Raw genomic sequence first — 56,115 nt, 5'->3', positions numbered from 1 at the left:
CCCCCCCCGCCTCCAATTTATGAAGCTGCCCTTATATTGAGTCCAGCCTCGGTAGACTCAGGGTCTGACTCAGTATTAGGCAGCTTCATAAATTGGCAGGGCCAAGTACTACTGGGTCGTCTAGCTCAGTAGACCACTCTGGCCGGCAGCGGCTCTCCAAGGTTCCAGGCAGGATTCTTCCCCAGCCCGACCTGGAGATGTTGCCCCGGGCATTGTGTGTATATGTGCTCTGCACCCTTGACTAATTGCCAGTGTGGTGTAGTGGTTAGAGTGTTGGACTAGGACCGGGGAGACCTGAGTTTAAGTCCCTATTCCGCCATGAAACTCACTGGGTGACTCTGGGCCAGTCGTGTATCTCTCAGCCTCACCTACCTCACAGGGTTGTTGTGAGGGCAACTATAACCATGTACGCTCTGGGCTCCCTAGAGGAAGAGCGGGATATAAATGTAATAAATAAATAAATGTATTGAGCCTAATTGTTGATTGAGCCCGTGTGAAGCTTCAGCCAAATCTGAATACTCCACACAGTCCCCCGGGCACCATGAGGAGATGAGCATTCCTACCTTGCGGTGCTGCACTTTCCCCAGTGCTGGGGGGCTCATTTAAGGGAGACCCAGCCCTCTTGAGTCCCTGCATCATCTTGGAAGGTAAGCATGTGTGTGTAGCCCTTCCCAGTGCCTTCCCCATAGAGCTCTCCAGAGAGGGCTCTCTTAAAAGGCCCTCCAGCACTGAGGAAAACGCAGGACTGGGCAGAGGTCAGCACACTGGGAAATGGCTCTCACATCACACGGAAGAGTTTTTGCCCAAGTGGCCCCTGCCTGGGAAATAGTGAAGATCACGGGATGAGGATATGGGAAGCCAGGCTTGGCCTAGCTTTGAACTCAGAGCAGGAATCGTTTGTGGGCCAGACTAGATGTGCTGAGGAGAGGAGAGCTGGTCTGATTGATTGATTGATTGTCATCAAGTCGGTGTTGACTCTTAGCGACCACATAGATTCTCTCCAGGATGATCTGTCTTCAACATGGCCTTGAAGGTCTCTCAGTGGTGCATTCATGGCTGTCGTCATCGAGTCCACCCACCTCGCTGCTGGTCGTCCTCTTCTTCTCTTTCTTTCCACATTCCCCAGCCTTATGGACTTCTCAAGGGAGCTGGGTCTTCGCAGAATGTGTCCCAAGTATGATAGTTTGAGCCTGGTCATTTGTGCCTCGAGTGGAAATTCTGGATTGGTTTGTTCTATGATCCATTTCTTTGTTTTCCTGGCTGTCCATGGCCTCCTCAAAAGTCTTCTCCAGCACCCAAGTTCACAAGTGTCAATACTTTTTCTATCTTGCTTCTTCAAAGCATCTATAGAGTGTCACGGGGGGGGGGGGAAACCATTGTCTGGATGATTCTAATCTTTGTTTGTCCCCTTAGCTAAGCAGGGTCTGCCCTGGTTGCATATGAATGGAAGACTTGATGTGTGAGCACAGATATTCCCCTTAGGCGATGGAGCTGCTCTGGGAAGAGCATCTAGGTTCCAAGTTCCCTCCCTGGCAGCATCTCCAAGACAGGGCTGAGAGAGATTCCTGCCTGCAACCTTGGAGAAGCCGCTGCCAGTCTGTGAAGACAATACTGAGCTAGATGGACCAAGGGCCGGACTCAGTATATGGCAGCTTCCTGCATTGTCTCGACTGCTGTGGTGCAACATAGGCCTCTGTACTTGCAGAGCCCTGGGTGACTGCCCACACCCACACACCCACACACACACACCATGACCGCCCTTCAGCCAGGCCTGTGGGAAAGCCAGGTTCCAAGCTCCACCTATCTATGAAGATTACTAGAGGTAGCCCTGTTCAAGCCACTCTACCACACTGATGCCGGACGAAAAGCAAAACCTTGTGTGTTTTTCTTTGAGGTGAATGTTGGGATATAAGTGTAACAACCATTATAAATCTCTTTTCAACATTTCACAGTTGAAGATAAGAGTGAAAACACCTGAACGCTCATCCCACGAGACTTCAAATGCGCAGGCCGAAGGAAATAAATAATCCAATCCACTGGACTGTTTTGTTCGTCAGAAACCAGAGAGAACGCGTGAGAATGAGCATTGCTCTTGTCATAAAGGAACAACTACCCTGTACTGAACAGCAGGGAGCTGTAATGCAAATGCTTGCAGGCTGGGTGGGTTCTTCATTCTGATAAAATACCTCATAATTATGCCACAGCAGGCACCCCAATTTGTCTGGAGCTCTCTGCTCCCGTAGCTGGCTTCGCCTGATAATTAATCCGGCAATGGCTGTTGTCTGCATGGAGACAAGACTTTCCAAAAACCACAAGAGCCCCGATTAAGACATTTTGCAGGCACAGAAAAGGTTCTCTATCTTTATTAGTGCAGGCAGGCAGAGCGCAGAACTTGACACTAAAGCAGCCCCAGAGCCCAATAAACGTGACAATAAAACGCACATTATTAGATTTATCGAACTTCTCACGCTGCCATGTGCCAAGAGCAGAAGAAGAATCTTGGCCTCGCAAGGGAGCTGCTGTGGCATCTTTAAGGACCGAAAAGCTCTTGCGTCTTCAAACTAAGCTGTAAACAGACTAGTAATCGTGGGTCTTTTCCACACCAGTACTTCATAAATATGTTTCCCTCCCGACATCTATTTTGCTTTGGGGACAATTTCTTTCCTTTCTCTCTCTCTTTATAGCTAAACAAAAACAGAGCAAGATGTATTGTTTCAGGAAGGCAGAAGCGAGGATTGTCAGAGCTCCAGCAAGGGATAATGGCACATGATTCTTTTTTCTTCTCGGATCAAGCTGTGTTGGACTCCTGGGTTGTCGCATAGAAGAAGACAAAGGCCTGTTCTCTGCTGCCCCAGAGAGCAGGATTTGATCTAATGGGCTTAAGTTACAGGAGGGTAGTTTTGGGATGGACATTAGGAGAAACTTTTTAACAGTAAGATAGCCTTGCCACGTCCCCTGGAATTGAGGGTAGCCCCTGGATTTTGGCTCCTCCACCCGGCTGCTAAACTCCGCCCGGATTTACACAGATTTCAAATGTGCTGCCCGCATTGCCCAGATTTTACTCTGGATCCAATCACATGAGGGCAGAGGGGACCCAAAGACCAAATCACGTGTACGACCCATCGACCCGAAGACCAAGTCACGTGTACGACCCGCCACATGTGTGGGACCAGAAATCAGTTGAGACAAGCCCATGATCATCATGGAGGACATGAAGTCCCGAGCTGCACCAGACAAGCTGGGCTCAGCATGGATGTTAAAGTCCAAGACTAACACCCACGGAGTCCTCAACGCCACATCCGAGACCACCTCAAGCAGCTCAGGCAGGGAGACTGTTAGTCAGTGGAACCTACTGCATGCAAGCATAGAGGTGCTCTTGCCAGAGTGACCGCAACTCCTAAGGGATCTATCTTACAGCATTCACATGTAGTCTCCCATTCAAATGTAAACCAGGGCAGACCCTGCTTAGCAAAGGGGACAATTCATGCTTGCTACCAGTAGACCAGCTCTTCTCTCAGTTACCCAATCCATTTTTTACTAATTCAAAAAGCTCTAGACAGGAGCTGGGCACGAAATCAGGGGACTAGATGGTCTAGCACTTCCTGGCCAACTGTATTCCACATGCCAGATTGCCTACTCTGCCATCTGAGACCTCACAGTAGGGCTCCTTGGCATCACCCGATTTTCTCACATATATTCTTAAATCTGACTCACCTTTTTATTTAAAAACAAAACTTTATTGGAATACTTTTAAAGGCCTCTAGTACAAAAATATCGGACTCCCCTCATTGCTGGAGGAGTCCACAGTATTACAGACACACAAGATAACAATTCTCAATATTGCTGGCTATATAGAGGTTGCGAAGCTTCCCTTTGGCCAGGGCTGTCCTTAGGGCAGGGCAAGCTGGGCGACCGCCCTGAGCCCTGCTCTTGTTGCTGCCATTACAAACAACTGGAAATGGGCCTTGCCTTGGCTAATCTGTCCCAGGCCCCGCTAGGGCTAAGGACATTCCTGCCTTTGGCAACTATGATGGGAGGAAGAATCTCACGCAACTGCTGTCCAGGGCCAGAGAACGCAGCAACTTGTGCTGGCTTGACTTCCCCACTCCAGTGCCAAAACTGGCAACCAAGACAGACCATCTGTAACTGCTGGGGGCAGGGGTGGGGGGCGTGAGGTTGTCACTAAGGGCTGCACAACCTGCTGATTTTGGACTGCAGTTCCCATCATCCCCCAAACACAGTGGCCAATCATCAGGTCTGATGGGAGTTGCTGTCCAATGTCTGCAGGGGGGCCCAGGTTGTGCAGCTGAAGTCTAGAGTGGTCGCAACAGCCCCCATCCGAGAGCTGCTCTTGGCTGGGAACGGAGGCAACAGCCCTGAGCCGTCTCTGCAGCGTCCTTGGACAGTGCACGGTCTACAGGCTGAATGGTCTCCAGAAGCAGGTTTGCAGCTGTGGGTCCTGGAATGTGAGGGCATCAAGCACTTGAAGACACGGTGACTCGTTTGCAGACTGCAGGCTTGGTCTGTCCTTATCCAGTAGGCCTTAATGAAGAATTACACGTCGAAAGAAATGTGAGGCTGCTGCTGGAAATGGCAACTGCGTGTCCGGTTCTCCTCCCACCCCTGTAAACATATAGTAGGACTTACATTTTGTCCTCTGAGTGCTTCCCCAACAGCCACTGCAGAGCAGGAACAGGAAGAGACACAGCGTAACAGTGTGTGTGTGTGGGGGGGAGGGATATACAGTTAGTTGTATTACATGTTATTGGTGTGTGTGTGTGTGTGTGTGAATCTCTTTCAGTGGTCCCATGTACAGTGCAAATAGCATGTCAACCATTCTCAAAATGCCCAAATCCAGTGTGATTATTGGTGGTAATCTCCGCAACCAGCCTCAGACAGGCTTTGGGGAGGCGACACTGAAACGCAGCATCCAGATACTGTGGGACTGAATGAGAGGACATTCTAAAGGCATGCTACCATAGCCAAGAAGAGTTGCTATTTGGACGGACTAGCAAGTCCTAAACCCCCACCCCCACCCCCCCATTTTCTGCCTTTCCAGAAAATCCTGGAATGGCAAATTAGAAAAATATTCCCCCTGTAACATTTTCAACTTCAGATGCATGTTGCAGACACATTCTCTGCTGTGCCTATTCATCAAGGTGGCCATTCCCCCCCATGCAAGAGTACTAAGAGTCTCTTAACCAAGGGCACCTTCTGCTTCTAAGGTTCCTTCCGTGTTCCTTTTTAGGATGGGATTTCTAAGAAATCCCATCTCAAAAAGAAACACTGGGAAGGCTGGACTGCTGAGAAAATAATGGGAGCCAGCACGGTCTTGGTGGGTCCTCTGGATGTTCCTCGCCACATTCCCCCACAATCAGCCCTCTAATTCCAGCAGTCTCTGCCGCGTCTCCAGCACAATCTCCTCCATCACTTCTGGCTTGAGAAGGTCCTTGATCTGAAATTTAAAGTAAATGAAGTTAGAAGTGACCTGCAAGTGCAGCACCTTGAACGCATACACCGCTCTGAGCTCCTCAGAGGAAAAGTGGGCTATAAACGTAAAAATAAATTTAAAAAAAAATTGGGTGATGACAGATCTTTTCCACTGAATAAGAACAATCAAATGTACAAGCACGGGATAGGGCAGACCTGATTTGGCAGCAGTACCTGTGAAAGGGAACCCAGGTATCTAAATGGAGGACAAGTTGAACATGAGCCAGAGGTGTGATGCAGCTGCTAAAATAGCCAATGCAATCTGCATGGACAGAAGCAAAATATCCAGATCATGAGAATATGAATACGAAGTTGTTTTACTCTGTTTGGTGCTGGTCACCTGAAACGCAGTGTCCAATTCTGGGCCCTGCATTTTAAGAAGGTCTGGAATAGTTTCAGAAGAAAGCAATCAAGATGGTGAGGGATCTGGAAACCAAGTCTGGGTATGTTTAGTCTGAAGAAGAGAAGACTATACGATAGCCCTCTTCAAATGTCTGAAGGGTTGCTGCGTAGAAGAATGAGCAGACTTGTTCTTGTTGCTCCTGGGGTTGCAGTTGCCAGTGGGTTGAAATTACAAGGAAGTAGATTTGGGGCAAGACATTAGGAAGAATTTCCTAACTGTAGGAGCTTCTAGGCAATGGAACAGTCTCCCTTGTGGCCCACTGTTTTCGAATAGAGGCTGGACAGCTGTCTGTCTGAAATGCTGCAGCAGATTCCTGAGTGGAGTGGAGGGGTGGACCAGAAGATCCCTTTCAACTCTTAACGTTCTATGATTCAAAGAACCCTGGTGAGCTGTTGGGAAGCACCGTCAACATTTTCAGTCCAAATGTCCTTTTTCTCTCGCCCACAGCAAACTCTGAGGAAAGCCAAGGCTGTGATGTTCTGTGCACTGCCTTGGGGCCACAACCTCGAAACATAACCAACCGATTTCAGTGTCTTTTCACAGGCAAACCTTGGAAGCAAAGCATGCGCGCCCATGTGTAATCAAGTCAACCAGCAAGGCCTCCCACTGCCCAGGCAAAAGGAGACAGTGAATGCCATGATTACCTGGTGAGGAAGGGAGGCTTCATAGCAGTACAAGATGGTGGTGTCGTAGAGCATCAGTTTCTGTGTCACCAGAGCCACGACGCAGTTGCGGAGGCGAGAGATCACTTCACGGTCAGGCAGGGGCACTTGCTGAAGAGGGCAGAGGCAAGGAGACCCAAACATGAAAATGCCAGCAAATTCCCAGGTGAGAGTTGTCAAGTGTCAATTGTCAGAGTCCTCATTCAGAAGCTGGTCTTACTGGCTCTGTTCAGATATTGCTCCAAACCAGGGTTTGCACTAACCAGTTTAGAATTCAAACCATGGTTGGAACCCCTGCTCACTTGGCAAAGAGGCACCTTTTAACGTGGTGATTTTCTTTATTTAGCAGGGGGAGAGTAACTGGCCCCTATCCACCCCCAGCACAGTACCTAGGGAACAGCAACTGGTGCCCCCTGGATCAAATCTGGTCTTCCGAGGGGCCTGCCCCACACATACGGTAAGGTAAAAGGTAAAACGTGCCATCAAATCAATTACGACTCCTGGCGCCCACAGAGTCTTGTGGTTTTCTTTGGTAGAATAAAGGAGGAATGACTATAATATCAAGCAATGACTTGATGTGCAAATGGCCACCACAGATGCAACACCAAGGACACACATACGCCACCTAAAACACAATGCTTTTCAACAGTGTCCATTCACACATCCAATCCAGTAATCAAGTCTAGAGGAGAAATCAAATAACGTATGTCCATGGGTTAACCAGCCCCTAATTAGCAACTAGTTGCCCCCCCTGAGGAGGGGTTGGGGGGAGGGGCAAGAACCATCATCACCCACTCCCTTCACCAGCCGTAGCTCAGTGGCTGAGCATCTGCTTTGCATGCAGAAGGTCCCCGGTTCACTCCCTGGCAGCATCTCCAGGTAGGGCTGGGAGAGACTCCTGCCTGGAACCTTGGAGAGCTGCTGCCAGTCAGTGTAGACAATGCTGAGCTAGATGGACTCAGTATAAGGCAGCTTCCTATGTTCACTATCGATTCTTTGCCTTCAGATTAGCAACTGGGAAGGATCAGGTTTGGTCCAGGGTCATCGGTTGCTACTCTATACTCTCTCCACGACCAAGTTCAACAGCCTTTTGATTATGCCGATTTTCTGGCTGCATCCCTGCCTCCATCCCAAAATCATCCACTCACCTCCAGGTCAGTGATGAAGCCCCCGGCCTCTTCATCCTTCTGTTCAGGGGTTGGGTAGATCCAGATGAAGCCATTGTTGCCGAGGATAAGCGAGGCGCCACAAGGCAAGTCGTGGAAGTGAGTTTTCTGGCGTTTCACGAGAGAGGGGGAAACCTGGACAAGCACTCCCTGCCCCAGCTGGAGAGGAGGTGAAAAAGGTAGTCATGGCCAAGTCTAAATGCAAGGCAGTTCCAACTGTAGGGGTGTGCACAGAACGTATTTTGAATCCGAGTTCAGAACAGACCGCAAAATGCGTGAAACACTCGGTCAAACCATTCTGGCCGCCATTTTGGATTCCAAAATGGTGGTCTTTCTCACCTCTGCGCATGTGTGGCTGCCATTTGCGTGGTCAGTACCACCATGCTAATGGCCACCATGCATGCACAGGGGCCAGAGATGCCATTTTGGAATCCAAAGTGGCAATCAGAACATTCCAGCCAAAACACCGTTTTCCGTTCCGAGCTCAGAACACTCGCAATGCCCCATTTTGAGGCAGAGCGTGTTTTGCTATCGAAATGTTCTGCACAGCACTAGTTCCAAGAGTAACAGAATCAAGCATGTTACCATTTTTTCATTGACTGTAGCCATAAGTAGATTTTCAGTTTGATATTATTTATACCCACTGGTAAGAGGACATCTCCTTCTTCTATAAGACCATCTTCTCACAAGGGAACTGCCCCTTGCTCCAAGGCTTTACCGCGAAGAATGCTGTCTTGGGCAAGCTGTGCACTCTCCATCCTCAGCCCCTCACCAGTCTGCCATGTGGGGATAAAAATACTGGCCCACCTCCCGGCGTTGTTGTATAGACTGGAGTAGGGCTGCACAACTACAGCTCCCATCATCCCTGTCGGCCACCGAGGCTGGGGATGATGGGAGTTGTAGTCCCCAAACAGTGGAGGGCGGAAGTTGCAGTAGCCAGAATTACAGCAAGGTGACGCAAGCAAAACACTCCGAACACTTTGTTCAACAAGTGTTATCCTTTCCGCCCATCGCCAATCCTAGGAAGCCTCGAAATCAAGCACCAGCGCGGGAGCAGATTCTGCCAGGAAGCCCTCCATGGAAAGGCAGAAAATACACAGGCCTCGCAGGTCAACAGCTGTGAAGTGCTCTGAAGCTGTGGAGTGCTAAGGTGCTTAGCAGGAATGCCTATTCTGTCTCGATGGCTCCTCCACAAACAGCCCTCCCTACTGAGAAGCACAGAGGCAAAACTGAGCAGCGGAGAGTTCAACAGAGCGGTCCACGACACCCCCTTTCAATACAATGGCTGCGCTTTCACTCTTTATTCCATAATCACACTTGGCTTTCATCTTGAAAGTGCTAATACCCTGGGAAGAATAATCCCCAATTGCAGCCTGTGTTGGTAGGGATTTAGTCACTTTTATCAGACTCAGGGAACTGAAATATATAGAAGTCTCCAATTGCAGCAAGCCCCAAATTTGAGTACTGGGGAAAGGGAGGTGGTGGTGGTGGGGAAATCAGCGACTGGGATGTGACAGTGGGATCAGAGGAAGTTTTCTGGAAACATAATTATTGCTGACTGTAAGCAGGTGTGGGTGGTTCTCCGATAATCCAGAACATAGGAACATAGAAAGCTGCCATAAACTGAGTCAGACCATTGGTCTTTCTAGCTCAGTATTGTCTTCACAGACTGGCAGCGGCTTCTCCAAGGTTGCAGGCAGGAGTCTCTCTCAGCCTTGGAGATGCTGCCAGGGAGGGAAGTTGGAACCTTCTGATGCTCTTCCCAGAGTGGCTCCATCCTCTTGAGGGGAAGATCTTCCAGTGCTCAGAATTCTAGTCTCCCATTCTTATGCAACCAGGGCAGACCCTGCTTAGCTAAGGGGGCAAGTCATGCTTGCTGCCACAAGACCAGCTCTCCTCTCTAGACCTTGGGCTCTGAGGGTCTCTGGACTGCAGGCCAGGAAGTGAAAGCTAGAAGCCCAAACTGAGGTTTCCTACCATTCTCGAGGCTTGTGAGCTCATCACACCCCCAGCCGTCACATCAGGCTGAAAATGTAAATATCTTGCAAGAACATGAAATAGGCCTGTCCTCTGGAGCTGAAGGGTGGGCCCTGTTCTGGGATGCCAACACCATAAATCCAAGGGAAAGCATCCCAATCTCAAATACTGTATCTTTTGATGTTAACTGGGCAAAGAGGCACCTTTTTAATGTGGCGATTCTCTTTATTGAGCAGGGGGAGAGTAACTGGCCCTATCCGTCCCCAGCACAGCGTCCCTCCAGTGACTGTTGCTGGTGTCTATCTTATGTTTCTTTTTAGATTGTGAGCCCTTTGGGGGCAGGGAGCCATTTTATATTTATTTATTTCTCTCTGTAGACTGCTTTGGAAACTTTGGTTGAAAAGTGGTATGTAAATATATAAATATTTGTTGTTGTTTTATCCAGAGCCATCTCCCTGGTTTTTCTTGAAATTGTTCTTAATACATGATGTTGTGGGCTACAGACCAAGCAAGATGGATAGATACAGAAGGGCGCCTCCACCCTTATGAGTTGTGCAGAAAAGGGAATTTGAGCAAGGGGTACAGCTTTTGGCACCAGCAATCCCATTCCTGAACAATCCCAGCCACCCCTAGCAAAATTTTGCAATTCAACTGGAATGTATTGTTCAACTGAAGGCAGATCTGGCCACAGTTACCCACAGCTGGATTACTGTAATGCGCTCTATGTGGGGCTGCTCTTGAAGAATATTTGGAAACTGCAGCTTGTGCAAAATGCGGTAGCTAGGATTTTATCTGGAGCTGCCCACTGAGATCACAGCATGCCCATTTTGAAAGAGCTGCACTAGCTACCCGTTTGTTTCCGGGTCCAGTTCAAGGTGCTGGTTTTGACCTTTAAAGCCCTTCATGGTTTGGGCCTGGGATACCTGAGGGTCCGCCTGCTCCCAAGGGTTGCTGCCTGCTTGACAAGGTCATCCGAGGGGGCTCTGCTCTGGGTGCCGACAATGAGGGAGGCTCTGATATCGTGCACGCAGGACAGGGCCTTCTCTGTGGCTGCCCCCAGACTCTGGAATGCTCTCCCGGTGGCTATTTGCTCCTCGGTCTCCATCACAGTTTTTAGAAAGTGTCTGAAACCTTGCCTTTTTACCCAGACTTTTAAATGACTGTCTCTACTGCTGCTTCTTTGTGTTTTCTTTGGCTATTTTATGCTTGTATTTTAAATCTTTTTAGTCAGATCTGTGTTTTTATTATTTTAGCTTATATTTTAATTGTGTATTTTTTATAGTCTTGTTCTAATTTTCGTGTGAACCGCCTTGGGATTGTTTTAATGAAAGGCGGTTTATGTAAATTTAACAATCAATCAATCAATCAATCAAACTGCCCTCGAAGGGAAGGAGTTAAAAAATTCTGCCTTCTGCACAACTCTCTGAACCGGAGCTCGGTGGTGTGTAGGGTAAGCAGAAACAAAGGAGGATGGGAGCTTCTGCATCTTTTGAGAGCTGTGCGGAAGAGAGAATTTTGACTGGTGCAGAATTTCTGTCAAGCATGGGTGGCGAAAGCTGCACTTTGCCCGTGTCCTCCCTCTTTCTCACCACCGGCTGAAGGTAGCAAGCGACTAAATCCGACTCACCTTTCCGTATTTCAGACTCCGGGTGTGCAGCGACACTGCCCCATCAGAGAAGACGGCTTGGACCTCTGCCTGTCAGGAGTCCTTAAGGAAACGAGACACGTACAGAGAGCGTGTGCAGAATCCCCCCTTTGCTGGCCATCTACGAACAGAGGACTAAATGGGTGCTGATATGCCCTTGCAGAATGGCACGGAGGGTTGCGGGACGAAACGGGCTTTATAGCCAGCGAGCTGCTAAGGGGTGCAGCTGCTTAGGGCAGGCCACAATCCTCTCCAAGCGGCCAAGCCGGAAAGCCTAATTAAGAGCGGTTCTTTTTCATTTCTCATGCCGTGACAAAAGACCAACTATGGGTAGGCAAAACGGCTAGACAAATTTCTGCGGGCAAGTCATCTTTATGTCCGTGAACACACACAGCACTTTTAACTGCCACCTTGTGAGCTGTATGTGCTCATATAACTGCTTTAAAAATAAATAAATCACCATCTATTGCTGATGAAGGCAGAAGCTGAAACCTTCAGCTAAAACTTGGTTTCCTCTAATTATCTCTGTTGTCAATCATCTTTTTGTACTCTCTCTCCTCTCTCTCTCTCACACACACACACTTACTTTAACAGCCTGCATTACTGAGGCGCTGCTAGTACAGGGTTAGGCAACCTTGGCGCACCAGTTACTGCTGAACTATTTATTTATTTTTTAAAAATATTTATACCCCACCCCTCCAGTGCACTCCTGCTTGGGGCAGCTCACAACAATAAGACAGACACAAGATCCAATCAAAGTAAAAAATAAATAAAGTAACCAAATTAAACAAGAGTTGTCAGATTAAAAACCACAATCATTAGGGCTCCAATTAAAACTGGAAATTATAAAAAGTGACAACAAACTGCAGCGGAGGGTGATGGGAGTTGTAGCTCAGCAACCACTGGAGAACCAAGGATGCCTGCGATAGAGAGAACTCACTCAGCAATTCAAGGTCTGGGGAGGAATTCTGATTTGTTGGGCTGAGAGAGGAATGCCAAGATAGCAAGCGCCAGGGACAAGAAGGGTCCCTGGATGCTGGTCCAAGGTCCTGGTCCTGCCCATACATATCACCCTGTAGACTTGAATCCTGTCCATCTCCCAAGACAAGTGGGGTGTGCACATACTGCATTTCTCTAGTATGCCCTACCTACTATATTCCAAGACAAACCCCAGATTTTCAAGGCTAGCCTCAAGAGTCAAGGTGCTCATTTGTTACATGGCAGACCATTTTCTTGCTCTGGAGGAACCCGGAGGGCGGACAAGAGGATAGAGGTTGCAAGAGGAGAACAAGCCTCTGGCGGTGGCTGGTCGCCCCTTTTGCATCTCTTTGTTTATCTGCCTACTTCTGCCCAAGTTAAACGCACGGATACGCTTATCAAGTCCCCTTCTTGGAGGTAGTCCCTCATTGCTAGCTCATCTTCCGCTGATCTTCGTCTCTGGAAAACACAAGAGCGAGAAGAAGCAATAGGGCTGTCACCCAATTAAAGAACTCTTAGCCAATTAGTCAAATGAGTAGGAATGGATTAAATCTGCAGAGGAGTAAAACAATAGTTATGAAGGAAAGAAGCAAATGCACTCTCTAAAAAACAACCAATCGCAAGTAGTTCAAAGTAAAACAAATGGGGCCTACTAAAATATTATCCAAATATTTTAGAGTGCAGCAGGAATTGCTCAGAATTTCTCACTTCATAGTCTCCCCCCACCCCCCGAATGTGCATAGAATATTTTGGAGCATATTCGCCCCAAGTTTAGAACAAGGCTGCTCAACTTTGGCCCTCCTGCAGATGCTGGCCTACAGTTCCCATAATCCCTGGCTATTGGCCACTGTGGCTGGGGATGATGGGAGTTGTAGTTCAAAAATAGCTGGAGGGGGGGGCCTAAGTTGAGCAGGCCTGGTCTAGAAGCACGCAGGGCTTTTCAGCTGCTTTTTCAGCTTTGCTAACCACTCACCAGCTCCCCTCCTGGAAGATTCATTGAGGAAAGAAGCAAGACGGAATCCAGCCTAGAATTGGTCTCCACTTTCCACCGTTTCTGCTGCACCTAAAAAGGAAGCAAGTGGATTTTTCACATTAATTCTCAATGTTCACACCCCACCCGTTCTCTTTAGGGGAGACTTTAGTGAGGGCTGAATCACCTTGACCTATACCACCACCTCGGACTGCATTATCGAATGCATTATCACTGGTGTAGTGGCTGAGCTTTGAACTGGGAAGCCCCCAGGTTCAAACCTCATCTTCGTCATGAATTAACTAACAGCGCAACTCTCTGCATGTCTGCTCAGAAGTACACTCCACTGTGTTCAGTGGGGCTGATTCCCAGGCAAGCACGCAAGGACCGTAGTACGCCACAATCTCTCTCAGCTACCCTATCTGCTATGTGGGGCTGCTAATCTACCTTGCAGGGTTGTTGTACTATACATTAATGAAGGCCAGGGATTCTCAAAGTTGTTGGACTTCAGCTCCCCAGTGGCCTTTGGTTGGGGATGATGATGATGATGAATTTGATTTCTATACCGCCCTTCCAAAAATGGCTCAGGGCGGTTTACACAGAGAAATAATAAAGAAAGAAGATGGCTCTCTGTCCCCAAAGGGCTCACATTCTAAAAAGAAATGTGAGATAGGCACCAGCAACAGTCACTGGAGGTCCTGTGCTGGGGGTGGAGAGGGCCAGGTACTCTCCCCCTGCTAAATAAAGAGAATCACCGCGTTAAAAGGTGTCTTTTTGCCTAGTTAGCAGGGGATTATGGGAGCTGAAGTCCAATAACATCTGGAGACCCCACTTTGAGAATCCCTAGTGTAGGCTATGTACTTTGAACTCTCCAAAGGAACACAAAAATCCTTAGTAGTAGCTATAAAGTTTGGAGGGGAGATTTCTTTATCCACCCCATCTACAGCCAAAGTGCACAGGTAAGGGGAGCACTGCTAATCAATACTGCCTGGCGACATGGAGTTAATGTAGTTTATTTAGGAAATCCATGAGGGGGATCGATTAAGCCTACATGCCTGGTTGCTAGCTACATACAGGAAGAACGGAAGGGAGAAGACGGGAGTTTCTCTCTCAGGTGAGAGAATGAAACCCAGGACTATCAGTCTTACAAAGGGGGATCAGAGTAGCAAAAGCATGGTCAGAAGGAGAATGCCGTTGCTCACTATCTCTACCCCAATGCCCTTAGTGGGCAATAGGGTTGCTGGTGTTAAGAGTCAATACCATCAGGAGTTGCATCTCCAACATTATTAACTTAAAACTCATGAAGATTAAGCTCATGAAGATTAAACTCTCTTCTCTTTCTCTTCTTTTCTTTGCTGTTTTAAAGCTTCACTCTTTAGATTCACGCTACATGTATTTTTAGTCTCTGCATGAAGCGTCAGAGCACCATTTTAGAAACTGACCTACACAGCGCGTTTCCAGCAAATTGCTCAAGGTGGCAAAGCCATGGAGAGGCAGTGTATTAATGGTTCAAATGCAAGGATATTTGTAAACTTTTTTTTAAACAGACAAAAACAAAATCTAATTTGGAATTTAACAGCACTCATGGAAATAAATGTGGAATTCTGTAGCCATTCTGGACATTTTTGAACAGAAACAAATGGAGGGTAAGTATCTTAAAGACATTCATTTTTAAAAGACTCCATACCTCTGTGATTCGACCAACCACAATATCACCAACTTCGCCATTATACCTGCAAGCAAAGCAAAATGAAGATAACTCTCAGAACAAAGAAGAAACAATAAGATCTCCACCATACATAGTATGCACTAACCATGCATTGCACTAATCATGCAAGAGTATGCAACAACTTGATTCAGTATAGTGTTATATATTGTCAGTCTACGATAAGAGAAAACATAACAACTGGAAATCACATGAATGAAATTAAATATGCTGCACTGGAGGAATGGTGAAGTTAGAGTTGCCATGGCCCCCGGAATTTCGGGTTTCACCCGGATTTTAAGCATCTCACCCAGATTGCTTAGCCCACCCAGATTTCAGATTCCTTTTTTTTTTTTTTTTAATAAAGCTAAGCTCTAGTCCTTGTAGAAATGGAGTTATGGAGCAAAACATGCAGTCACTCTTCTGCTCAAAAATTATTTTCAAGCCAATTTACATAATATGAAAATTAGGCACCCAGATTTGGAAAGCCAGAATATGGCAACCTTTGGTGAAGTCCATTGTGTGGAGAATAATATAGTCCATAACAAACAAGCCCACACATCCACAACGGTGACCTCTGTTTCAGTGTTAGTCTTTATCAAGTGGAGAATAGTCTACTACTACATCGAAACAGAGGTCACCGTGACACATAACAAAAAAGCTACAAGTCACTCACCTTGTTTTCAAAGCTTTGACACAGACCAGCTTGTTCACCCTGTCCACAACGCCAGCCACAGATGCGACAAGCTTCTCATCTCCCAGGTACGTACCATGGCCCCTACCAGAAAAAAGACCTCACCCTGAAAAGAGCCCATCTTCTGCCAGCAACTCATAATCCGCAAATGAACTATTCAACTTCACATGCATAACATGAGCTCCATACACACTTGATAAAAGGAGAGCTTTATCATTCTGCATAAGCTCAGAAGCAATCTTGATGACTTGGCTTCACATATGTCACCTGAATAATCCTTAAAATTGTGGTTGTCTTTGAAAGAATACAGGAGGGGTTGCCTCCTCCCGTGCAGTATGAGATTATGTGGACAGATTTCACAATGCAGGGAGGTAGGAAGTGAGGTCCCCCAGCGATCGGTACTGGGACCAGTGCTCTTTAACTTGTTCATAAACAATCTAGAAGTTGGGGTGACCAGCAAAGTGGCTAAATTTGCAGATGACACTAAACTATTTAGGGTAGCGAAATCCAAAAGAAATTGCAAGGACCTCCAAAAGGATCTCTCCAAACTGAGTGAGTGTGTAACAAAATGGCAAATGCGGTTCAGTGTTGGCAAGCGTAAAGTGCTGCACATTGGAACGAAACCCCCCAACTTCAAGTATATGCTGATGGGATCGAGCTGTCGGTAACTGACCAGGAGAGAAATCTTGGGGTTGTGGTGGACAGCTCATTGAAAGTGTTGTCTCAGTGTGCGGCAGCTGTGAAAAAGGCCAGTTCCATGCTAGGGATGATTAGGAAGGGGGCTGAAAATAAAAATGCTAATATTATAATGCCCTTATACAAATCTATGGTGCAGCCACATCTGGAGTACTGCATAGAGTTTTGGTTACTGTATCTTAAGAAGGATGTTGTAGAACTGGAAAAGGTGCAGAAGAGGGCAACCAAGATGATCAGGGGCCTGGAGCACCTTCCTTATGAGGCATCTGGGGCTCTTTACCTTGGAAAAGAGGCATCAACCCTGTTGGCATTTGAATGGGAGATCACACCTGAGCTCTGTAAGATATTCCCCTTAGGGGATGGGGGAAGAGCATCTGAGGTTCAAAGTACCTAGCAACACCAATGTAAGGGAGAGAGGAAGAGGGGAGAGTGGCAGAATTATGCATGCAAAATCTGGTATCAGCAGGTATGTTGTTCAGAATATCTTCTAAATTTTTTTTTTAAGATCAATATTCCTCTGAGATGCTTCTCTGAGCATCTGGGAAGAGCATCTGAGGTTCCAAGTTCCCTCCCTGGCAGCATTTCCAAATAGGGCTGAGAGAGATTCCTGCCTGCAACCTTGGAGAAAGCGCTGCCAGTCTGTGTAGATAATACTGAGCTTGATGGACCAATGGTCTGACTCAGTATATGGAAGCTTTCATTTTTCTTATGTGCCTTCCTAAACTGTCAGTTACATAAGTCTCAGGGTGGTCCACAAACAAATAAGAAAACCCAACGTTTAAAAACAAACATGAAAACGTATGGTAAACATAATGCAGTTGGTCAATAAAAATGCAACTAAAAGCCTAACATTTGGCTTACCTTCGGAGAGGATTGCTGGTCTTGTGGTAGCAAGCATGACTTGTCCCCTTAGCTAAGCAAGGTCCACCCTGGTTGCCTATGAATGGGAGACTTGATGTGTGAGCACTGGAAGAGATTCCCCTCCGGGGATGGAGCCACTCTTGGAAGAGCATCTGAGGTTCCAAGTTCTCTCCCTGGCAGCATCTCCAAGGTAGGGCTGAAAGAGACTCCTGCCTGCTACCTTGGAGAAGCCGCTGCCAGCCTGTGCAGCCAATACTGAGCTAGATGGACCAGTGTTCTGACTCAGTATACGGCAGCTCCCTATGTTCCCGCTGCACCATTAAGTGGTGGAGCTGGCCTATAGCCACCAAAAAACAGGAATCCCTGAGACAAGGTGTGCAAAACAAGCAGCCCAGAGTGCCTCCAGGCAAATGCATATCCATTCTAACATTCAAAAGTACTTTTTGCAAAGGGAGGGTCCTCATTCTGCTCATGCTCGGAGACACCCGTGGTGTTTTTTTTTTTTGGTTTCACACACACAAGGAGTGACCCTTACAACAGCCTAACCGCTCTCCTTCTATCACCACCAGGGGTTGTTCTCGGGGGGAGGGGTGTCATTCTGCACATGCTCGGGCGCACCGTCGACATTCCACGTGCTGCTGCAGGAAGACTCAGACTCCATCCCTAGTACCCCAAGAGGGCGGGTGGTGGTGAGCAGCCCCCTCCTCACCTCATGTACCCGGGGTCCGTGGTGATCGTGTCCCCTGGGGCCACCAGGTCCCTGTCGCCCGCTCCCGTCGCCCGGGACAGGCTCTGCGCCAGCCGCTTGCGAGCCACGGGCAGCCGGACCTCCATGGCCGCCATCTTGACTTCGGGAACTCGCCTGCTTCCGACTCCGTTACGCCCAAGACGCTGCCTCTGGTTTTGCCATATTAACTCCTGGCAGCGGAGAAACGCCGGGCGCGCCGCCGCCCAGAGAGGAAGGAAAGAGAGCAGAACGGCGCGTGACATTCATGTCTGGTTCCCATTCGAAGGCTCTCCTTTGAGAGTTCTTCAGAGACACGTTCCTGTGGTTTAATGATGGACATCTTGGGTCTTTCTCGTTTTACCGCTGCGGGCGCATGTCTTGTTGCTTCATTATGGCTTTTACTGTTGGATTGTTGTGTGTTGTTGGGTTTTTTGGTGGAGGTGTTTTGTTTTGTTTTGTTTTTGCGCATTTTTGCATATTTAACTGATGATTGTGGGGTTAACCACCTTGGAAGCTTGTACTGAAAGGCGGAGTGAAGATAATTTATATAAATATATGCTCTCTCCCCAAATTTCTACGGTACCCTATCCTATTTCTTTCGTCTCGTGACTTGGAAAACCGTTTCTCTGTCTGGGTCTCTAGGATTTCTTCGCACTGGGGAACGCAACAATCATTGCACGTGCAATTGGGAACCGGAAGTATTTTCTTCTTTACACCGAATAACTCTTTGGCGATGGGGGTAGGGGGCGGCAGCCGTTTCGGAGGGAGTGTGTTGAGTCGCCATGATTGAGTTGGGCGAAGACTGGCGGAAGTGCCGTCAGAGTTTAGGCGTACAAAGGGATAGACCCTTTGAAGACCATGTTTACTTCTGGCAACTTTTTAAAAGCAGCACTCTGGCGCCCTCCAGTGCTAGTTTGCAGGGTTTCGTGAGAAATACTTTTAAAAACCATCATCAAAAGTTCTCCATATAGATCACTCTGATAGCTGAGAATGTGGATGATATGCAAGCTCTAATAACGAAGGTTAAGAAGCACAGTGAAATAAGGGGACTACGACTAAATGTAAAGAAGACTAAACTAAGGAGAACAGGTACAGCAACCAGCCTCAGAATTGGTAAGGAAGAAAAGCTTCTGCCTTTTAGGATCGATCATCAGCAAGAAAGGATCCAGCAGTCAAGAAATACGCTGCAGACTAGCACTTGGTAGGGTTGCAATGGAGGCCTTGGATGTGCCCACACCTACAAAGATTAGAATCCTTCAGACAGTGGTTTTTCCCATTACACTCTATGGATGCAAAAACTGGACTTTGAAGAAGCAAGATAGGAAAAGAATGGATGCTTTTGATCCTGGGTGCTGGAGAAGACTTCTGAGGAGACCATGGACAGCCAGGGAAACAAACCAATGGATCATAGAACAAATCAATCCAGAATTTTCACTTGAGGCACAAATGACCAGGCTCAAACTATCCTACTTTGGACACATTCTGCGAAGACCCAGCTCCCTTGAGAAGTCTGTAATGCTAAGGAAAGTGGAAGGGAAGAGGACGACCAGCAGCGAGGTGGATGGACTCAATGACGACAGCCATGAATGTACCACTGAGAGACCTTCAAGGCCAAGTGGAAGACCGATCATCCTGGAGAGAATCTATCTTTGTGGTTGCTAAGAGTCGACACTGCCTTGATGGCACTTAATCAATCAATCAATCATATTCCTGCTGTAAACACTCAGTTTGTATCGTACCTCTTAAAGTGACGATTCTCTTATATTTAGCAAGGGGAGAGCAACTGGCCCTATCCATCCCCAGTACAATATCCCTCCAATGGCTGTTGCTGGTGTCTATCTTAAGTTTTTGAGAACTTTGGTTGAAGAGCAGTGTATAAACATCCATAGGAGTGGGAGGAAACCCACCAAACAGCGACAAAGAAACTTGAACAAATCTATATATTTAATTATCTTGGGACAAGCGTGCCCAGGATTTGGCGGCTGCAAGAGTTCCGAAGTGAGGACTGAGGAGGAGAGGGGGAAGAAAATGCCAGCAATGGCCGACCGGTGGGCAGAGGCTGAATTTTATCATCAATACTGTTGGTTATTATAGTTATCGTCACAAAATATAGGCTGTTCCCAGTCAAGTTGCTTTTTGTAATTGGCTGATGGTGATTTCTGCGGCCCCGATGGTGCTGAGGTGCTCTTCAAGGTCTTTTGGAACTGCACCCAGGGCGCCAATGACCACTGGGATGATTTTGGTCTTTTTCTGCCACAGCCTTTCCATTTCAATTTGTCGATCTTTGTATTTGGTGATTTTTTCTATTTCTTTTTCTTCTATTCTGCTATCCCCTGGTATTGCTATGGTGATTATTTTCACTTGTTTTTCTTTCTTCTCGACTACAGTTATATCTGGTGTATTGTGTGGCAGATGTTTGTCTGTTTGTAGTTGGAAGTCCCATAATATTTTTATATCGTATTTTTTTTTCCAGTTAAGCGACGTTTCTTCCAGTAACCTTGCAGTCTCCAGCCCTGGTTGCTCAACTAAAGATCCTGAGTCCTGTTGCCCACTTGCCACCAGATGTCCAGGGCCTCCAGCACCCGGCACGGTCCTTGTTGACCCGGGTGACGACCGATCTGGTATAGATTTCTTAAAGTTACGTCTCACCATATTGTTGATGGGAGAGGCACTCTTTGTCTGGCTCCTCTGGTGAGACCTGTCCAGTATGGTTGGACCTCTGGCATAGCTCTCACCTTCCTCCGAGCAAGCAAGCCCCACAACCACGCCAAGGTAGTGCCTCACTGGGGGATGATGATGATGATATAATATTTATTATTATTATTATTTTATTATCAATTATTAATATAATATTTAATAATAATTAATCATGGACGCCCAGAGATGTACGTTTGGGCAGGGTATAAATCTGATTAAATAAATAAATAAAAATATTAATAATAATATTCTTCAAACTGGTGTGGTACAATAATTAGGGTTGCATGTGGGAAAGTCAGATTTAAGACCCCTGTGCAATGATGATTTACGTAAATCCAAGGCTGTGGCCCTAAGCACTGTCCAGGGGTGGCCAAGACATTTAGCTGCCTGAGATGAAGGACAATCTGACACCCCCCCAATGATGAATAGTGTGGCCCAACAGAGTAAGGCAGGCTGGCCACAGCAGTCATGATGGCCAGGGCCCAGGCCTTGCTGCCTTCGGCACCCCTCATCACACTGGTGGTGACTGCTTCGTCCTGCCTTATTGAGGGGCTGCCTTGGCTGTAGTGCCAGAGAGATGGGATACACACATGGCAGGGATATCATTAGGGGGTGACCCATGGGGCACAGGCCCTGATAGGAACATCGGGAGCTGCCATATACTGAGTCTGGCCCTTGGTCCATCTAGCTCAGCATTGTCTACTCAGACTGGCAGCGGCTTCTCCAAGGTTATAATATTCGAGACTTTGTCAGGCTTTGGGTCCAGCCATCCGCCTTCTGGTGCCAAAGGAGGTTGAGATGGCCTCAGAGTTCCCAGCCAAGGGAGCTTTAAGGCTTACAGGGAGGGCTTGTTCCTTTCACCAGCCTCACCCTAGTGATGCTACCCCCAAGGCTCAGTCAGAGTCCTAGGGATCCTTCCAGGCATAATGTGCTTCTCCTGGACTGGCCCTTTGCCAGTCCTCCCTTCTATAGCTCCTGATAACTGGGACAAGTCTCTTGAGATCTGGAGCTTTTTAGTTTAAAAAAAAAAAGACAAATGCAGAGAGACGTGCTAGAGGTCTAAAGAATCATGCATGGTGTGGAGAAATTGGAGAGAGAGAGATTCTTCTCCCTCTCACATCACACTAGAACCAGGGGTCATCCCATGGAATGGATTGCCAGGAAATCTAGGACCGACAAATGGATAATCAACTTGTGGAATTCTCTGCCACAAGATGTGGTGACAGCCGACCACCTGGATGGCATTAAGAGGGGTTTGGATAACTTCATGGAGGAGAGGTCTATCGGTGGCTACTAGTCGGAGGGCTATAGGCCACCTCTAGCCTCGGAGGCAGGACGCCTCTGAATACCAGTTGGAGAGGAGTAACAGCAGGAGAGAGGGCATGCCCTCACCTCTTGCCTGTGGGCTTCCAGCAGCATCTGGTGGGCCACTGTGTGAAACAGGATGCTGGACTAGATGGGCTTCCTTGGGCCTGATCCAGCAGGGCTGTTCTCCTGTTCTTATTTTGCCTTGAGATCTCACAAGAGCCACTCCCAATCCTTCGATCCAATGCCATCCCGATCCAACTCCCGATCCATCTCCATCTGTTGATAGGGAGACAACTTCTCCCCATGACCTTCCAGGTGAACATTTTGCTGTCTAAGTCTTTCCCCGGCCAATGGGGTCCTCCATGCCAGACCCGGGGATGCCCCAACATGGAGCTCACCGTGTTGACCCCCAGCGATTGGTTCCACTTCAGGGTTCCCCTACAGACTTATTCCTGGGGCCAGGTAAGATTGAATTTAATTATCAAAGCTGGGGGGGTTCTGGGCCCAGATCTTTTTAAGTACCTAGCAGTGTCCCAACACGTAGTAAATAAGACAAGTTTGAAAGCAAGTCCCATTGAACACAGTGTTTAGAAAAGTGTTGTTGTACACGTAGATGGAAAGGCATGAATTCATATTTTTGATACAGTGTCTTTCAGCTTCCCTGGGGAATAGGAATTCTTTTATTGTATCTTCAGGCAGCTTTAAAGTGTTTTCATATTTTTGCCTGGATTTTTTGTTTTTTAAATTTAGAATACAAGAGCGAAAGAGAGGTACAAAGATATATACAGCTGTGTACATAATGCAGTCAAATAGTATATAATATCAAAGTTTTGTAAATAGCGTTTTACATGATTTATGTACAGGGTTAAAGTGACAATCATTTCCTGGAAAGAAGACACCGTTTGTGACAACTCTATTCATCTTATCCTTACAATAGGAACAGATATTATTAGCATCATCATCATAGGCATTTTTTAAAAAATTGTATTTTACAAAAGAACCTTTTCCTTCGGGGTGGGCCTCTCAGGAGCAACGTGGCCTGCATTTGGGGGATGAGGACAGTCACGTTTCTTTGTCCCTGGTAATCACAACTGTATGGAGGTAACACTTTAATAAAGTCTTATCGGGGACCGTTGCAGGTGGTGAATTGTCTTTTGGAAGATAAGCTTCATACCTCCGTGGAATACATTTGTACAACACAGAAGGCTTGTTGGCATGATCGTTGTGGGGTGGGCTGGAGAGAACCGACCCCTTTAGCAGCACACAAGCAGAGCCTCCGTTTTTGGGTCAGCAAACCTCAGTATCGTCAACACTGGCTGGCAGCGGCGCTCCAAGGTTTCAGGCAGGAGTCTTTCCCAGCCCTACCGGGAGATGCTGCCAGGGATCGAACCTGGGACCTTCTGGATGCAAACATGTTCTGTAACGAGCTATGGCCCCACCCTGCCTGGGGAATATCTTACAGCAGCACATGTAGATGCAAACCCCTGCTAACTGGGCAAAGCGGCACCTTTGACTGTGGTGATTCTCTTTCTTTAGCAGGGGGAGAGTAACTGGCCCTCTCCGCCCCCAGCACAGCATCCCTCCAGTGACGGTTGCTGGTGTCTATCCTGTGTTTCTTTTTAGATTGTGAGCCCTTTGAGGACAGGGAGCCATCTTATTTATTTATTTATTTATTTATTTATTTATTTATTTATTTATTTTTTCTCTGTGTAAACTGCCCTGAGCTATTTTTGGAAGGGCGGTATAGAAATTGAAGTAATAGTAATAATAAACCAATCGAGATGTAAACCAAGGTGAATCCTGCTTAGCAAAGAGGACAATTCATGCTCTCGACCACAAGCCCACCTGGACCCCAGTTTCCGAACCCCGGAACGAGATGCTCTAAGAGACACAAAAACTGCTGCCGGCCGACACCCTTTTCTCTCCTCTCCCCAGTCACTAACGTCTGGACGAACACAGCCAAAGCTGCCTCATCCTGAATCAGGCCATTGGTTCATCTCTAGCTCAACGCTGCCAGTGACTCACCATCGTTTTGGGAAGGAGATTTCCTCATCACCTCCCCTGGATTCTTTAGCTGGAGATGCTGGGGGTTGCGCCTAGGACCTTCTGCGGGCAAACCAGGTGTGCACGACCCCTGAGCTATGGGCCAGCCCGATAACCTAGGTGCATACTGCCTTGGCACGAGTCAGCCGATTGGCCCATCTGCTCTGACTGGCAGAGGCTCAGGAGCTTAGGAATCGTGGTGCAGTGCTGCTGGGACGGGCAGGGTTGCAGCCCCTGAACCTATTTCCAGTTAGTATAAAAGGGCAGCCACTTAATGGGTTCCATTCACCCATCTGGATGTTTGGAGCAGACCTACTCAGAAGGAAGTCCCATTGAATTCTCAGGGGCTTGCTCTCAGGTAAAGTGGGTATAGGTTTGCATGTCCTTGACTTCTCGTAACAGAATACCTCACTGGAGATCTCAGGGGTTGAACCTGGGGCCTTCAACATGCCAGTCGTGTGCCCTCCCACTGAGTGGTGGCCGCTCTACTCCCAACACAATGCATCATAATGCAATGCCAGCAGCCAGTGAGGGGAGGGGAGGGCGAAGCGGCACTCACCCCAGGCAGTGACATCACATCCCACGATACGAGAGGCGACCAGGAAGAGGCGAGGAAGATACAGAAAGGCGGCACTGCAGAGTCGGGGTCTGCCCTCGCTCGCCCCACTGCTCTGCTCGCTCATTATACAGGCCCAAAGGGGTGTGTTTTAGAAACATAGGGAGCTGCCATATACGGAGTCGGTCTATCTAGCTCAGTATTGTCTTCACAGGCTGGCAGCGGCTTCTCCAAGGTTGCAGGCAGGAGTCTCTCTCGGCCCTATCGTGAAGATGCCAGGGAGGGACCTTGGCACCTTCTGCTCTTCCCAGAGCGGCTCCCTCCCCTGGAGGGGAATCTCTTCCAGTGCTCACACTTCTAGTCTCCCTTCCATATGCAACCAGGGCAGACCCTGCTTAGCGAAAGGGGCAAGTCACGCTTGCTACCCCCAGACCAGCACTCCTCTCCTTCCTTTGGGCTGGCTTCTTTGCGCTCATCCTTTGAGCTCTTTCCCTAGGACTCTTCAGCCCTAAAGGCTCCCTGCCATAAGACACTCCAAAGAGGGATGGGGGCGCCCCTAGGCTGCATGGGAAGGACCCTGGTCAGAACCTGGGAAAGACTCCCCCCTTGCCACCCAACCACGCAGTCGGGCCAATCTGTGGAGACCTCCGAGGAGCATGGTGGAGATGTCTCCCCCCTCCCCAGCCCGGCCTGCTCCTCGACTCCCCTTTGCTGTCCACAAGAACCGCCCTGCTGGATCGGGCCCGAGGTTCGTCTAACTCAGCACCCTATTTCTGGCTAGAGACCCCCTGGGAACCTCACGAGCAGGGTGTGGAGGTGTCGGCCGGCCTGGCCTTACCCAGAGGTGCCATTTTTGCTCCCATCGCAAAGAGCGGTCGCCTGCGTCCCCGTTCCCTGTCCCCGGACACCCGTGGGCTGGTGGCCACCCAGTCTGCAGTCTCATCGCCAGCCCGCCGTCCTCACAGCACCATGGTGGGGATGTGGTGGGCCAGAGACGTGGGGTGCGGCACCGGCAAGGCGGGCGAGTGGGACTGCAGGGCGCCGTTGGGGGGCCGGTGCCGGGCGCTCTTCTGATGGGCCCGCAGGCCGGCCAGCTGGGAGTAGGCACTTTGGCAGACCTGGCACTTGTAGGGGCGCTCGCCGGTGTGCAGGCGCACATGGTTGCGCAGCGTGGAGGACTGGCTGAAGCGGCGGTTGCAGAAGCGGCAGACGAACGGCTTGTCCAGGGTGTGGATGCGCATGTGGGAGCGGAGGTTGCTGCGGGAGTTGAAGCCGCGGTGGCAGATGACGCAGCGCATGCGCCCGGTGGTGCTGGCGCCGGCTTCGGCCACGTGGAAGTCCTCTGGGGGGCACAGAAGGAGGAAAAAGGGGAGCGTCACTTCCACGGATCGCCACCACCTCTGGTTTCACCCTCCGCGATTGCAGTTGTCGCAATCGCCTTAACATACCGTATTTACCTGAATCTGACCTTCAGGTGACCCCCTTAAAATGCAGAGGTTAAATACAAGTGATGCCTGCATTCGCTCAAAAGGAACGGGGCTCTGGGTTTGATATTGGTTCTAATACCAAAAAAACTGGGAAGAAACCTCGTCATGGGTTCAGGTAAAGACAGTATATAATTTCCAGTTGTGCATGCCATGGGTTGGCGGTTCATACTCCAAACCCAGGCTCACCCTCACTTTCCAGGCCATTTAGGGGCTTAGATAGCTCGGACCTGACATATACTTCACCCCACAACCAAAAATCAGCACCTCGGAATTTGAATTCCTTTTAATCACCCTTGTATGAAGTGCCAGTGGTCAGTCCACACGATCAACGTTTGGGTAGGAGAAGCCTTCTACCCTAATCCGGGAGCCAAGGGATTCCTGGTGTTTTGATCATGTGTTAGAGGAAAACAAGCTCAGAGGTGTGGAAGCTGATCATCAGTCAAGCCCCAGCTGGGGAGGGTTCCCTGCCTACCTTGTTCCGAAGCTGGGGAGGGACCCTGGGTGGGGCATGCCCATCCTCCTTCCCAGCTGGGGCTTAGCTCATGATCAATCTTGGTCAATCTCATGATCAATCTTGGTCAGTCTCATGATCAATCTTGATCAATCTCATGATCAATCTTGGTCAATCTCATGATCAATCTTGGTCAATCTCATGATCAATCTCCCGGCTCCAATTTTGCCCTGAACTCTCACACGATCGAAAATCAGAGTGTGCCCGATCCGAATGCTCCCGAATCGAGGTAGGAGGCGCCCCCCCTAATGTCCACTGTGTGAATTGCCCTCTAGTTTTTGATAGAGCAAGAGCTCTGGGGAGGTTTGAATGGTGAATGTCCTGTGTTTAAGCAGCAGGGGAAACAGCTGGAGGAAGAGAAAGTGGGGGGTGGATGAAGGCGAAACAGAAATGTGGGGAAAGAGAGGAGGAGGGGAGAGGGAGAGGGGTGGGTGGGCAAAGGAGGTACGGGAAGGACTGGGGGGAAAGAGGGAGTGGAAGGAAAGCAAGAAGAATGGAAGAAGGAATGGTGAGGAACCTCTGGAAGATACAGAGGCCTGGAGAGAAGGAAGAGGAGAAGCAGGGAGGCAGCCTGTAGAAGGAAAAGGAGGGATGGAAGAGGAGGAGGAGGTGGTGGTGGTGGTGGAGAAGAGAACTTCTCCTGGCACAGAGAAAGAAAGAGATAGGAGGGATGCTAACCTAAGCACAGAGGGCGGGAAAGGTGACACATAAAACTAAAAAACACTCCCCATCATTGGGCCTTTGGCTAGTGAGACATAAAATTATGTTGGGCATGATCCATCCCTGCAAGAGAGCCTCTTCCCTCCGTTCCTTGTGTGCATCATGATGTTAACATTTCTATCCTGCCCTCCCTCAAAGGACAGGTCTATCAATGGCCAGAGGGGGCGTTCTTACCCCTGGACTCCCGGGGTCCAAGTCCAGGGCCTCCAGACCCCCTGGGGCCCCCCAAATCCTGGTCTTGAGTCTGTCCTGGGTGGTGTGGCCGCCCTGCCACGCTGCCGGCCTGCACTGCGCCAGGCAGCTGAGTGGGATTGGGACCCGTGCCAGCTTTAGAGACGGAAGAAGGAGTGGGGAAAGAAAATGTGCATGATGGGAAAAGGTTAAGTGGCATGTCGAAAGGTTTCTGCGAATGCATATTTGCATAAAAATTTCTATTCTTACATTCTTGTAGGTTCAGCTGCTGTTTGTGCCCTCAAGAACCCACATGTTAAAAATACTGTGTGTGTGTGTGTGTAGGGAAGTGCTTAATTTACAGTGGGGGCAGCTAGCAGGAGGGGGGAGCTCCAAAGGCCTTTTATTTTGTTTGTTTAGCACATTTTAATACCACCCCAAACGCAAGTTCTCTGGGTGGTTTACAAGCCTTTACGTCCAGGCTCCAAAATTACCTAGGTGCACCTCTATCAATGGCTACTAGTTTGGTGGCTGTGGGCCACCTCCAGCCTCTGAGGCAAGAGGCCTCTCAGTCCCAGTTGCAGGGAGCAACAACAGCAGGAGAGAGGGCATGCCTAAATCTCCTGGTTGTGCGGCTTCCCAGAGGCATCTGGTGGGTCACTGTGGGAAACAGGAAGCTGGACTAGATGGGCCTCCTTGGGCCCGATCCATCTGGGCTCTTCTTATCTTCTTCTTCTTCTATTTTTATTTTATTTATTTACATGTATATCCTGGTCCTTCCTCCAAGGAGCCCAGACTGGTGGACGTGATTGTTTTTCCTCACAACAATCTTGTGAGGTGACTTTGGTGCTCCTGTTTCTGAAGATGCGTGGAAGAACATCTGGCCCTCATACTCCCTTACTTCCTCTTCTTTTTGAACATTAAAAAAAAACACATGTCTTTAAGATAATGACCAGATGGCATATCCCTCCCAGCCCAACTATCAGCAATTTCCCCCCAAGCTGTCTCCAATCTTCTGGAATGGCCCTTTCTTCCACCCCTGGTCGTCTTGTCTTTTTTAAACAAAAATTCGGGCAGCAGCGATACAGGAAGATGCTGAAAGGCATCCTCTCATACTGCGCGGGAGGAGGCAATGGTCAATCCCTCCTGTATTCTACCAAAGACAACCTCAGGGCTCTGTGGTTGCCTGCAGTTGACACTGACTCGATGGCACAGCCTTTCCTTTTCGGGTTGAGAAAAGGAATAACCCCATAATAACACTTTCTTCTCTTTTCAGACCCCCTTGGCCACAGCCAACGTCTTCCTTGACTCGCTTCCAATTATGTTGTCTACAGGAGGACAGAGAGGCTGTTTCCTTTGCTCACTATATCTGCAAAAATTGTCATCTGTAAGTACTGGGGAAAGAAAGGTCATATTCCAATCTGTTCATGGTTTCCCAAAATCTGGGACTTAATGAGACAAAATAAAATATCCTCAGATTTAAAACATAAACCTTACCAGGTTGGCACACATTTTTATTCTAGATGGCAGCCTTTTTGGCTATATGTCTCTCATGACGTGGACTTGCTTCATACTGCTGCTGAACTCAGTATTATTGCCACGGTGACTGAACTTTTCCTTCTCATTATTACAATATATAGTACTTCATGTCTTGTGGGGTAGGTGGGTGGGTTTGAGGTTTCTTTTGTCATTTTATTGGTTTATGTAATTGAGCTATAATTGAAGATTATAGCTTCCACAATTTTCTTTGTATCAGAAAGTGACAATAAATATTTAAAAACAAAACAAAACATAACCTTGTGAGGCAGGTTAGGCTGAAAGAGAAGTGACTGGCCCACAGTCACCCAGTGAATGTCATGGTTAAATGGGGATTTGAACTCGGAACTCCCCAGTTGTAGAGTGCTGGACTAGGACCCGGAAGACCTGAGTTCAAATCCCCGTTCAGCCATGAAACTCGCTGAGTGACTCAGGGCCAGTCACTTTGCTCTCAGCCTAACCTACTTCACAGGGTTGTTGTGAGGAGAAACTTAAGTATGTAGTACACCGCTCTGAGCTCCTTGGAGGAAGAGTGGGATAAAAATTGTAAATAATAATAATAGTAATAATTAATAATAAACTTTTCAGCTAAGTGGAAATTTGGACTGGTTCTCCCCATGCCTGGTCTGACACTCCAGCCACTACACCACACTGTTTCTCACAGCGCATGCGCACTACATGGGCCCACTATTTGCAACAGGAGGCCAATGTCCACCTCATGAACACCCATCAAGCCAATCCTCCCCTCCCCAGAGCCCTACCTTGCAAGCTCCTTGCGCCCGGAGCAGATGCGCCTACAGGGGGGGACGGATCATGCCCAAATTCTATAGGTATGTTGTTCATGAAATACACAATGTTATTCATATTTATTAGTTTGGATCGTATAACAGCACCAGGTTTCTTTTATTACACATTAACAAAATAAAGCAACAGGAGATGAAATAATTCTGTATTTAAAACTCCTTGCATGACCCCATTCCAAAAACGGAAAGTGGGGGTGGTTGCCAATTGTACTTCTCTCAGTTTAACTTTTGAATAATTGACTTTGGGTGTGAGGATGCTCTTTATTTGTTAATGGCATCGCATTTATAGCTGTTTACTAACTGCACCTGGAAGCACAGCAAAAACATAGGCACACCGTTGTGCAGTAGTTGTTGTTATTTTGTTCACAGAACAATGAGATTTAAACATTTAAAACCACTGAAAATTTTCAAAAAAAGGTGTTTGCCCGGATGATGCCTGGAGAGCCTCCTTGGCCCGATGCATCAGGCTGATATTGGGATGCGATAGGATGCAAGCCTGATCAGAGATTTTTTTCCCCACCGGATCCAATACCAATGAAGAATTTATCTGATAAAAAAGGTTTCATCAGAGACAACACAGTATCGTATTGCATTGAATCAAGCTGCATCGGGGTGGGCGACCCGTATCGGAGAACCGGCTCCTTTCCCTCTGACCATGGCAGATGGGCTACCTTCTGGGCACTTTCCAATGCCACCTTTTTGGACTGGGTCTCACTCCACAATGCCCCAGGGAAGCAGAAGCGGATCTACAGTGGAGCAACTGTATGCTGTGAACATGGGCCGTGCAATGGGGCGAGTCTTGGGGGTGCTGGCGTTGCCTGCCCCTGTAGCTGCCCGCCCGCCCACCTCTCTCCCTCCATCCTTGTTGGTGCTGGCAAAGAGCCGAGGTGGTGCCGAGGCAGGGGTGGGGAGGGAGGCAGGCTGGTGGGGGCTGTAAAGGGTGGTGGGCAGGGGCTGGAGGACAGAAGACAGCAGTGGTGGCAGTGGCAGTGGCAGGAGTGGAGAGTGGCAGCAGGAGTGGCAGTGGCAGGAGTGGAGAGGCAGTGGCAGGAGTGGAGAGTGGCAGCAGGAGTGGCAGCAGGAACCACCAAAAGATGATAGTCCACGGGCTGCCCCTCATGTCGCTACGTTTCTGCGGGAAAGGAAGCAGAGTCGTGACATTGCATCCTTTCCTGGGGCATGACTGAGGTGGGGGTGGGGGGAAAGGGTCACTCCCCGTAATTATAGGGAGCAACCATTTACGTTAAGTAACCACGTAAATAACAACCAAATGCGTTTAAATAAGTAAGTAAGTAAATAAATAAATATTCAGTGTCGTGTTTTTAAATTTCTTGTTTCTATCTTTAACTAATGTCTTACTTTTGTTTTTATCTGGTGGTAAACCGCCCAGAGACGCAAGTTTTGGGCGGTATAGACATACATGATTTATTTATTTATTTATTTATTTATTTATTTTATTTTATTTTATTTTATTTTATTTTTACATTTTCTATCCCGCTCTTCCTCCAAGGAGCCCAGAGCGATGTCCTGCAGACTTAAGTCTCTCCTCACGACAACCCTGTGAAGTAGGCTAGGTTGAGAGAGAAGTGACTGGCCCAGAGTCACCCAGCGAGTTTCATAGCTGAAGCGGGATTGGAACCCGGGCCTCCCTGATCCTAGTCCAGCACTCTAGCCACTACACCACGCTGGCTCTCTTAAATAAATAAATAAGTGAAATAAATTTATCTCCCAGTAATGTCACGATATTGCTTCCTTCCCTGGAGCATTGCGAGGTGGTACCCAGTGCAAAAAGGTGGCATTTCCAAGTGCTTCCCTCCCTGCCTGGACTCCCGGTTTAACTCTGGGAGGGGGAAAGAAGCTGGTTCTACATTACAGGTAACCCCACCCACCCCCGCCCTGATGCATCGAACCGATCCAACACGTTGGCGCGATTCGATGCATCCTACCCCCTGCACGGAGACACATTGCAAATAATTACCATTTGGGGGTGTCATGCACAGCCCTACCCTTTGGGGTGGTTGCTGCGGCTGGGTCTGGGTTTAGACAGAGCTGGCGAGAACCAAGAGGCCCCAGTGCCTTGAGTTCCACCACTAAAGGAAGGTGGGATGTTCATGCCACAGAGAAATGAACACACTCAACTCTGTGCCCCTCGAAAGCTGGCCTACTGCCCTGTGGAGACAGACGGGCCTTCGCCAAAGCATGACTTTATTGCCCCCGTGGGTGTTGCTTTCTCGGCAGACCCATTTGCTGCTTTTGCTTCGCTCACCATGCTTGTTCTTCTTCTGCTCCTCTTCGAGGCCCACCACGCCAGGAATCCCCAGGAAAGTGTTGTGGGAATTTCCATACCAGACTAACAGCTCTTGGTCTGGAGGGATCATCTGCAGAGAGAGAAGAGGGGCAGAGTTTGGGGGGTTAATTGCCCTTTTCCTCCCAGTCAGCAGAACTCTCCTTTAACCCACCTTAAAAAAACCACACACATTTTTAATATCCCGCGCTTCCTCCAAGGAGCCCAGAGCGGTGTCCTACAGACTTGAGTTCCTCCTCACAACAACCCTGTGAAGTAGGCTAGGCTGGGAGAGAAGTGACTGGCCCAGAGTCACCCAGCTAGTTTCATGGCTGAATGGGGATTTGAAATGGGGTCTCCCCGGTCCTAGTCCAGCCCTCTAACCACTACACCACTCTTGACACTGAGTGCTCGATGCAAGTGGGGGAGGAAATTGGACAGAAATGTTGCCATGTGCTGAAACCAGCAAGGTGGCCCCTCTGAGAGCTTCCGATGCACTGGAATAATAGAATGGGATTTTAGAGTTGGAAGGGTTCTTGAAGGTCTTCTACTCCAGCCTCCTACCCAGTGCAGGCAATGGCTATAGCAGGGATTCTCAACGATGTGGGTCCCCAGATGTTCTTGGACTTCAACTCCCATAATCCCTACCCCCAGTGGCCTTTGGTTGGGAATTATGGGAGTTGAAGTCCATTACATCTGGGGACCCACACGTTGAGAATCCCTGGGCTATAGCATCCTTGACTGAGAGCTGCCCAGCCTCCAGGGAAGGAGAGTCCACCCCTGAGTGAGGCCAGCTGTTCCACCGTGCAACAGGTCTTACAGTCAAGACACGCTTCGCCCGGATGTCCAGCCTAAATCTGCTCCCCTCTTCTGTGACAGCCCTGCAGTTATTCCTGGACGGCTCTCTTCTTCCCCCAGAGTCTTTTCTTCTTTGGGCCAAGCATAGGACTTTGCTCCAGATCTCACACCATCTTTGTTTAACATTCTTATTGTGATTTCTACCTGGAAGGTAGCCTGGAATGATTGTCGAGGGGAGGCGGGGAGGCGGAGAGAAGGCAGCTTGCTGACGAAGACTCAGGGGCGTAACTATCATAGGGCCAGGGGAGACAGTTGTCTGGGGGCCCACTGCCTTGCCCCCCCGAGGCAAGTCACATGACTGACTCCCCCAGCCGCGCACCCGCCCAGGCTTCCTTCCATTGTATTCATCCTCCCAAATTGATGTGGGTGTTAAGACCTGGAGCGACCAGAACAGCATGTCTTTCTCTAGGACCATTAAATGACTTGCATCGTCCACAATTTACAAAACCTTTAAAAAAATAATTTAGGATGATGTTCTATTGTGCCACATGCTGAGCTTCAGTGGGGGGGAAGGGACTTTAAAATCTTGTCTCTGGGCCCACTCCAAACTTGCTACGCCCCTGCGAAGACTAACTCAGGAATTCAGTGCTCTCGGGAGATGCCGGGGCTAAAACCACTGCAAACAGCTGTCTCATGTTGTGAGTAACTCTGTGTGTGTGTGTGTGTGTGTGTGTGTGTGTGTGTGTGTGTGTGTCGGGATCATTTTTATTTTCATGCTTCCCCCCACCCCCATTTGAATGCATGGTTTGAATGCATTAGCTATGGGGACAAGTCATGCTTGCTACCACAAGACCAGCTCTCCTCTCTGGAGAGGAGGATCAAGGATCAAGCATTCAGCTTAATGTTTTATTTGTCTTGGTTTCTACCCTGTTGTATATATTTTGTTTGTTAAAACCTTTCAACATCCAGAAGTAAACAGCTAAAAAAATAATAATAAGTTTTCCCAAGATTGGTTGACATCCAGATGATGCTTGCATGAATCAAAGGGGATTTACCATTGGGTGACCATGTGCAGCAAACACAGGCTGCCCAGTGGAGCTCAGTATTATCTACACTGACTGGCAGCATCTCTCCAAGGTTTCAGGTAGAGGTCTTTCCCAGTCCTATATTGCTTTGGGGGCATTTTGCATGTCATAGATTGCTTCAAGTCACTTTGAGGCTGTTTGTGGAGAGAAATGGGATAGCAATTCCTATCAGTTAGAAGAAGAAGAAGAAGATACATTTAGATTCTTAGCTCTCTGCCCCAAGGTGCTTCCCATCTCAATTCAGAGAGTGATGAAGACAACAGAAGCTCTGTGTGTGTGTGTGTGTGTGTGTGTGTGTGTGTGTGTGTGTGTGTAGCTTCCTTTCGGTAGCAAGTAAGCACTAAGGGGTTAACCCAAAGGCTTAATGGGTGTGTGTTTGTGAGTGAGTGTGCATCCATTGTGAGTGTGTTTTCTTGAAGCAAAATTGTCCTCTTTCCCTCGCTGTGTTGTTCTCACTCCACTTTGTCGTACAATGTCATTTTCTTTTTAAAGGTAAATAGAAAAATATCATCAAAGAGCATCCAGAGCCTTCTGCAGGGAAATAAACATCCCCTCACCCCACCTCGCAAGTAGCTCTTGCTAAAATCTTAACTGTTATTTTCCCATTAGGAGGCGAAGCCTGAGATAGGAGAGATACCACATAATAACAGTACTTAGAACTCCTCGGCGATGGAACCGCGTAGGCTGTGTTGAAAGGAGGCGGCATGCCGAGTGGGCGCTGCTGGCGTGCTCTAGATTTTTAAGATTTTTCAGGTTGCAAGCTCTAATTGCTTTAAATTGGTAGACTGGTCAGCCAATGCTTTAGGCAGCAATCCCGGGCATCGATAGGCATGGATCTGGGGCCGCCGGAGAGTGGATGAGCAGCCAGAATCTTTACTGATGATTCAGTCAATCAGCAGAAGAGGCAAGCTGGTTTGAAATGGGAAAGTGGCTTGCCTTGTCTGCAGGTTAATCTGCTGCGGTAAAATAAGCAAAGCTATCCAAAGCTATTGGGTGTGCTTCTTGTACATGGGTCTTTCTTCCTTGATTAAAATCGTTCCCTCCTCAATCAGTCAGTCAATCAGCTTCACATATCTGCTGGCAAACCAGTAAATAGGGGACATTTGGATAAAATCGGGGGAACCACGAGAACCCCCTGCTCTAACCACTACACCACACTCACTGGCTCTCCGTTACCTCCCACTCATACAGTACAGCACCACTGAGGTTTAGCTTCCAATCTTCTGCACCTCTCCAGACTTCAGGCTACTAGTTCCTGCCCTGTTCTTTCCATATCTACAGAGCAGCAAAAGAGGATGGGGACCCCAATGCCTCCCCCTTGCCTCTCCCCAAAGATGCTCCAACTCGTTCTGCACCTCTCCCAATGCAAGGATGAGATTCTGTTTGGGAATTTCCTCTTCCCTGGGAATAGGAAGTTGTCCAGCTTTCCTACTTTTCTTTTCTTGACTGTATCCCAGGGGTATTTAGGGGGTGGCAGCCACCACCACCCCCAAGCCCTTCTTGGGGGCAGTAATTCTATCATAAAACACATGGATGAAAGTATCTGCTTGGGAAGAGTGGATATAATTCCAAGATGTCCAATCTGATGGACTTTTGGGGGTGTAATGCCTTTCAGGAGTTACGAGAGCCATTAGTTATGTCATATTATTATTATTATTATTATTATTATTATTATTTATTTATTTATTTATTTACACAGTCAGACAGGTGTTATCGACTGGTTTGTTTATCCAGACATCAAGTCCTTCCCAAGGACCTGATGTCTGGATAAACAAACCAGTCAATAACACCTGTCTGACTGTGTAAATAAACAAACAAACAAATAATAATATTATTTATTTTATTTTATTTTATTTTGACATATTTTTATACCGCCCAAAACTTACGTCTCTGCATAAATCCAGTATATGGCTGAAACTGGTAACTGGTAGAGATCACCTTCCTGCATCTTAACATGTGGCGTCTGACTGCTTTACGCCACAAAATCAGATTATTCTCAAATCAGATCATTTAAAGAATTCGGCGCCTGATTTTTTTTAATGAATTTCTTTATTTTGTTTTATTGTGTTTTAGTATTGTTGTATTGGATATGTTTGCTATTTCTATTTCTGCTGGCCAATGGCTGTAATAAAAATTGATGATGATGAACTCACCACCACCACCTTCAAAGGCGCTTTGGAAATGGCTTTGAGAACGTGTTTTGTTGAGTATAAATATTCAACAAATATAAATATTTTATTAATAATAATTTATTTTAATTGCAAGGGAAAAGGCCTGGAGAACTCAAACTCACGTGAATGGCAAGTTCCTTGCTCTGCTTTCATATCTGAGTTATTTGGGAAAGCATCTTCTCCTGAAGGATCCCCATCACACATTAAGGCCCATCTCTAGATGCCACCAGCTCGTCTGGCGGCAACTCGGGAGTTGGCCTTCTCTGTAATCGCTCCTGGGCTGTGGAATGTGCTCCCTAGAGACATCTGTAAAGGTAACCGAGTCAGTGTCGACTCCTGGCGCCCACAGAGCCCTGTAGTAGCCATGGGTAGAATCCAGGAGGGGTTGACCATTGCCTCCTCCCACGCAGTAGGAGATGATGCCTTTCAGCACCTTCCTATATCACTGCTGCCCGATAGAGGTGTTTCCCATAGTCTACGAAACATACCAGCGGGGATTCGAACCGGCCACCTCCGGCTTGCTAATCAAGTCATTTCCCCGCTGCGCCATTCCCGGACTTTAAAAGAGCCCTTAAGATGAATTTTTTTTAGCCTGGCTTTGAGTAATAGTTGGATTTTTAAAATGGTTTGACATTATTGTTTTAATAGCTGTTTTGTTTTATTGTATTCATTTGTGTGAACCTCCTAGAGCCTTTGGAGTCCGGCGGTATATAACTTAATTACATACATAATAAAATATCCACCGGCCCCCCACTTTCTCCCCTCCCCTTCCCCAACTTCCGTACCTCAATGGCCTTATAGAAGATGCTGTTGCCAATCTGGGCCACCTCCAGATTCTGTTCTTGCTCGTTCCTTGCACACTTGATGTATGTCATCCAGCTTCGGTGGTCCTCTTGACTGGCGTCAATGAAATAGCGGACGGTGCCATCTTCATTGAAGACCTGGGAGGAAACAGGAGATCTTGGTCCATGGACTATCCCCGTCACCAACAGAACCTCAAAACAGTGGTGCATCAGCTGGTAACCTCCCAGCTTGACTATTGCAATGTGCTCTACGTGGGGCTGCCTTTGTACGTAGTCCGGAAACTTCAGTTAGTTCAAAATGCGGCAGCCAGACTGGGGCAACCCGGAGAGACCATATGATGCCTGTCTGAAACAGTTACTCTGGTTGTCGATATGTTTCTGGGCAAAATACAAGGTGCTGGTTATTCCCTTTAAAGCCCTGAACGGCTTAGGTCCGAGTTATCTTAGAGAGCGCCTTCTTCTGCACAATCCCCACCAGCACGTTAAGGTCATCTGAGGAGGTCTGTCTCCAGTTACCACCGGTTCGTTTGGTGGCGACTCAGAGGCGGGCCTTCTCTGTGGCTGCTCCCGGGCTGTGGAATGCACTCCCGGAGGAAATTCGTAATCTGGACTCTTTACTGTCCTTCAAGAGAGCCCTTAAAACCTATCTGTTTGGCCTGGCCTTTCAGGGTTTTTAATCAGTTTTAATTGTTTTAATACCTGGTTTTCAGGGTTTTAATTGTTTGGATAGTTTAATTGTTTTTTAAGTTGTTTTAAATTGGTATTTATATTTGTATCTCTGTTTTAATTGTTTTTAATGTTTTCTGTTTTAATTGTAAACCGCCCTGAGCCATTTCGGAAGGGCAGTATATAAATCAAATCAATCAATCAATCAATCAATCAATCAATCTCATCCTTGCATTGAGAAAGGTGCAGAGCAGGTTGGAGCGTCTTTGGGGAGAGGCAAGGGGGAGGCATTTGGTCTTTTTATTACAGGCAGCTAAACTTTGCATTACTAAGGAATGGAAAACCCTCCAAAAATTATATGTTGATCTGATAAAAGTTGGGAGTTACAGGTATAGGACAAGCCCTCTTCCAAGCTGAAAGCCTCTCCTCATCCCATTTAAAAATGGTTTAGAAGTTCTGGTAAGCAGTGAAGTGGCCAAATCTGCAGATGAACTATTTAAAGATAAAGTGTGCCGTTGAGTCGGTGTCAACTCCTGGTGACCACTGAGCCCTGTGGTTGCCTTTGGTAGAATACAGGAGGGGTTGACCATTGCCTCCTCCCTCACAGTATGAGATGAGGAGGCCTTTCAGCATCTTCCTATATCGCTGCTGCCCGATATAGGTGTTTCCCTTAGTCTGGGAAACATACCAGCGGGGATTCGAACTGGAAACTTCTGCCTGGCTAGTCAAGTCATTTCCCCGCTGCACCAGTAGGTGGTCTTACTAAACCATTTAGGGTAGTGAAATCCAAAACAGATTGTGAGAAGCTCCAAAAGGATCTCTCCCAGGTGTGGGAATGGGTGACAAAATGGCAGATGCGGTTCAAGTGTAAAGTGATGCATATTGGGACAAAAATTACCCATCTTCACATATACGCTGATGGGGTCTGAGCTGTTGGTGACTGACCGGGAGAGGGATCTTGGGGTCGTGGTGGACAGCTCGTTGAAAGTGTCGACTCAGTGCATGGCAGCTGTGAAAAAGGCCAATTCCATGCTTGGAATTATTGGGATGGGATTGGAAATAAACCTGCTAATATCACAGTGCCCATATAGAAGTCCATGGTGATGCCTCCTTGAACCCCCAACCAAGGAATCTCACTAGGCAGTGTAGTCTGAAGATACAAAGAGTTCTCTTTGGGATATCCGCTGCCAGCCTTACAGAATTACAGTTCCCAGGTTTTCTAGCAGGAAAACAATGCCTGCTAAACCAGGTTTAAGTCTGCAGTGTGGATATGCCCAGAGAGAAAGGGATGGAGCTTCACACTGGCTGGAGGTGAAGCATTTGGGGGTGCCAGGTTCTCTCCGGAGGGTAATGGATCTGTCCCCTTGCTGGAGTGACTTTTTGCTTCCACGTGTACATAGGAACCTAAGAAGCTGCCTTCTGCTGAGTCAGACCCTTGGTCCATCTAGCTCAGGATTGTCTACACTGACTGGCAGCAGCTCTCCAAGGTTTCGGGCAGGGGTCTTTCCCACCCCTACCTGGAGATGCTGCCAGGGGTTGAACCTGGGACCTTTTGCATGCAATCAGATGCTCTTCCACCAAGTGGTGGCCCCATCCCCTAAGAGGAATATCTTACAGCAGACACCCTTCCAAATGCAAACCAGGGGAGAGCCTACTTAGCAAAGGGGGCCGTTCATGCGCAATACCGTACCACCGGCTGCCCACCCCACTTCCGCCTCCTGGTTTACCTCCCACATCAGGTTGTTGTTTTTGCAAAGATCCACGTGCTCTGGCGAGATGATCCTGCCTGTGAAAGGTCCCATCTCGGTGCCCGCTTTGATCCAGGTTTTGGAGAAGATGCCCAGCCCTTCTCCTGGAATGGAGCTCTGAGCGATGATGACTTCCGAAGGCAGCACCAAACTGGATAACTTCTGGACCTCTATGAGAGAGAAGGCGGGGGGGGGGGAGACAGAGGGGGGGCATGATAAAGCATCTAGGGTTTGGGGCGCCATAGGCGAAGTTCAACTTTCCCACCCACCCTGCCGAGACCTGCAGCTTTCACTTGAGCGGCAAGGCGGCTCCTTTGCTGGGTTGGATGATGACCAGCCAGCATAGATGAGCAGCAAAAGGAATCGCCCCGTGCCGCTTTGAAGATGCAGTGGGAGAGAGCCCCCCGGTCTATTGTGGGGGCAAAACTCTAACACTGCGGAGGCGAAAAGAAGCAGCTGTGAATTTGGAAACCCACCCTGAGACCATTTCTTCTTGTGAAAATGAATGCTGAGGCAGACAATTCATCTTCCAGAGAGGGAGGGCTGTTCATGAGGCTAGCTGTTTATTGGTGCCATGAGCAAAGGTCCCGTCTCGAAGCAAAGAAGGCTGTGGATTTGGGAGTGCCGAATGTGCGGGCCCTTTTTGGAGCAGGGTGCAGGATGGCATCTTATGTTTCCCCACCACCTTGTAGCAGGGGCGTAGCAAGGTGGGAGTGGGCCCAGAGACAAGATTTTAAAATGCCCCCCCCCCCGAAGCTCAGCTCATGAAGTAAAGAAATCTTAAATGAGGCTGAATCGTGGTCACAAAAAGCAGAGTAAAATTATACACACACACACACACATGTGTGTGCCACAATAAAACATCACCCTAAATTATCTTTTAAAAGGTTTTGTAAATTGTGGACGATGCAAGTCCTTTAATGGTCCTAGAGAAAGACCTGCTGTTCTGGTCGCTCCAGGTCTTAACATCCACGTCCGTTTCGGAGGATGAATACAACTGAAGGAAGCCTGGGCGGGTCCACGGCTGGGGGAGTCGGTCATGTGACTTGCCTCTGAGGGCCCCCCCAAGGCTGTGGGCCCCCAGACAACTGTCTCCCCTTGCCCTATGATAGTTACGCCCCTGCCTTGTAGTACTTCAGGGGTTCAATGCAAAAGGGGGGGGAGAATAATAAACAGTGCTATATTTTGGCACTGTTTGGGCACCCCCCTCCAAGAACTGGTGCCTTAGGCGACCACCTAGATCTGCCTAGTGGACGGGCCGGCCCTGGTTATCTCCGAACCATAATGGGTGGGGAGGAGAAGCTGTAGGAAGAGCACCCCGAACCGATGCTTTGCTCCAAGACGACCTGCATTATGTTTCTGTGGCTCTGACTGGGAGTGTGAGTCGAGAGCAGAACATTTATTACTATTTTCAATTCAAAAAATATTCTGAGCAGAAGGACTTCTTTGTTTGTTTGTTTGTTTGTTTAAAATGTTTATTCCCTGCCCCTCCAGTGCACTACTCACAATAATAAAATAGATACAAGACACAATAAAAGGAATAGAATTAACCAAACTGAGCAAACAAGTTAAAACGTCCGGTTAAAAACCACACTCATTGTTAGGTGCAAATTCAAAGTTATTTTAAAAATCTAAAAACTGGGAATTATAAAAAGCTAAAGAACCTACCAGATATAACCAGAAATGGAGCATTAGAAAGCCTCCTTAGAGGTGTGTTTTAAGCTGTTTAAAAAAAAAAAAAAAAAAACCACTGAGGGAGAGAGCATAGCGAAGCTCTTCAGGGAGGGCGTTCCAATGCCGAGGGGCCACAACCGAAAAGGCCCTGTCTCTAGTCTCCACCAGTTGGATCTCTGTTAGTGGCGGGGCCATGAGCGGGGCCTGAGACGATGAGTGGAGGGCCCGGGCAGATTCATATGGGCGAATGCGGTCTGACGGATACTCTGGCCCCAAGCTGTGTAGAGCTTTAAAGATCAAGACCAGCACCTTGAATCTAGCCCAGAAGCGGACCGGTAACCAATGAAGGCTGAAACTGCCGCAGGATGGGTGTGATACTCATGAAACTAAGAAGATGGCTCACCATCGCAAAAGAAAGCCAAAAGAAGTGCCAGCAGCGGCCACTGGGAGGGATGTTCTGCTGGGCTGGATAGGGTCAGTTGCTCTTCCCCTGCTAAAGGTAAGAAAGCCACCACTTCAAAACGTGCATCTTTGCCCATTTAGCAGGGACGCTTCCCCAACTGTGTGTGTCACCAGAGAGCCTGAAAACACTTCTCTGTCCCCAAAGGGCTCACAGTCTAAAAAAAAACACCAGGGGAACCTCAGGAACAGTCGTGGCACACCCGCTGGTGTGTTTCCCAGACTATGGGAAACACCTAGATCGGGCAGCAGCCAGGAAGATGCTGAAAGGCATCATGGATCTCATACTCGTTGCATTGAAGAGGCCATGGTCCACCCCTCCTGTATTCTACCAAAGACAACCACAGGGCTCTGTGGGTGCCAGGAGTCGACACCAACTCGACGGCACCCTTTACCTTTCATCCTCTTTTAAAACCCTCTCCAAAGGTGGCCCTCACCACATCCAGTGGCCGTGAATGCTAGCGTGGATTCTATAGTGGATTCCACACCTTATGTGTAAAGAAGTCCTTCCTTTTGTCTGTCCTGAACCTCCCAGCATTTCGCTTCAGCGGCTGACCCAGGGCTCTACCATTATGAGAGAGAGAGAAATACCTCTCTGTGCATTCGTTCATACACCTCTATCATGTCCCTTCTTACCCAGTTCTTTCTAAACTAAAAAGAAAGGCTGACAGGCTGACAAACAGACACAAGACTCTTCCAAAAGATATACATACCACAAACATGATTACACTTACATAATCCTCTCTCTCTCTCTCTCTCTCTCTCTCTCTCTCTCTCTCTCTCTCTCTCTCTCTCACACACACACACACACACACACACACACACACTCTTTAGAACAGTGTTTCTCAACCACTGGTCCGTGGACCAGCGCCAGTCTGCAAGGCTTTGTGTACTGGTCCGTGAGGCATCACTAACACAAATTACCCCGCCCCCCCAAAAAAAACCCCAATTTTGGGCTGGTGGGGGCCATTAGAAGTTCTCTGGAGCTCATTTCCCCTGCAAACTTGGTAAAGAGGCACCTTTTAACGTGGTGATTCTTCTCTCTCTCTCTCTCTCTTTTTTTTAGCAGGGGGAGAGTAACTGGCCCTATCCACCCCCAGCACAGCATCCCTCCAGTGGCCGTTGCTCGTGTCTGTCTTATGTTTCTTTTTAGATTGTGAGCCCTTTGGAGACAGGGATCCATCTTACTTATTTATTATTTCTCTTTGTAAACCACCTTGAGCCATTTTTGGATTATTATTTATTATTATTTTATTATTTCCAGAAAGCCCTTGCTGCTGGATAACATTCATTTCACTTCTTCGAAATGAACATTATCCAGCAGCGAGGGTTGCCTGGAAATGATCTCCAGAGAGCTGCCTGAAATTGGTTTTTGGGGGGGTGCCTGGGGGTGGGGGTGAGGTGGGGCTATCTCCTTACTAACTGCTGGTCCAGGAAATGGCACTTGAATAATGTGTGTCCATGACTCCAAAAACATCGAGAAACACTGCTTTAGAACCTAGATGGACATATGGAACTGCCGTTTACTGAGTCATGATGAGGTCTGTCTAGCTCAGCATTACCCACACTGACCGGCAGTGGCTGTCCAGGGTAAGGGTTTTCTTTCCCTGCCTGATCTGGAGGGCTGGATGTGGGACTCCCCACAAGCAGAGTCTGCCCTCTACCACTGAGTGACAATCCCTCCTACTCAAAGCAGTCTTGTACTGCAGATAGGAGCAGAGGAAGTTGCCTTTTATCAACCGTGGGTCCACCTTGCTCAGTATTGTCTGCACGGACCCGGCAGTGGCTTTACCAAGGGCGTAGCTAGGGCGGGGGGGGGCATGTTCACCCCTCTGCCTGGTGGCCCCTCCTGGGGCTCGGGTTCTTTGAACCCATCTGCTCAGTTATAGCTACATCCCTGGGCTCTCCAAAGCTTTCGGCAGAAATCTCTCCCAGCCCTCCCTGGAGAGGCTGCCTCAGATTGAATCGGGCCCTTCTGCCGGTCAGGCAAGTGGATGACGGCCTGCTCCCCGAAGGGGAATATCTCACAGAACTCACATGTGGTCACCCATCCAAAGGCAAACTAAGGCAACCCCTGCTTAGCAAGGGGGACTCTTCATGCTCACTAAAACAAGGCCAGCTTCCCTCCCTACACTGATCTGGTTCGCTCTGTACCCTCTAAACTGATGGGCAGAGGCTTCACAGGGTTTCGGGCTAAGGAAACCAGGGTCTGGGCAGCCCTATCTGGAACTGCCCTCGGGCTGAGCCTAGGACCTTCTGCTTGCCCGGCAAGAGTAAAGAAGCAGCACCAGTAGCAGCAGCTTCTTCCATCTGCTCCCCTCATCCATGCGGATGGATACAATACAAGAACATACGGCACACTTTCGCTCCCCACAAATAACTATCAACTAGCTGGGCCGGGCGCAGAACTTCTACACCTCCAGCTGGACCACCCACCCCTGCTCCCACCCACCCCCGGCACGCCCGGCTTTCTGGCGGGCTTCTCCCCCCACCATGTTTTCTGTCCGGCTGGCCAGCTTCCTCTCCCAGTGCCCGCTTCTCACCCGCCCACTGCCAGTAGCGGCTGCCCAACCCCTGCTGGCCAGGCCGAATCGGCCCACTGCCACCTTCTCCTCCTGGTGGCCGGGTTGCCCACTGCTGTCTCCTGTTCCCGCTGGCCGGCCCAGCCAACATCCCTACCCCCCCCCCATCCCCGTTGCTAATCCTAACCGGCAGATGCTCGCAAACTCTCACGAGAGCTGCCACCCATGGGATTAACGACGGGTACGCCTAGGAGAAATAAATATATAGATAGCTACAAACCATTTAGAGACAGTACACCTCTCTGCTGCATCTCACTGAACAAATATAGATTATTCTTTAGCCAAAGGACCATAACCATCAGTCTGATAAAGATTTGCCTCTGAATACCAGTTGCTCAGAATGGGGGATGGTGGTAAGGGGGCTACTGCCTGGATGCCCTCCTTGTGGTCTCCCCAGATGCCCCTGGTGACCACTTGAAAAATGAGGGCTGGCTAGGAGGGAACCAGCAGTAGGGCCCGTCTTATGCACCCCTCTGGAGATCCATACACCATACTCCAAAGCAGGGCTTTTTGATAAATCCCAGGTATGTACAAATGTAACCATGGTGCCTAGACGAGGATATTTAGAGGTAGAGTTATTGAATAGAACCTTGAATTGTCCTGCTCTGAGAGAGGAGAGATGGTCTTGTGGTAGGAAGTATGAATTGTCCCCTTTGCTAAGCAGGATCCACCCTGCTTTGCATTTGAATGTGAGATTACATCTGTGAGCACTGTAAGATGTGGATGAGGCTGTTCCAGGAAGACCACCTGCCTGCTTGCATGCAGGAGGTTCCAAGTCCTCTCCCTGGCAGCATCTCCAAGAACTGAAAGAGAATGCTGCCTGCAACCCTGGAGAAGCCGCTACCAGTCTGTGTAGACAATCCTGAGCAAGATGGACCAATGGTCTGACTCAGTATAAGGCAGCTTCCTATGTTCCTGTTCTAAGGGATAAGTGAACTCCCCCCTCCCTAAAATGCCCGTCACTAGATCCAGTATTTTTGTCAAATGCCTGTTGTCTGGCTTCCAAATTTTTGGGCTGGCTCCTAGATCCAAAAAAAATATGTCAAGTTCGGCTCAAAAGAATGCCAGGTACTTCACTCACCATGCCTATACAACCACACACACACACACACACACACACACACACACACACACCACATTAGTGAATATCACAGCAGGCCACCCTTGCCTGATACCCCACACATGTTCCTGCACAAACACACAGGTACACACCATACTTAGCAGCCACTCTGTGCTGTGCATTTACCCTCTCAAGGAGCTTTCCTAGGAAGGAGGCTTTACCGCAGGATTAAGAAGGGGTGGAATACTGTGAGTTGTGCAGTAACATGCCTAAAAACCAATGCAAAAAGTGGGTTTATTTTTTTTACCTTCTCCAGGGTTGCAGGCAGGAATCTCTCTCAGCCCTATCTTGGAGAAGCCAGGGAGGGAACTTGAAACCTTCTGCTCTTCCCAGAGCGGCTCCATCCCCTGAGGGGAATATCTTGCAGTGCTCACACTTCTAGTCTCCCTTTCATATGCAACCAGGGCAGACCCTGCTTAGCTATGGGGACAAGTCATGCTTGCGACCACCAGACCAGCTCTCCTCTCACTTGCCCTTCCATGGTTAATCGGAGTCGAATTGCCCTCTGGGGACACGCAAGGACTGTGGACAGCAGCCACACGAGTTGGCTCTATCCCCATCCAGGCCACTCCCCAACACCCAAAACGACAGATTGTGAGCCTTCCCAGAGATGCTGGCCGGCCTCTCGGTTGCCAGAGGGCTAGAGGGTGCAGTGGGCCCCGGCTGTTATGGGGCTTGCTGGCCTGGGAGGCAACTTTGGGATGGCGGCGGCTGCCCCCCCCCCCACGCACCCCACGGCTCTCCAGGCCTTGTGCACAGCTAGGAAAGCAGAGCTCCGTGGGGCGTATGTGTCTCCCCTCATTTCCCCAGGGTGGTCCCCATCTGGGAGATCAGCTCTGGTTCATAGTTCTCACGTCGGATGCACTCTTTCCCCGACAGACTTATGCACAGCCCTGGGATGGACCATGGGGCAGGGGCCCCAATGAATCCCCAGAGCCCAGCATTTCATAAGCCTCCTCCATGGCCTCTCCCTGGAAGGAAATCCAGCACTTGAGGCACCTGTACAGAGCATGGCCTCATCCAGCCCTCTGCTGCTTCTACCTTCATAGATGCTGCATAATTGTATTAAGAGTTGGGGTTTTTTAAAAACATGTAATTATTCTTAGGGGTGTACAGTTGTGTTTAATTATCCAAAGGGGTCCCGGATCTTTTCAGTAACACGCCCCTGCCCTGGGGCATCCTCAAGTGACTCTTTTGCCAGCCGTTTCCCACCTCTTCAGGTGGGAGCACCTTCTTCTCCTGTAGGAGACCCTGTAGGGCTGTGTGTGTCGGGGGGGGGGGGAACAGGAATCTTTAACAAGCTCCCTTCTCTCGAGGAAGGACCTGGGAAAAGCCGAGAGCGCCGAGCACAGAGAGGTCTGGGGCTGAGAAAAGGGGGTTAAATGGTGTCCATTGCAGTCCATAAAGCAATTTGTCACGCTGTTTAAAGTGATCCTCATTCATTCAAGTCACTTGGAAAGAAAATGGCTAATTCTAAATTCATTAGCCTCCGAAGAATGCTGTTGCCGTTCACAGGGGCCTCCATGGCCAAAGAAACTTGTTCTAAAAGGCCGAGGAATTTCTCCAGACAAAATGGGGGAGATTAGCTGGTTGACATCCTCTGAAAGGCAACAGAATGGAGTTTTCATGGCAAATTAAGAAAGGAACAGAAATATTGGTGGTGGGGGGGGGAGAAGAGAGAGAGAGAGAGAGTGCGGAGGGCGAGCCGGGGAGCCAGAGAGATGCCAAGGACAGAGAAAATAGATTGTCCCTGGATTGATGAATGAGGAATAAGAATTTGAGACATTTTAAAGAAAAGAAAACCTCCCCCCCACCCCCGCAGCGCTCAGCCCTTTGCGCCACTTTCTCTCTCTCTCCTCCCCCCCCCCCACTTGCTCTTTTTAAGTTCTCGGTTTAAGTGGGAACTTCTTTTCTCAGGTCAGGCCCAAGTTAACTAAATGAATTTAAACCCCCTCCTTTATCAGTCAACTGCTATTACACGCCTAATAGGACTTTAAAATGCCCGCCCGGCTTGAAGAGCTCCAACAGGAAAAGGATCAGCGTGGACTAAAAAATGGGGGAAAGAAGTGAGTGGGAAAGTCAGGATGGAAAGGGGGGGTTTCTCCTTATTTTTAAAGGATAAAAACTTGGTGGGGAGGCAGTCGGGACATGGGCAAAGGGGTCCTTCCAGCTCCAACAAGCACCCCCTGAAGCAGAGAAAAAGAGGCGAGAAGTCTGGTTAAATTCAGAGTGGCTTCCACGATGGTGAGGCCATGAGACCTGATCCCAGGGTGATGGGCACAGGATGAAAATACGCATGTACACCCCGCTGAGCTCGTGGGAGGAAGAGCGGGATAGAAATGTAATACAATAAAATAATAAATAAATAAATAAATAAATAAATAAATCTTGGGACCTGAGTCTTCTTCTTTGGAGTTTTCGCAAGGGCAAGCGGGCTTCTTTATGTGTCTCTCTCTCTGGGCTTTTGGAGAGGAGGGCTTTAAGGGGCTGGGGGATTGGTGCTCTCAGGGTGAGACATCTGGGGCCTTGGGCTGTAAGGCTCCCAGCTCAAATGCACACCGGCTCAGGGTGCGTGTCTGGGCGTGTGTGGAGGAGCGGGCTTTGCTTCTAAGCAGCATCCTAAGTTGGGGGTGGGTGGGTGCTTTTTTGGAAGGCAGGGAGGCGTGCAGTGGCTTCAGGGTCGTTGGAGTTGGAGCCTGCAAAGCACCTTCCAGTCCTGAAATCCCTGGTGCGTGGGGAAAAGCGGGGAAGGCTTCTCTCCTCCTTTGCTGAGAGAGAGAGAGAGAGAGAGAGAGAGAGAGAGAGAGAGGAACATAGGATGCTGCCATATACTGAGACAGACCATTGGGCCACCCAGCTCAATATTGCTTTCACAGACTGGCAGTGGCTTCTCCAAGGTTGCAGGCAGGAATCTCTCTCAGCCCTTTTTTGGAGATGCTGCCAGGGAGGGAACTTGGGACCTTCTGCTCTTCCCAGAGCGGCTCCATCCCCGGAGGGGAATACCTTCCAGTGCTCGCACATCAAGTCTCCCATTCAGATGCAACCAGGGCAGACCCTGCTTAGCTCGTCATGCTTGCTCCCCCAAGACCAACTCTCCTGGTCTTGTGGTCGAGAGAGAGGGTGCTTTAAATCGCTCGCAACTTTCCTACGGAATGCTCAGCCCCCAAGATTGGCTGGTGGCTGCCTGGCATCCTTAGGTTACCGTCCCTGATGATGCGTCCCTTCCACAAGCACACGCGCCCAGCGCCCAGGTCTATGCCGCCAGGCAGGTGTGTTCACACCGGCGGCACACACGCAACAAACCCGTCCCCCCTGTAGACACACATACACGTGGCCAAAGTGCGATAGATCGAGAGGAGAGAAGGGAGAGAGGATCTGCTCTAGAAACGCACCTGCCAGGGGCGCGATCCGGCCCAAAGCAAGCACGGCTTTTCAGCCCAAATTAGAAGCCCCCGCCGCCGCCGCAGCCATGCCAAGGGGAGCGCTTTGAACACCTGCTTGGCGACCCCACAAGGATTTCCAAGAGTGTCCCTGGGGCTGGATCGTGGCCCACGCACTGCGAGGCGGGACCCTTTCCGAGGACACAGCCCGGGCGCACACACACACACACACACACACACACACACACAGCCCTCCCCGCCCCCGCGGGACTCACCTCCCGAGAAGGACTGCGCCAGCACCTCGGCCGTGAAGGCAGTTTTGGGGTTGCCGTGGCTGCCGCCGCCCGCGCCGGCCTTCTCCTCGAAGAGCTGCTCGCCCAGCACGTTCCTCCAGCGGCCGTAGAGGAAACTGTGCAGGATGTCCGACGTGATGACCTCGGCCAGGGAGAGGCTGGGCGGCTTGAGGCCGCTCTTGAGCACCAGGGCTTCCGCGGGCAGCACCGAGCCCATCATCGGCGGAGGGGACGAGATCCTGGCGGGCGCGGGGCGGAGAGCTCCTGGCCGGCTCCCTCGAAGGGGCTGCCCAGGAGGTGGAGGAGGAGGAGGAGGAGGGAAGGAGCCCCCAAAGAAGCCCCCCAAGCCTGGCTCCCGGCAACTGGCAGATTCCTCTTGGGCAGAGCGACGGCGCGGCTATATATGCGCTCCGGTGACCTTCCTAATTGGTTATTAATGACCCCCCTCCCCTGACGTGGCAAGAGAGACTTGTTCTACCAGAAGGAGCTCAACCTTCAGAGGCAGGCAGGCAGGCAGGGGAGGGAGGGAGGGAGGGAGCCCCCCCTCTCTCCCAGAGGGGGTGGGCTGGTTGGGGGGGGGAGGGAGTCAATCCGGAGAGAGGCGGAGAGTCCTCGCCTCTCCTAGCCCACTCTGAGCCCACCAATGGAGGGCGGGAGTCGGGGGGGTGGGAGAGAGAGAGACCGAGAGAAAGACATCCACCGAGACACCTGCGAGCCTGACTCTGCCAGCCGGGGACGGAGCAGGGTGGGAAACCAGGAGTGGGGAGGAGGGGGCGCGGGAGCGAGGGACGGGAGGGGGGCTGGGAAAGAGGTGGGCGCGCACCAACGCACGCCCCCCCCCCATGGCATCGTCTTCTTTCCTGATTGGGAAAGAGCGCTGTTGGGTCCGTAGGACAGCACAGGTTGGTGGGGAGCCGGGAAAAGCTGCGCTCCTTCCGCGCCCACCACCCCGCGGATCAGGACTCATTCTTGGGGAACTCTTGGAAGGCCGAAGTTCTAGTTAGGCAGTGGGGGGGGGATCTGCACGGGCAGCTTAGGACATATTGGTGGGGCGGGGGGGGGGGAAGGTGGGAAAGACGGTAAGGCAGGCGTGGGATTGGCGAGGGGAAGCGACGCGCTCGCTCCGAAGCTTTAGGAGCGGGCAGAGATCGGGGGGCTGATAGAGATATAATTATTCTTGCCCTGGGTGGGGGGAGCCTGGGCAGGCATTGTAGCTATATAATGACGGGGGAGGGGGAGCGTCCAAGGCCGGACCTCAGAAATCTCTCCGGTTGCTCTCCTGCCAAACCTGGCGGCCATCGGCGCCACTTCACAACCTCACAAAGTGCTGAGCAGATCCGAGGGGCTCTTCTCGTGGGAATCTCAGACGGCCTGATCCGATCTGGACGTGGCCCCCAACGCGCTTGGATAAGCGCCCGCGGCCAAGGCAGGAAAGAAACGCGGAAGCCCGTTTGTCTCCCCCCCCCCCACGACGAGAAACAGGTGTTGGTTTTTCTGGACGGGGGACCGCACGTTCACTCAGGCACGGGACCCCGCTTGCCTGCAAAGGAAACATCCAGACTGATCGGATTCCCGCGTCTGACCCGAAGTGTGTGTGAATCCAGAAGGAATTCTCCTAAACTGCAAGTTGATCTTTGGAGAGGTGGATGGATCGGATGAGAAAGGACCGTCCCTCGCTGGGAGACGCACCTGCCTCTAGCGACAGACCGCTTCACGGCCATTCGTCTGAAACGGGAATTTCTTAATCACACACACACACGTTACGTGGGATGAAAAATGTACGAAATCCTGGAGAAACTGCCGTCTGAGTTTGAAACAACACCTTCCGTTACCTCACCTTCCGAAATCTGATTAGAAATGGGATCTCTCTCTCTCTCTCTCTTTCTCTCAACAACAACACATTATTAAATCTGGAGTGAAATCGGATTGGAGAGAGAAAGAAATCACCTGGCTCTTTCTCCCAGTGAATTCCGAAAGCCCCCATCTTAACGGAGAATAATCACTCTCAATAATATTATTAGATATATTAACCGAACACCAATGATTAATAGCATGGATTGTGTCGCTAGCCCCCCGCCCCCCGCCAAAAACAACAACACACAACGCTCCTGAATTTAAGGCATTTCGGAGCGGTTCAACACGCTGACCAGTTTCAGATCCGTTTAAACTCTATTTCCAGGAGATCGGTTTTCTTTTAAGCGTGACGATTTTTTTCCAAATCTCCCGAAGATCTATAAAGCTCCTTGAGAACGGCAGGAACTGCTTTTAACGCGGGTGGGGAGTGGTTGGGAATTTCAGGTCGACACCAGGAAGGTTTGATTGACGGGAAGGGGGGGGGAACAGCAGGAAATCTTTCTCTCTCCCCATTAACAGAATCTGGCTAAAGGGCGACCTTTAATCATCTCTCCCCAGTGCTTCAAAAACACGGGTCCTCTTGTTTTCAAAAAATAACGTTAGGATCTGCCCGCCGCTATCTTACGCGAACCTGCTCTCGAGGAAAATGCGCATCATCTTTCTGTTATGCTGGGTCCGGTTTGTAAATGTGGGGGCGGGGAGCAAGACAGATGACAGACCGGCTTAAAAAAAAATATATATATAGGGAAAACCGAGATCTGGAACAGGAGTACCATCCAGAATTTCCTTTTAGACGGCAAAAGTTTGCAGACAGCGGCCAGCAAAAGATCAATATTTTCAGAAAGAAATCTAGACGTAGCCGGGATTCTCAATTCGGTCCAGAGCCTGTAAGGAAATCACATACACACACACGCCCGCTTCCTTCCCTTCGCGTCCCCTTTTAGCAAAGATTCGACAGTAGCAAAATAGATGTAATCGCGGGTTGGGGTGGGGGAATCCAAATGAAAAGAAAGAAAGAAAGAAAGAAAGAAAGAAAGAAAGAAAGAAAGAAGGAAGGAAGGAAGGAAGGAAGGAAGGAAGGAAGGAAGGAAGGAAGGAAGGAAGGAAGGAAGGAAGTTTCCCCTTCCTCCAAGGAAAATTTTATATATAGAAATATGGATGGAGAGATGTAGAGGGAAAAGGCACTGGAATCTTGAAGGATTCGTTTGAAAATGGGGGAGACATTTACGTTCCCACTCAGATCGGAAAGTGAGAATTGGGGAGAAAACTCTGGCTCGCCTCTCTACTGCGGAGAGAATCAGAATCCGTTAATCCGGATTAATGACCTCGCCAGAGGCTCTCGCCTCGCTTTCGCAGTCGCAGTGGTTAAAAACGAAACCGCACATTCCCAAAGTTTGCCTTGCAAGAAGCTGATGGGGGAAGCGCTGTTCAGCCTGAGCGACCCCAGGTGTGGACACCAGGGCGCTTTCACACGTCACACAGGGCAGCTAATTTAGATTTGCCCGGGTTTGGGATTGGGATTTGGTTTGGATTTGCCCGGGTTTGTATCCTCGACCAGGACTAGCCGATCCTGATTTTTTAACCAGACTTCGAAACCGGATGGTTCTCCCACCCTCACGTTGGCGTTGCGGGTGTGCAGTTAAACCCTTTTCGTAAAATACGAACGTGTGAAAAAGCCCTAGTTCGGGGTTAATTCATTAACAGGGAGTACGATCTCGTGTGAGGAATTAGGTTGCGGAAAGTATAATCTAAACGCTTGCCCTTAAGAAGGAATCGAGGATTCTTTCCTCTGGGGTGCCAACGTCTATCAGAAATCGAGGCCGAGATGAGGTGGCCACCTTTTCGCACTGTGTTTGCTCCTCTGCGTTGAATTTCGACACACAGAAATTCAGCACCGGGGAAGCTGGGCGGAAAGATCAATGGAGAAGGTTTCTCCCGACGAATGTCAGCTAATTGCTCAGGACACTGAAGTCGGTTAAAGAAGGTGGCGACCGCGGAGCGGAGGCAAAACCGATACGCGGGATTTCGGTGTATTCTGCCGCTCCCAGACCCTTCCTCCGAGCGCTCGCGTGTTGCAAGTCGCCCGTTTTCTCTCGGGCGTGTGGCGGGGCTGAGCAGAGGCAAGGCGGGCTTGGGTTGCTCCTCTCTCGCCTGCTATCCAGCGGGCGAGGCAAAGCGGCGATTCCTTTTTAGACGCGGGAGAGGAGCAACGCGCCCGATGGCAACGCCAGCCGCACGCCTAGTGATCTCTCCAGCGCCTGGCGCGGAGAATGCCTCGCTCTCGGGCGGCAGCTGCTTAGACTGCCCGGGACCCCTTTGCGGGCCTGGCTGTGGCTTCTTTTCGAGTCCGGAGGACTTTTTCGTTGAGAAGCAGAATAGAAATCGTAGATTAAAAAGGAGGATTCTCTTTATCGGTTACATTTAAGGGGGGGGGGGATCTGGTACTTTGTCATGCAGAGATGAGAAAAGCTGCATCACCTGCTGAAATTCCCTCTCTCATTCAATCTAGATCTATTATAGATATAGATATAGATATAGCTATAGATATAGATATAGAGCTATTTAATGGTGCAGCAAGGAAATAACTTGCCTAGAGAGGCAGAGGTTGCCGGTTCGAATCCCCGCTGGTGTATTTCCCAGACTATGGAAAACTCTGCTATATCGGGCAGCAGCGACATAGGAAGGTGCTGAAAGGCATCATCTCATACTGCGTGGGAGGAGGCAATGGCAAACCCCTCCTGTATTCTACCAAAGACAAACACAGGGCTCTGTGGGCGCCAGGAGTCGGCACCAACTCGACGGCACACTTTACCTTTCTATCTATCTATGGCTTTTATATATTGCTTTTCAAGTGAACCTCCCAAAGTGGCTGGCATTTTAAAAACCGAAGAAAGAACCACACTAAAAAGCATCTTCACATGCTGGGGTTTTTTTTTTGGTTTGTTTTTTTGTTTTGCTTTGAGCAAAAGGAGCACAGGGTTTCCTACAGGGATTCCCAAACGTGGGCTATGTGCATGTATTTGGACTGCAACACCCATCACCCCTGTCGTGATGACCATAGGGACAGAGCATGATGGGAGTTGTAGTCCAATACAATCCAGGGATCCATGGTTAGGAACCCCTGATCTCCTGCATCTGGCTGGTCTAAGGGCTTGGCTTATGCATCGGTTGCCAACTGAGCAGAAAAAGGAGCACAAATGGCTCTTTCAGAGTCAGTGGTGGATTAATGGAGAGGCAGAGGAGGCATTTGCTGCAAAATTTGAGGAGCAGCAAATTTTGTTATAAGTAATATTGGGCTGCTTATTAAACAGTGATTGCAGCGTCTTTGAGTCAAGTCTATATCCAGCTGCAGTTTAAAGTGCAAGTTAGATGTGCACAAAGAAACAGAAAAGAAACAGAAAATCCATCTGTTTGGAAAATACAATAGCAGAGGTAAAATTAACTTGCTGCGTAAACCTCTGTTTAAAATGCAGCAAAGGAGAAACTGGTCGTTTACATTTACCTGGTCATGGACCAGGGAAATTACATTGACGTGGTCATGGACCACATCATCTCTAGGAAGGGCTGTCTGGGGGGTCAGGTGCTTTATAGCCAAGGTAAAGGGCTTGCAAATCGTGCACGGATCTGCCACCATGTCTGGAGTGCCACACCTGGACGTTTCTGAGCATTTGCAAAAGCCAAATCTTGCACATGAGGAGGAGGCACACACGAGAACCGCCCTGGCAAATCCAGCGAAAGCTCCAGCTTTCTGTTTCCCAAACTGGCCAGTCAAGTGCTGCTGGGAAGTCTACAAGCCAGCGACCCTCCCTGTCTGTTGCTCCCAGCAGCTGACTGGGGTGACAGCCTCTGACTGTGGTTGTCCCACTTGGTTCTCTTTTTCTGCAAACACTTGCCCAGGCCTTTTACACAGCCATCTAAGCCAATGGTCATGTCTTGTGGCAAGGAATTCCACAAGTTATTTTTTTATTATTATTTTATTTGTTTGTTTTTTTACATTTTATATCCCGCTCTTCCTCCAAGGAGCCCAGAGCGGTGTACTACATACCTAAGTTGATCCTCGCAACAACCCTGTGAAGTAGGTTAGGTGGAGAGAGAAGTGACTGGCCCAGAGTCACCCAGCTAGTCTCCTGGCTGAATGGGGATTTGAACTTGGGTCTCCCTGGTTCTAGTCCAGCGCTCTAACCACTACACCACACTGGCATTTTTGCAATTTGTCATGCAATTTGTCATGCATGCAATTTGTCATGCAGTTTGCCATTGCATGAAGAAGTGTGTTTGTTTTTAACTGAACGTATTGCCCATTGGTTTCAGACGGTGACCCTGAACTAGTATAATGCGAGAAGGGTGGAGAGCTGGTCTTGAGGTAAGGAGCATCAATTGTCCTCTTTGCTGAGCAGGCTTCACCTTGGTTTGCATTTGGAGGGGTGACTACATGTGAGTGCTGTCTGCTGTGAGATACCCCTACCCTAAGGGATGAGCTCATAGCTCACTGTTGAAGCATCTGCTTTGCATTCAGAAGGCCCCAGGTTCGATCCCTGGCAGCGTCTGCAGGTAGGGTTGGGAAAGACCCCTGCCTGAAACCTTGGAGAGCTGCTGCCAGTCAGTGTAGAAAGTACTGAGCGAGGTGGACCGAGGTCGGACTGTGGCCCCCGTGGTAGATCATCCATCTGCATGCAGAGGGTTCCAGGTTCAAAACCTGACAGCATCTGTAGGTAGATAGGTAGAGCCTTCTGCCCGAAACCTTAGAGAATCTGCTGCGAGTCAAGGTAGACAATTTGGAGCTAAACAGACCTTACGGTCCATTACGGAACCTAGGAAGGCTGCTTCCTAGGTTCTACTATCTCTTGTTTACACAGTCAGACAGGTGTTATTGACTGGTTTGTTTTTATCCAGACATCGAGTCCTTCCCAAGGACCTGGGATGGCTGAATTTTATTGTCAATTGTTATAGATATCGTCGCAGAATATAGGCTGTTCCCAGTAAAGCTGCTTTTTGTAATTGGCTGATGGTGATTTCTGTGGCCCCGATGGTGCTGAGGTGCTCTTTAAGGTCTTTTGGAACTGCACCCAGGGCGCCAATGACCACTGGGATGATTTTGGTCTTTTTCTGCCACAGCCTTTCAATTTCAATTTGTAGATCTTTGTATTTGGTGATTTTTTTCTATTTCTTTTCCTTTTATTCTGCTATGCTAGGTCTTAGAGAATGTTAGCTTTGCAACGGATTATCAGTACTAACAAAACTGTACCTTATGCCTATGCTGGCCTTGGGCCAAAATAAACAAATACAGTATACCTTATGCCTGCCATTATTCTGGTCCCCACTGTCATCTCAGACCTATTTGTTTGTCTAACTACCAACATACCTTGTACTAAGGAAAAGGGCAAAATGTGCC

General features: G+C 49.1%; 2 protein-coding genes across 5 annotated transcripts; both read right to left on the bottom strand.

Moving 5' to 3' along the window:
- Nucleotides 1–3,715: 3,715 nt before the first annotated feature.
- On the bottom strand, nucleotides 3,716–18,157 carry EXOSC2 (exosome component 2). 3 transcript variants are annotated; one of them, XM_053282628.1, is made up of 9 exons: nucleotides 17,957–18,157; nucleotides 15,673–15,774; nucleotides 14,979–15,024; nucleotides 13,295–13,384; nucleotides 12,715–12,780; nucleotides 11,326–11,394; nucleotides 7,704–7,880; nucleotides 6,538–6,666; nucleotides 3,716–5,455 (listed from the first exon to the last, which is right to left on the bottom strand). In XM_053282628.1, the coding sequence occupies exons 1-9, from the start codon at nucleotides 18,088–18,090 to the stop codon at nucleotides 5,375–5,377; spliced, it is 894 nt and encodes a 297-aa protein (XP_053138603.1). In that variant the 5' UTR covers nucleotides 18,091–18,157; the 3' UTR covers nucleotides 3,716–5,374. The 3 variants fall into 3 exon arrangements, with proteins under 3 accessions (XP_053138603.1, XP_053138602.1, XP_053138604.1); XM_053282627.1 differs by lacking the exon at nucleotides 17,957–18,157 and adding an exon at nucleotides 17,248–17,421; XM_053282629.1 differs by lacking the exons at nucleotides 7,704–7,880; nucleotides 17,957–18,157 and adding an exon at nucleotides 17,248–17,443.
- Nucleotides 18,158–22,573: 4,416 nt separating this feature from the next.
- On the bottom strand, nucleotides 22,574–49,224 carry PRDM12 (PR/SET domain 12). 2 transcript variants are annotated; one of them, XM_053281776.1, is made up of 6 exons: nucleotides 48,852–49,224; nucleotides 39,341–39,531; nucleotides 36,930–37,085; nucleotides 32,073–32,184; nucleotides 29,765–29,827; nucleotides 22,574–25,920 (listed from the first exon to the last, which is right to left on the bottom strand). In XM_053281776.1, exons 1-6 carry the CDS (start codon nucleotides 49,087–49,089, stop codon nucleotides 25,538–25,540), a joined length of 1,143 nt encoding a protein of 380 aa, XP_053137751.1. In that variant the 5' UTR covers nucleotides 49,090–49,224; the 3' UTR covers nucleotides 22,574–25,537. The 2 variants fall into 2 exon arrangements, with proteins under 2 accessions (XP_053137751.1, XP_053137752.1); XM_053281777.1 differs by lacking the exon at nucleotides 29,765–29,827.
- Nucleotides 49,225–56,115: the final 6,891 nt, after the last annotated feature.

The sequence above is a fragment of the Hemicordylus capensis genome, chromosome 17 (assembly GCF_027244095.1).
Source record: "Hemicordylus capensis ecotype Gifberg chromosome 17, rHemCap1.1.pri, whole genome shotgun sequence".
In the NCBI taxonomy this organism is placed as follows: Eukaryota; Metazoa; Chordata; class Lepidosauria; order Squamata; family Cordylidae; genus Hemicordylus; species Hemicordylus capensis.
Note: the sequence above shows the minus strand (reverse complement) of the source record. Positions and strands in the feature narration are given on the sequence as shown.

Coding starts and splice junctions, on each gene's coding strand:
- EXOSC2 (XM_053282627.1), bottom strand. CDS start 17,399: ATGCTCTTCCAAGAGTGGCTCCATCCCCGGAGGGGAATCTCTTCCAGT. Junction 7,881..11,325: donor GGAGTCTGAAATACGGAAAG/GTGAGTCGGATT, acceptor CCTCCTCTCCAG/CTGGGGCAGGGAGTGCTTGT. Junction 5,456..6,537: donor AAGCCTCCCTTCCTCACCAG/GTAATCATGGCA, acceptor TTTAAATTTCAG/ATCAAGGACCTTCTCAAGCC.
- PRDM12 (XM_053281776.1), bottom strand. CDS start 49,089: ATGATGGGCTCGGTGCTGCCCGCGGAAGCCCTGGTGCTCAAGAGCGGC. Junction 39,532..48,851: donor GGCGCAGTCCTTCTCGGGAG/GTGAGTCCCGCG, acceptor TCTCTCTCATAG/AGGTCCAGAAGTTATCCAGT. Junction 32,185..36,929: donor TCTTCTATAAGGCCATTGAG/GTACGGAAGTTG, acceptor CTCTCTCTGCAG/ATGATCCCTCCAGACCAAGA.